The sequence below is a fragment of the Triticum dicoccoides genome, chromosome 2B (assembly GCF_002162155.2).
Source record: "Triticum dicoccoides isolate Atlit2015 ecotype Zavitan chromosome 2B, WEW_v2.0, whole genome shotgun sequence".
Lineage (NCBI taxonomy): Eukaryota > Viridiplantae > Streptophyta > Magnoliopsida > Poales > Poaceae > Triticum > Triticum dicoccoides.
In genome coordinates, this window is record NC_041383.1 from 148,396,016 (window position 1) to 148,468,104 (window position 72,089).

Genomic DNA, 72,089 nt, shown 5'->3' on the forward strand with positions numbered 1-72,089 from the left:
ACTGTCCTACCCCCAACCCGCAATATGTCCGAAATTTTAGATGGGGGCAAAGTTTGTAACTTTCCCCAAATTTCAAACAAGCGCATCTCAAATCGAAACATTGTTCCCCCTAAGTTCCCCGCCTCCCTCCGTTTCCCCATTCATACTCCGTGGGCGCCAAAACGCCCTCTCCACCAGCCGCGAAACCCCAGCCTCCCCCGTCCTCCACCCCATGGCGGCCAATCCACCGCCACCCTCCTCCATCACGCCGGAGCTGGTACCCCGATGTCGTCGTCCAACGCAACCACAACCGCAATGCCCTCAAGGACTTAGCAGCTGAAGCCGAGGCAGAGCTGCCTCCACGACGCCGACGGCCACGTGCGCCGTACCAGAACCACTCCGACCATGCCATCCTGCGCCTCACTGCTGCCGCTCCGCTGTCGCAACCGTCCACTACACCGGAGTTGTCCCCGCTACGCTGTTGTTCGTCGCCTCGGATCTGGTTCCCCGCCGCCGACAGACGACCATCGCACCACACTCAACAACTTGGCCATGGGTTCGTCCAAGACTCCACCGTCCTCCAAAACTACTCGTTTCCAGTGAACCACAAGAAGATCATTGGAAAAACAGAAGGAGGACACAACACTGCCAGCAGAAAGAGATACTCCTCTTCCCTTATTCATGCAAATCTTACGTCTCTGCTCACACCGTATTCGTCCCACGAAAAAAACTAGTTGAGCGCTTCTTACTGCATCTTCTTCGTGATACTAAATGCACAAGGTTTCCTCCCTTTACTATTTCACCTTTGCTAGAGGTCAGTACCCCGCCAGGATTTCAATTCAAGGTCAGTCGAACCGCAATTAAAAGAAGCAGCACCCGCTTAGGCGCGCGGAGCACCTAGTCCGCCTGTTCCCCGGGGAAGCGGCGCATCGGTGTCTATCATAGGGGTGTGGGGCGCAGGAGCTGCTTGCGCCCGATTTGGAGGTCGGCGGGGCTTGAATGGATGGCCAGGGGGTGGTGCCAAGCACGGCGGTGCGGTGAGGTCGAGGGGAGGGCACAGGCAGGGGAGGAATACTGGGCCGATGGTCGCTGGCCTTTTGAGGAAGATCGTCAACATTGACTGGCTGGAGGTAGATGAAGGCGATCTGCCCGTTCTTTGTACATCGGACGGTGCAGAAAAAATGGACTGACCTATTTGTTTTCAGTCGACTGTTATTTTCATAGAATCCTGTAGTAATTTAGTGTGTCGTGCATGTTGTAGAGCTATCATATGTCTCCCATCATTTATTTCTCACCGACCTGCTATCTGCTACCTTTACACTGTACTAATTGTGCACACACTTCACCCATACTCACACTATGTTTTTTTATGCATGGGTATTTCAGACTCTGATACAGTGTTGATGAATGCAGAAAAGAAAAGACAGAAGTCGCTCCAGTGTAATTCGAAGATAAGCACTAAGCGTTTCGGCGCTCTAAAGGGTGCAGCGTCAGCAGTTGGAGACAGTAAACGTAGGTCTGCAGTTGATGATCTCAATTGCCACACACAACCATCCCAGGTGCTTGCTTTAACTTCGCGCTGTCAAATATGGTTGCATGTTGCATATGGTGTCTAGCTTGTATTGCTTCCAATTTGGTTAAATTGCATCTGCTTACTTTACACATTATACCTTTGATAATGACATGCCTTCCTGTTTTTGATACATACTACATATGTCTATTAACCATGTTCGTACATAAAACTAATGCTCTTTTGCATCCTTAGTCAATTACTTATGATGAGACAGTCACCCCAGTGGGTTACTGTGAGACGCCCTACTCATTTAAAGAGTGCAGTGTCATCCTCCCCACATGATTCTCAAGAAACAGCAAGGCTAAATGAAGATAGTCAACGTAGCTCTCTAGTTGATCACCGCAATTCCCCCACACCACCATCGCATGTGCTTGCTCTTACTTGGCAGTGTGATATGTGGTTGCATGTTGCGTATGGTGTCTACCTTGTAATGCTTCTAATTAGGGTAAATTGCATCTGCTTAGTTAACACATTATACCTGTGAATATGACATGCCTTCCTGTTTTTGGTACATACTACGTCTTTCTATTAACCATGTTCTTACATCAAACTACTTTTCTTGTGTATCCCTCATTAATCACTTCTGACGATACACCTTCAAGTTGACAGTGTAATATTCATTGCATCTTGCATATCATTTCAAACATGTATTGCCTCTAATTTGTTGAAGTGCCACTTATAATGAGACACATCTAACTTAGTAGAGTGATTTTGGTTGGATCTTTCATATGGTGTCTAGATTACATTGCTTCCAATTTGTTGAAATGCCTTTTGCTTAGCGTTTTTCGTAACATATTCCATCCTCCTACAATGTGGTTGCCATACATAAAAGTTGTGTTCGTCAGTATCATGCATCAACGAATTTGGAAGTGCGAATTTTGTTCCTTTTTCTTGTGTGTTTACTTGACAAGGCAAAATCTAAAAGGAAAAAGGCACGGAATGATGGTGGTCCTCTGGAGCAACCGAAACAGATGATCTCTGCAGATTCTCCTGCTACTCGTACTGTAGTGCTAGTTCCAAATCTCATCTCCCCTACTCTACAACCCAAGGTGCTTGCTCTAACATGGCAGTGTGATATCTGGTTGCATGTTGCATATGGTGCCTAGATTGTATTGCTCTTAATTTGTTAAATTGCATCTCCTTAGCTTACACATTATACATGTGAATATGACACTCCTTCCTGTCTTTGGTACATACTACATCTGCCTATCACACTATGTTCTTATATCAAACTACTGTTCTTGTGTATCCTGCATCTATCGCTTATGATGAGACAGTCACGCGCGTGGGTTAATATGAGACGCACTACTCTTATAAAGAATGCAATTTCATCCTCTCCACATGATTCTAAAGAAACAACAAGCCTAAATGAAGATCTTGAACGTAGCTCTGTACTTGAAGACCGCACTTCCCCTACACCACCATCACAGGTGCTTGCTCTAACTTTGCAGTGTGGTATGTGGTTGCATGTTGCATACGGTGTCTAGCTTGTAATGCTTCTAATTAGGGTAAATTGCATCTTCTTAGTTTACACACTATACCTGTGAATATGACATGCCTTCCTATTTTTGGTACACACTACATCTATGTGTTAACCTTGTTCTTACATGAAACTACCTATATTCTGTATCCTGCATCAATCACTTACGATGAGTCATCTTTATTCGTTGCATATTGCATAATATTTCAAGCCTGTTGCCATGTATTGCTTCTAATTTGGTCAAATACATTTGTTAAGGCACCCTTTTAATTTGGTAGAGTGATATTGGTTTCATCTTTCATATGGTTTCTAGCTTGCATTGATTCTAACAAGTTCAAGCACCTTGTGCTTAGTTTACACTTTATACATCATACATGTCAATATGTCACGTCGTCCTGTTTTTCATACATATTCCATCCTCCTATCATGCGGCTGCCTTACATGAAAGTAGTGTTTGTCAGTATCATGCATCAATGAGTTCTGAAGAGCAAATTTTATTCCTTTTTCTTGTGGGTTTGACTTGACAAGGCAAAATCAAGAAAGAGGAAGGAAAAAAGTAAGGACGGCGATGATGGTGGTCCTCTACAGCCACGTAAACGGAGCATCTGTACCGATTCTCCTTGTACTAATAGTGCATTACTAGGTCCAAGTCTCTGCTCCCCTACTCCACCATCCAAGGTGCTTGCTCTAACTTGGCAGTGTGATATCTGGTTGCATGTTGCATATGGTGTCTAGCTTGTATTGCTCCTAATTAGTGTAAACTGAATCTGCTTAGCTTATACATGATACATGTGAATATGACATGTTTTCCTGTTTTTGGTACATACTATATCTGTCTATCACACCATGTTCTTACATGAAACTACTCTTCTTGTGTATCCTGCATCAGTCACTTATGATGGGACACCTTTAAGTTGGCAGTGTGATATTGGTTTGCGTCTTGAATATGATTTCTATCATGTATTGCTTCTAGTTTGATGAACGCCACCTATGACGAGACAGTTTTAACTTGGCAGAGTGATATTGATTGCACCTTCCATATGGTGTCTAGTTTGCAGTGCTTCTAATTTGTTGAAGTGCCTTCTGCTTAGTTACCACATCATAGGTGTGAATATGTCAAGCCGTCCTTTTTTCGTACATATTCCATCCTCGTATCATGACTTTGCCTTTCATCAGAGTAGTGTTCATCAGTATCATGCATGAATGAGTTCTGAAGAGCGAATTATATTCCTTTTTCTTGTCGGTATGACCTCACAATGCAAAATCAATAAAGCTGAAGGAAATTGGCAAGGCATTGGATGATGGTAGTCCTTCCGAGCAACTGAAGCGGAGGTTCTCTACAGATTCTACTCCGCCATCCTCCCAACAAGATTTGCAAGACAACGCAAGGCTAGACAGTCAACATAGTTGTGTAGATGATGAGCACATCTCCCCTACTCCACCATCACAGGTGCTTGCTCTAACTTGGCACTATTATATGTGGTTGCATGTTGCGTATGATGTCTAGCTTGTATTGCTTCTAACATTGTTGAATTGCATCTGCTTACTTTACACATAATGCTTGTGAATATGACATGTGTTCCTGTTTCTACATCAGACTATTGTTCTTGCATATCCCGCATCAGTCACTTATCATAAGGCACCTTTAAGTCTCCACTTTGATATTGGTTGTGTCTTGCATATGATTTCTAGCATGTACTTCTTCTAATTTGTTAAAACTCCATACAGTTTGAACTTGGCAGAGTGATATTGGTTGCATCTTTCATATGGTGTCTAGCTTGCAGTGCTTCTAATTTGTTGAAATGCCTTCTGCTTAGTTACCACATCATAGGTGTGAATATGTCACGCCATCCTGTTTTTCATACATATTCCATCCTCGCATCATGTGTTTTCCTTTCATCCGAGTAGTGTTCGTCAGTATCATGCATGAATGAGTTCTGAAGAGCGAATTTTATTCCTTTTTCTTATCGGTTTGACTTCACAATGCAAAATAGTTACAGCTGAAGGAAATTAGTCTGGCTGTGGATGATGGTGGTCCTTCGGAGCAACTCAAACAGGGGGTCTCTACATATTCTACTCCGCCATCCTCCCAACAAGATTTGCAAGACAACACAACGCTGGATAGTCGATGTAGCTGCGTAGATGATGAGCATATCTCCCCTACTCCACCATCACAGGTGCTTGCTCTAACTTGGCACTATTATATGTGGTTGCATGTTGCGTATGATGTCTAGCTTGTATTGCTTCTAGCTTGAATTGCATCTACTTATATTACACATAATGCCTGTGAATATGACACGTGTTCCTGTTTCTAGAACATATGTGTACATGATGAGCACATCTCCCCTACTCCACCATCACAGGTGCTTGCTCTTACTTGGAACTGTTATATGTGGTTGCGTTTTCCGTATGATGTCTAGTTTGTATTGCTTCTGATTATGTTGAATTGCATCTGCGTAGCTTACAACTTATACCTGCAACGATCACTTAACCATAAGACACATTTAACTTGGGACTGTGATGTAGGTTGCATCTTGCATTGTCTTCTAGCTTGTACTGCTTCTAATTTTTTGAATGACACTTACGACAAGACACTTTTTACCTGATACAGTGATATTGGTTGCATGTTCATATGGTGCCTAGCTTTAATTTCTTCTAATTTTGTTGAAATGCCTTCCGCTTACTATTTTTTCATACATATTCCATCCTCCTATCGTACGTGTGAATATGAAACATTGTCTTTTTTTTGTATATATTCCATCCTCCTATCCTTCGCTTTCCTTACATCAAAATAGTGTTCGTCTATAATGCATCAACCAGTTATGCAGAGCTAATTTTATTCATCTTCTTGTGGTTTTGACTTCATAAGGCAATATCAGAAAATAGGAAGGAAAAGAGTAAGTTAGGGGATGTTGTGGTCCTCCGGACTGACACAAACAGAGACTCTCTAGATTTGCCACTGCTACTGCTAATGAAGTTGAAGTCCCAAGTCTACATGATGAATTCATCTCCCGTACTCCACCATCGCAGGTGCTTTCTTTAAGTTGACAGTGTGATAATTGGTTTCATGTTGCATATGTTGTCTAGTCTGTATTTCTTCTATTTTGATTAAATTGCACCTGCTGAGTTTATACGTTATACATGTGCATATGATATGGCTTTCTGTGTCTAGAATACACTGCATCTATCTATCATACCATGTTCTTACATCAAAGTACTGTTGTTGTGTATCCCACATCAGTCACTCATGATTGGACTCTTTTAACATGGCAGTTTGATAGTGGTTGCATCTTGCATTGATTTCTACGTTGTACTACTTCTAATTTTTTGAATTGCCACTTATGACAAGACACTTTTAACTCACTACAAGAAATGTGTTAATCCATGACGAATTTAAACTGTCACATATGTGTGCAAATCTGTCATCATAGGACATCCATGATGGATTTGAAATTCGTCATGTATATCGCGTCATAATTTGAGCACCATGCACTCCTTGACGGATCTCCAGAACCGTCATGAATCCATGACGGATCTTGACCGTCACAACTTACCGCCAGGTAACGGCGTTTATCATGCATTCCACGTCATCATCTGACATATTGGCCAACATGGATCTGACCTGGCGGCCCATGTAGTCGTCAACCCAATTAGAGTTTTGGCCCACTAAATTTTAACTCTATCCAAGGCCATTAGCCCATCGTAAGAATTTTGGCCCATTAAATTTCGTGTCAGCCCAAGGCCCACTAATTCTAGTTGAAACATTAACCCATCACTTGTTTCTCTCGATCCATGGATACTTTTAGTCAAATAAGAATTTCTCCAATTAAATGAAAAAGGAAATTACATAAATATACCATTTAAATAACATTTTTTATCAAAAGAAAGAAATACATAGCAAATAACTTGGTATTACATATATTTTTTCCAGATCTGGCCGACTACTCTACCCGAAGTTGTATTATTCTGTAGCCGCCACATCGAGCACCGCTTAGTGCTCGCGGGACATAAATCGGAGTTCATCGCCATGGGAGAAAGTCGCCGCCGGAGACGCCTTGCTGACGCGTTTGCTGCTGCTGCTCGTGGGGGCAGACGCTGGTGTGGGCATCTCCTCCGGGCGAGGAAATGGCGGTGGCGCTGGATCCCGTCAGCGATATGACGCTTTCGCGATGGCCGACGACCCAAGCGAGGCGGGAGGTCGGGAACGTGGCGCCGGTGTCCAGATCCGGCCGGATCTCGACGAAATCGAAGGAGAATGGCGGCTGGGGGGTGAGCTCGGGCGACGCCATGGGCGCTCGGCCTTCATTGCTGCAGGGAGAGGCAAAGAGAGATGAGAGATGTGAGAGGAGAGAGGAGAGCAGATGAGAGAAATAGGCGACGAAAGGCGTGGCTCAGCGGGGAGCTGCGGCCCGTCACGCGGAGTCGCGGACGGCGACCCGTCGCGCGGACGACGACCGATGGCTACAAGCTCTGCTCTTCCTCGGGCCTCCCGACTGTGAGAGGATAAGGATCAGGGGAAGCACATATACAAAGTGGGAATGAACTGTGGCGTGCGAGCCGTTGGATTGAGTAAGAATGAACGGTGGAGAAGCGTGATCCGTGGGAGGTCTGTTTGGTCCAATCAGAACGCAGCAGCCAGCCTAGAAAAATCTTCCGGTGCTATAATAACGTCCAGTGTGCGATTACTAACAAAAGCATAGCATAGTACAGTTGTTTTGTGGCATTAGCAACACAAACTGGCCATGGTTCCAAACCCACGTGCTTCAGTTTTCTTTTCTTATTTTCTTTGTTTTTTTATAAAAATCTTTGTTATTGGAAATTGATAAATGAAATGAATATATTTTCTCTACTTTATTTGGAGACCAATATATGAACGTATTTTCCAAAATGAATTTTTTGCTTTTCGGAGTTTGTTTGCATTTTTTTCAAATAAAAAAAAGGAAAAGATTAGAATGCCGGTTAATCACACGTAGAGTTCCGTCGGACGCACAGCCGTTAGATCGAAGTTCGATCGGACGGCATACAACGTACATTTTAATGCAACACACTAGTAGTTGCAAAAATCCTAAATGCAACACGATAGGTGTTGCAAACCTTGTGAGTCTTCTTACTTGATCGGATCTAGAGCTGCACCAACCACCCCACCCGTTTCAATTCATGGGCCGCCACACTGTCTGGCTGGTCGCCGGAGTGCTGCTGCCGGCGAGCCTCACCCCGCCACCGCACCATGTTCCCTTCCTCCCACGCCTCTCTTTCTCCTCTCTTCGCGGCCACCCACGGCCACCAGCCGCCGCCACGGTCGACATCCTCTTCTAACCGCCGCGGGGCAAACCTAGTCGACAACCATTGTTGGGGACCTTCACCACCCCCTGGCTCCTTCCTTCCTCCCCCGGTCTCCTCTCCTTCTTTCCTCGCAGCCCGGCAAGGACCTCGACCTCTGGACGCGTGCTTTCACGACACCGGGAATTTTTCTGCAACATCAACTATGTTCCATAAGTTCTTCTGCAACAACACCCATGTTGCAGAAAATCTAACACGAAGAAAATTATGCAACAAAAATTCTATTGCAAATGTTTCTTCAACATGCGGTGTGTTGCAAGTGTTCTGCAATACTATATTTGTTGCAATGGTGGTGAAAGGGGCCAAATCAAATGGCTGTCGACGAGACGGATCTTGTAAAAAGATTTGTCGGCCGACGCGTAGCGTCGCCCAATTAAAAAACTGAAAACTCCATGTTCGGGGTCGAGTCCTAGAACCTTCGTCTGTGGAATTTCTTTTGTTTGCTTCTATAAGGCCTAAACATAGACTCGAGAACACAAATATGATTTTTGAAGCCAATTTTGCAAATCTTTTCAATCGCTTGCAGTTCACCTTTGAATTATATTTCTTAAATTCCTAGAGATCAACTTAATGACTTAAATAAGCAAATGGATCCCCAAAAATACCAAATTTTGACATGGATCATGTAGTGGTGTATTTTGAGTGTAGAAAAAGTTTGAAAGCCAGCGGATGAAGCATCGGTCGCTTCACCTAAAGAGGGGACCATGTAGCCTTGAGATTCAATAAATATGGGAAATAAGAGATGCCCGAATAAAGATGACACCATACCAATTTTTCATGCTTTCCCGGGTTCGTTTCCATTTTTCCTAGGCCAAGCTCACGGTTTTCTTTGTGTTTTTATTATTGATTTTATGTTTTTTTTACAATTTTCATCATTTTTTGTTTTTCATTTTCATTTTTGCCTTTTTCTTATTCAATTTTTATTTTTACATGTTCAAACAAATACACGTAACTTTATTCAATATACTTGTACATTTTTTCTTATGCACACATAACATTTTCTTATACACGTTGAAGGTTTTTTAAATACATGATAAACGTTATTCTGAAAAATACATGTTTCAACATTTTTGAATCACATGATGACCATTATTTTCCAAAATAAATGTTTGAACATATTTTTTTGTCAAAATACATGGTTGAATTATTATTTTTAAAAATGTTAAACATTTTTAAAATACAAGTAGGACATAATTTTTTAGTAGATTTCACGAATGTTTGTTATATATCAATGTCAAGTAGTACAGTATATAAGTATTGTTGTCTTCGCAAAGAAAAACATATTGTTGAACTGAAAAACTTTGCTCATTTTATGTAAAAACATGGCTTGTCTTTTTTGCAAATGTTTGTTATACATTGACGTTAAGTAGTACAGTACAGGTTAGTGCTACATGTTTTTTTTTTCGAATGCTACGTGGTCCGATTCCCCGTTCAATCTCTTTTCTTTATGTAAAAAATGTGTCATGTTATGTACGAACTAAGAAAGCTATGTGATAGAAACGTAGACATTCCTCGTCGGTGAAAGGCTAGGTATATATAAGCATGAGGTCCCTAGTAAGATCCCCACGAGCCACTTCTCGGTATTTACTAATAAACCATCCAGTTTTTTTGGGTAAAATAAGACTTACAGCGGCCCAACGTTGGGACGACGCACCAGTAGGAAACCATGTTTTATCCTAAATTAGTATAAATACCCGTGCGTTGCAACGGGCAAAAAAAAATACAAAGCCTATTCCATGTGTCATCACGTGCCTTTTCTTATAGCCAGTTATGATAAAGCGGCAATAAAGTTACACTCTTATTGTTGTTCGGAGCATGAAGTCTGGACATGAAAAAGCTAGCCTAACTTCCTTTGTCTATTGAAATAGTAGTGGTGCAATAAATAGTTTGTCTATCGTTTTTATGCCTACTTTTCCGAAAAACACAAATGTTTCTTTATTTTTAAGAAATTGAGTAACTTTTTACTTGAATTGGAACAACTTTTAAAGTCAAACATTTTATTAACACATGATTTTTTTAAAGTGGTTTTGTGAACAACTTTAAATGTTTCTAAAATCGGAACATTTTTGGCAATTTTCAGCATTTCTTAAAAAGTGTGAACATATATAAAATATAAATATATTTTTGAAACCTAGAACAATTCGAAACGCTCATTATCTTAGAAAAGACATGCTCGGTGTCGGTAAATTAAATACGATTGTTGGTGTCCAGACCATGTAGTACAGAGTTAAAAAAAAGTCGTAGCAGTGTACTTCAATGACACCTCCTTCAACATGGCACTATCACCAGATGGAAAAATAGTGGTGTATTTATTTCAGTTAGACATAACGATGATGGAATGTTCTATACTATTCGAGAGTTTAATAACTAATTCTAAAGTGTTTCTTAGATTTTTGAAAACATTTGAATGCGAACATAATTTTACTATGTTGGATTTTTCTATAAATAGTTGTTCGTTCGGTTTGGAAGATTTTATTTGTTTCCATAGCACATATGCACGAATGTCTTGTGTAAATAAATGTGTGGTCATATCACTATTGGGATAAAAAAGTGGACCCAACATAAAAGTTCAAACTGGCATAAGGCACAATAGAGACATAAAGAGTTCATTTTGTACGTTAGATATGTATTTTACAGTACATCTACAAAATGCAGACTTTTATTTATCAAAATGTGTAAGTGGCAAAGTATAATAATTTAAACCAATTATTAATCACAAATTCAGAATTATTGTAATTACCGAAGACTCGAAGCTTTTACAAAATAACGACAACACTGCGTACATTGGTTTTTTCCGATAAATCCTAGTAGTATAGCCCTTTTTTGAGAGAGAAAGTAACGCTGCTAATTGCTATTATAGGTTTCTCAATTTCCTCCGTCCTTCCGTGGAGTACACATCATTAGCCTGCACACATTTGGCACCAAATCCGGCCTAAGGCCCAGCTGACCCCTCGTTCCTTAACCCTAGCGATCGGGAGCTCCCAATCGATCCCGATCTCCTCCTCTCGACTCCCTCCTCAGCGCCGCCCCCCACACACGCGCAGCGCTCCTCGCGCCCGATCCCCTGGCTGCCACGCACCCCTCACTGTCGTTTGCCCGGCGACCGCTCCCGCCCCGCGCGCCTGCTTTGCCTTTCCCAGCTCGCCTTGCGGCCGACGCTGCCCGAGCGCCATGGCCGGCCTCGTCTGCTCCTCCGTCGCCGGCAACCCCGCCGAGCGCCTCGGCCACCTCCTGGCTCCTCGACGCCGCCGCCCCTACATCCAGCCGCCGTCGGATGTGCGTCCACCGTCGCTGGTAACCACGCTGAGCGCCTCCTCCACCGGACCGGAACCACTTCTCGACGCCGCAGCCCGTACGAACCATACAGTTTTTTTTGGGTAAAAATAGACTTACAGCGGCCCAACGTCGGGACGACGCACCAGTAGCAGACCCTGTTTTATCCTAAAAAATTAAAAAAGAACGTCCGGAAGGTCCGCTTTCCTAATTAAAAAAACCACCAGAAGGCCGCCCGTGATGGTTCGAACAACTTAAAACAACAAAGTGGCATATGTGTGGATCTGACACGCATGACACATCAGCATGAGACATCCATGACGGTCTGCCTAGTATACAACTGGTCAATCCGTGATGGTATCTGTGACGGTCCATCGTAAAGGTACCATTGTCCTCCAGCTTGTTCTCGTCTAACTAATACGTGACGGATTTCATGACGAATAAGAGAAATCTGTCATTGATCATGACAGTTCCCAGGAACGTCACCAGAATTCTGTCATGGAATAACAGTTTTCTTGTAGTGACTTGGCAGAGTAATATTGGTTGCATCTTTCATATGGCGTCTAGCTTGCATTACTTCTATTTTCTTAAAAATCCTTCTGCTTAGTTTGCACATCGTAGCTGTGAATATGTCATGCCATCCTATTTTTCTTACATATTCCATCCTCATATGGTTGTCTTACATCAAAGTATTGCTTGTCTGTATCATGCATTAATGAGTTCTGAAGAGCGATTTTATTCTTTTGTGTTGTGGGTACGGCTTGACATGGCAAAGTCAAAAAAGAGCAAGGAAAATAATATAGTAGGGAGTGGTGTTACTCGTCGGGTGAAACGGAAAAGGATCTGCCATCAAGATTCTGCTGGTACTTATAGTGCAGTAAAAGGTCCACGTCCACCGGCTAAATCTACAAACACAGTATCACCTGCTCCACCAGCTGTAGCATCTGCTTCAACTGTACCAGCATCTCAACAAGTTACTCGTTTGTTTGCTCCGGAACTGGCCAGTTCCCAAGCTACCTTCACACCTAACACTACTTCTGAAGCACTGCTGACACAACAGGACTTGGCAAGATCAGATGAATCTCATGAGCATCAACACCAAGACGGTACCTGACTGAGTCAAGTTGCAGTTGCATGCTACTTTATATGTACTCTCACAGTTTGATGTACACTAACACTTTCCATATTCGTTGTTGAACTAGAGCCACGGCGCAAGCGGAAACAAACATCAGGGATAATGCTTGACAGATTAACAAAATCTAAAGGAGGAAGCATGGAGATCCATTTTGAGGCAGGTTTAAAAAGGCCACCTGATGCTACAGAGTCAGCCAAGTTAGTATCAGAGGCAGCCGTTGCTGTAAGGTGTCATGCACGTATCCTTCCAACGTGGATCCTATACTGGAATGAGAAAGACAATACCCAGTTTAACACCTGCCTTGACCATTTATCTGTAAGTAATGTTATTCATCGCAATTAGTAATATTGTCTTGCTTTGTCCCATACTTTCTAGCTTCCTCCTAATAAGAATCACATTCTTTTTTCAATAGATGAGGTTCAAGTTGGATCTGGAAGATGATGCAACTAAACAAGCATGCACTCATGTTTTTCAGTTTGCTCTGCGAAAGTATCGGTACCACCATAGAAAATCTCACTTTGAAGGCAAGGCTAACAATGAAATCGCCCAAACATCTCCAGTGGAATATATTACAAATGAAGACTGGACAGCCCTCGTTAAACACTGGTATGATCCAAAGTATCAGGTAGGCTATATATATTTTATCAGACCACATATTGAACTTGTATTTATGTATGTGCCTTACAAGTGTATCTTCTTCTAGGCTAACTGTTTAAAGAACAAAATCAACCGTTCTAAAGTGAAATTCCAACAGACAACAAGATCTCGTAGCTATATTGCACACTGCGAGGCTCTTGTAAATAGCTGCTACTTCCTTCTTTTTTTGTGCCATATTATCGTATCTATATTGACTTGTTCCAAATACAAAGGAAATCCCGTGCGGACCAAAAAGAACCTGAACCAAATGCAGTGCAAATCTTCAAGGATTGCCACACCAGCAAGATGAAGGGCATGAGCACACCAGTTCAAGCCGTTGTTGTAAGTCCTTACTCCTCCCGCCTTTGAACTGATTGGTATTGTGATGTGTTCATTTAACTACTTGGTTTGCAGCCAATGTCAGTTGCTCTGTTCACTTTTATACACAGTTGTCTTAACGTATCATTTCACCTTACATGGTTTAAAAGAGATGAATGATATTCTTTTGGTCTTGATCCGTAATCTAGTTGTTATGTTCACGTGCGCACACAATGATAAAATAGCATGTTTGTTTTATATATGTTTGCCCATGATATGAATGATGTCATACTATGTTCATCCTACTTTAAACCATGTCTCTTTATCCTTAAATGTCAATGAATGTGAGGAAATAGACAATACAGTAGGCATGCTACATGGACATATGTTTAGAAAGTAATTTTATTATGTAGTTGGTACTACAATACATGCTAATGTATTACAGTAGTTCACCAAAATAAGTTATGTATAAACGTTTAACCTACTTTGTTTGTTTTTGTCTCATTAGTAACTTATCTGATACACTAATCTACAAGTTCAAACTTTCATGAAGCTATGGAACAAATGATTGAATAGCCACAACCAACTGAAGATGACGAGGCTACCACATGCACAATGTCACCTCTTGCTGCAGTGCGTCGGTATCTTTCCACTAACAGTGCAAAAAGCACCTTCCTGTGTAATCCTGGGTTGGTTGTCAAGGTAACCTCGTCCAAATTGCCTACTGAACAAAATTTTCCTGCTAGACAGAGTGATATATCTGTGCTCCAGACACAAGTCCAATCCCTAATGGACGTTATTTTGGAAACAAGAATAGTGGTTGACAAATGTCGTCAAAATATGAATGGTTTTGAAACTAGACTATCAGACATTTGCTTCGTTGTTCAAGAGCAATGGTGGGAAAAAGGTGAAGATCGTGCTGCTCCATCAGATTCTACAGTGTGAAACATTAGCACTCAGGTCAAATGATCTGTGCTTCTATACATCTGATGGTGCTTTTATCTGGAAGGACTGTAAACTTTATGCCAACAGGCCTTTTGTTGCATTATTGGAATTTATTTTGTTGTGATACATCATTTATGATGCTGCCATAGGCTGCAGTAATTACGACGCTATTTTTGTATAGTGTAGGTTTATCTTACTAATGTATTCAGCCGAAAGCTTCGTAGGATCCCAACATGTCAACACTCGTCAGCCCCATTCCAATTGGGCTAAATATGATTACGGGCCGAAATTGGCATGTAGCCCACTAAAAATATCTGGGCCTAAATCAGCATAAGCTTTCATATTTTTCTGGTAGGTCTGTGCCCATAGTGGGCCTTTAATAGGCCTAAACATAATTTGGGCCCTCGGTAAAAATAGGCCATTTAAAGGTGTAAATATCTCGAGCCCATAAAAACATGGGCCTTTAATAGACTAAAAGTGAGATTGGGCCCTGATTGTGCCAAATAACCCACTGTTTTTAGCAGGCCGAAATCGTGGCCCATTTACTATGCGGATCTTTGACAGGCCAAAATTCAGACGGTCCGTAAATGCGCCGACCTAATACACGGGCCTTTAACAGGCCGGAACTTTGGTCGGGCTAGATTATCGTCATTTTTATATGGGCCATTGATGGGCCCGATATGACGTTGGGCCACATATGGCCCATGGTTTTCGTCCGGTGTTAACAGGCCGAAAATGACAACAGGCCGAAAGTGTCCCAAATCTATAGTGGGCTTCTAACATGTTAGACATGGCCAAATATGACCCAAATCATTCATGGTCATTTATGGGCTGAAAGTTTTGATGGCCTGTAAATGAGCCCAAATGAAGCAGGACCTTTAACAGGCTGGAAATACACCGGACCGTAATTCGGTCCAATTACTTAGCGGACTGTTAACGGGCCAGAAGTGACCATGGGCCGCAATGATGACAAGTTTACGACACACCGTTGACGGGCCGATTTGACAGAGAATGTTGGGCCTTTAGCTGGGCCGGCCCATTATGGTCTGCAAAATCTTGTGGGCCTTTAGCTGTGCTGGCCGATGTGGTCCGCTAAATCTTGTGGGCCTTTAGCTGGGCCGGCCCATTATGGTCTGCAAAATCTTGTGGGCCTTTAGCTGGGCCGGCCCATTATCGTCCGCTAAATTTTATGGGCCTTCAGTTGGCCGGCCCATTTAAACTTCATGGGCCACTTTTAGGCCCGTCCACGTGTCAACATATCATAGGCCCATCTTGACCGTTGGATGAGTGACACCTGTGCCAACGCGGAGCTGACGCGTGGATCCGTCGGCCAATGAGAATTTTGCACGTGGAAAATCGGCATTGGTCGTGGCTGTTAGCGGGTTATCGGATCCAAAACCAGACCCGATAGTTTAATGGCGGTTAACGGTGTACCGTTACGATGGATGGCACGTGTTGGTCACCCTTGACGAAAGCACTTCTATGACGCATGATTTATCGTCATGGAAGTGGACACTTCTGTGATGATAATTTTGGTAATGTCATGGAACACTTCTACGACAGCACATGTATGACTATCTTGATTCTGTCATAAAATCGTCATGGATGTACATGCATGATAGAAAACGCGACCTACTGTGACAAACACGTATCATCATGGAAGTGTATTTTTTTGTAGTGTGAATCAAAAGCTTCAGAGTAAAGCAATGAATGTCCCTAAATCCCATACCACCTTTTTCTTTTGTATGCACATCTTCCATCAGGCAAACCATCTTTCTCTGAGTTGCAATATCACCCCACCAAAAACTAGACATCGGATATGTGATTCATTTGCAATTTTTTTAGAAATTTTGAAGATGGACATCACATAAGTTGGTTTGGTTTGTGCTATTGATTTCAAGACCACCTCTTTCCCTCCTGAAGATAAGCACCTCTCTTTCCATCCCATTAGGCGATGAACTAGGCGATCAATCAGGTACTGGAAACTGTCTATCATGCCCCGAGGTTCCTGGGAAGCCAAAATATTTGTGATTCAAGGCTTCCATCATAATGTCCAGGGTTGAGCAAAATTTTGGGAAATGTAGTATAAAACAAAAAAAATGCCCTACGATCACCCAGGAACACTATGAAGATGTGGTTTCGATCGGATCGTTACCAACTCCGAGTTGCAGCAGAAGAAGAGTCATTGTAGATCATTCTTGAAGTCCCTCGAACCATAGATGAATGATATGTCTCCAACGTATCTGTAATTTTTGAATGTTCCATGCTATTATATTATCTGTTTTGGATATTTTATATGCATTAATATGCTATTTTATATCATTTTTGGGACTAACCTATTAACCTAGAGCCCAGTGCCAGTTTATGTTTTTCCTTGTTTTTGAGCTTCGCTGAAAAGGAGTACCAAACAGGGTCCAAACATAATGAAACCTTCACGATGATTTTTCTTGGACCAGAAGACACCCATGAGACTTGGGGATCAAGTCGGAAGAGCCACGAGGCAGCGACAAGGGGGGAGGGCGCGCCCATTGCCTTGTGGGCCCCTCGTGACTCCCCTGACCTAGCTCTTTGTCCTATATATTCCCAAATATCCCCAAACCACCAGAAGCATCCACGAAAACACTTTCCGCTGCCGCAACCATCTGTACCCATGATATCCCATCTAGGGGCCTTTTCCAACATCCTGCTGGAGGGGGATTCGATCATGGAGGGCTTCTACATCAACTCTATTACCCTTCCGACGAAGCGTGAGTAGTTTATCTCGGACCTACGGATCCATAGCTAGTAGCTAGATGGCTTCTTCTCTCTCTTTTCTTCTCAATACCATGTTCTCCTCGATGTTGTTGGAGATCTATCCGATGTAATCTTCTTTTGCGGTGTGTTTGTTGATATCCGACGATTTGTGGATTTATGATCAACTTATCTACGAATATTATTTGAATCTTCTCTGAATTCTTATATGCATTATTTGATATCTTTGTAATTCTCTTCGAATTATTGGTTTAGTTTGGTCAACTAGATTGGTTTTTCTTGCAATGGGAGAAGTGCTTAGATTTGGGTTCAATCTTGCGGTGTCATTTCCCAATGACAGTAGGGGCAGCAAGGCACGTATTGTATTGTTGCCATCGAGGATAAAAAGATGGGGTTTACATCATATTGCTTGAGTTTATTCCTTTACATCATGTCATCTTACTCAATGTGTTACTCTGTTCTTCATGACTTAATACTCTAGATGTAGGTCGGAGTCGATCGATGTTTGGAGTAATAGTAGTATATGCAGGTAGGAGTCGGTCTACTTGACACGGACATGATGCCTATAGTTCATAATCATTGCCTTAGATATCATCATAACTTTGCGCTTTTATATCAATTGCTCGACAGTAATTTGTTCACCCACCATATTATCTGCTATCTTGAGAGAAGCCACTAGTGAAACCTATGGCCCCCGGGTCTATTTCCCATCATATAAGTTTCTGATCTACTATTTTGCAATCTTTAACTTTCCGATCTATAAAAAAAATACCAAAAATATTTACTTTACCTTTTATTTAGTTTCATCTATCTCTATCAGATATCACTTTTGCAAGTAACCGTGAAGGGATTGACAACCCATTTATCGCGTTGGGTGCAAGTTGTTTGATTGTTCGTGCGGGTCTTGGTGATTTGTGCGGTGTCTCCTACTGGATTGATACTTTGGTTCTCAAATTGAGGGAAACACTTAGGAACGATATTATGAATCTTGGGACAAGATCGAATTGATGATACAAAATTGCCCTACTCATGGTTTTGAATTTGTGGATGATTATACAAAAAAATTATGCTGGATTGAATTTTGCTTCTAGAAATCTTTTAGATTCGATTGTGGGGGGCACTTTTATGGAAATTACTTTAGGATAAGCTACTAAACTCCTAGATAATATTATGGTTAATTATTCTCAATGGCACATCGAAAGATCTTCCACTAGTAAAAAAGTGCATGCGATTGAAGAGATTAATGTTTTGAGTGGAAAGATGGATGAACTTATGAAATTATTTGCTAGCAAAAGTGTTTCTATTTATCCTAATGATATGCCTTTGTCTACTTTGATTGAGAATAATAATGAATCTATGGATGTGAATTTTGTTGGTAGGAACAATTTTCGTAATAATGCGTATAGAGGTAATTTTAATCCTAGGCCGTTTCCTAGTAATTCCTCTAATTATTATGGTAATTCCTACAACAATTCTTACAGAAATTGTAATAAGATGTCCTCTGCTTTTGAGAATAGGGTTAAAGAATTTATGATTTCGCAAAAGAGTTTCAATGCTTTGGTTGAAGAAAAAATGCTTAAGATTGATGATTTGGCTAGGAACGTGGATATAATTTCTCTTGATGTTGATTCTTTGAAATTTAGATCTATTCCACCCAATCATGATATCAATGAATCTCTAAAGGCTATGAGAATCTCCATTGATGAGTTCAAAGAAAGAACCGCTAAGATGCGTGTTAAACGAGATTTGTTTGTAAAAGCGTGTTCTTCTAGTTTTCGTGAAAATAGTGATGAAGATCTTAAAGTGCTTGATGTGACTCCTATTGAATATTTGTTTTCCAATATAAATCTTGATATAGATGGGACTGGAGATGAGTCAACTTTAGTTAAAAGGCGTCCCAATAATTCAGAGTTTTTAGATCTTGATGCAAAAATTGATAAAAGTGGGATTGGAGAGGTCAAGACTTTAAGTAGCAATGAACCCACTCTTTTGGATTTCAAGGAATTTAATTATGATAATTGTTCTTTAATAGATTGTATTTCCTTGTTGCAATCCATGTTGAATTCTCCTCATGCTTATAATCAAAACAAAGCTTTTATTAAACATATTGTTGATGCTATGATGCAATATTTTGAAGGAAAGCTTGAATTGGAAGTTTATATCCCTAGAAAACTTTATGATGAGACTAAAATTAAAGATTATGAGTGCCGCTAAGGACGGGAAAATGGTGGGCATGAGGTACGCATCCATGTCAATGATAAAGAGTGAAATTTAAATGCATAAAATAAAAATAGAATCAAACATTGCAGGTACTTTATTTCCAGAACTCTTACATTTACATAAAAATTCTGTTAACTACATCTCCGAAGAGAAAACCCCTAATTAAGAATTCCAACCTATCTATTACATAGGATTACATCACATGCCTATTACAATATTCTATAAGAGAAATCCTCCTCGCGGTCGACGATGAACTCTTGCTTGATGATCTTGAAGTTTGGTTCCATGCAAATACTCCTCTATGATTTCATGTGTGATGTTTGGGAATATATTTCCTAGCATGCAACCATTTTGTGTGTTCAACCTCATGTATATGCAGAATGCAGGTTGATTTTGACTAGGCATAGTTTTATCCTACGTTTGGCATATAGGATATGTATATATTTTCTTTGGGAATTTTATATGACATCTTTGGTTTTTGTGGCATGGATTTATGTCACATACCAATTTTAATAAGTTTTGCATCATCACATTACTACTATCATCACGCGAAACTGATGTGGTGCCCGTGTGTAGCGTAGCGGGCTGAAGCTTTCTAACACAATCTTGATGCTTTCTATGGTGCATGTGATATGTGTCATGTTTTGTTGATTTTAACTTCACACGGTATCAAAACTAACAACGCGGTGCAATGATATGACACACCCGTATAGCCTGACCCGAATGGAGTTTGCGAGTGGAGTTTGCTTATGATATTTTTGTATGTTTAAAGCCTATGTGGGCTACATGGAACATCCCTTATCATGTATTTTGCATGAATTTTGTATGCATATGTGGATGTGGAGTGAACATATTTTTTATTAAGTTATGCTTTACCTGTATTACTACTAACACCACGTAACACTAAGATAATGCTCGCGTGCAGCGTAACCAAACAAAAGTTTGTGGAGCAATTATGGTGTTGCATGAGTCATTTGACATCTATCATTTTTGTTTATGTTTGCACCTTACATGGTATTAGAACTAACTCCACATAGCGTCATTTCATTAGCGCTTGTGTGTAGCATAACCCACGTAAAGTAAGATTGTGATATCCATTTGTGATGATGCTAATAGTTTAGGCTCTTATAGCATTGGAGCATTTCATGACATATTTTATTTGACTTTGACCAAAATATGTGGCCCCAATGTTTTGTTTAATTTTCTCACTTGTATTACTACTAACACTGCGTAGCATTAAGATAGTGCCCGCGTGTAGCGTAACCAAGTAAGATTGGTTTTTATGATGCAACATGTTTTATAATTCATCTTGCATGATTTTGGTTTTTGGGTGTGTAACATGAACACATTTTTTAATCAAGTTTTGACCTGCTCGTATTACTACTGACACCGCGTGGCAATAAGATAATGCCCGCGTTTAGCGTAACCAAGTGAGGGAATATATTTTATGCTCTTGTTTGTATTACAACTAGTGTGACACATAATGCCTGTAGCGCAACCAAACAATAGTTTATCATGAGTTCAATTTAGCACGTTCGCAATTTCGTTCCGACCTAGTCATATCCAATTTCTTTTTATGATGACCAAATTAAGGCAATTTTTTATGAAGTTTCCGCACTTATGACACTCTCTTGATTTGTATCCACGTATAGAGACCAAACCAAGGAACAGGGCGTTCATCTTGTCTTGTATCGCTAAGGGGACCGAACCAAGACGGAGATCAATAGGACGAAGTGCACGCAACATTTAAAGGAACCATGCTTGAAATAACCATGCATGCTCCTTGACTCATACCGCAATGGCCGAGCCGAAGACGAAAGTTTGGGGGTAGATATAACATGCTCCATGGTTTGTGCCACGATGGCCGAACCAAAGACGAAATTTTGAGATAGATTAAACATATACCTTGGTTTGTACCGCAATGGCCGAACAAAGGATAGGAATTTTGGAAAGATGAAACAGCTCCTTGATTTGTACCGCGATGGCCGAACCAAGGGATATAATTTTAGGAGAGGAGAAGGAAGAAAGCTCCTAACCTGTACCACAATGGCCAAATCAGTGGCCAGGGGAGAGCCATGAATCTCACCTTCTCACCTCCTGAAAGCAAGACGCCTGCCTCCTTCTCTTCTCTTTTTCTGTGCTCCAATATACTGTATATGTGTGTGATTTTAGCAGTCAAGAGAGGAGATGAAAATGGATTGGAGGACCTAATAACCTAGAGCAGCCACGGTGCCTCCTATTTATAGGGGTGGGCTAGAGTAGAGCAAGGCTCTTGCTGGATGCGCGCCCACGTTTGATCGATCGTGGGATCATGGGAACCGTGGGAGCGGGGCTGCTCTTTTTTTTAATCACTATTTTTTTTGAGACAATTTAATCACTAATTACCCGGCAATGTCCCATAAGCTAATATGGGCTTAATTAGGCCATCATTTGTCAATGTATGATGAGGCAACGCATGGAATATCCTATTTGGCGCTCGTTGCGTCAAAATGTCGGGCAAACGCACAGGCAACCAGAGACGAGTGATTTAAATGGGCCGGCCTGTTTAACACGCTTCACAGATCCCGGTTTTGCGAACCTTCTAGACTTTCCCAGCCAGTTTTTTCCGGTTTTGGGAACCTTCTAGAAGATTCCCTGAACCGTTTTTTTTCCTTTCCTTTTCTCTTTATTCTTTTCTGTTTCTTTCTTTTTCTGTTTTCTGTTTAAAAAATGTTTTGAATTCTAAAAAAATGTTCAGGATTTTCAAAAAATGTTCTTGATAATTAGAAAATGTTTTTGCTCTTTAGAAAAATGTTCTTGATTTCTAGAAAATGTTTTGAGATTTCAAAAAATGTTCTTCAAATTAGGAAAATGTTTCTGCTTTTTTCAGAAAAATGTTCTAAATTTTCAAAAAATGTTCTTGATTTTCAAAAAATGTTAGGTATTTTCAAATTTTGTTCCTCAAATTCGAAAAATGTTTTTTTGCTTTTTACGAATTTTTTGTGGATTTGCAAAAAAAAATGTTCTCGGTTTTCAAAATTTGTTCTGGATTTTGAAAAAATGTTCTTGTTTTTCGAAATTTATTCTCAAAATTCATATAATGTTTGTATTTTCAAAAAATGGTTCATGTTTATGAATTTGTTCAGGATTGTTTAAAAAGGTTCTCATTTTCAAAGTTTGTTCTCAAGATTCAAAAATGTGTGTGCTTTTAAAAAATTCTTCACGCTTCCAAATTTGTTCGGGGTTGTTTTTAAATTGGTTCTCATTTTCAAAAAAAAAATCTTAATATTCAAAAAAAATTCGTGCTTTAAAAATTTCTTCGTGGTCCCAAATTTGTTCAGAATTTTTCAAAATTATTCTTTGTTTTTAAATTTGTTATCAAAATTCAAAAAATGTTCGTGCTTTAAAAAATTGTTCGCGTTTTCATATTTGTTCTCTGTTTTAAAAAACATTCATGTTTTCAAAAATGATTAAGAAATTCAACGTTTTTTTCATTTTGATTTTCAAAAGAGAAAAAAGGAAATAAGAAGAAAAAAAAGAAGAGAAAAAGGATACTATCTGTTTCTTTTTCTTTTCTTTTTTTTTCATTTTCTGTTTCTTTTTTTCCTTTTCAAGATTGTTTTATCTTTTTAAAACTAAGTTCATGTTTAGAAATTGTTTTTCAATTTAGAATAATGTTCTTGCCTATAAAAAATGTTCGACATTTAAAAAATGGTCGCTTTTCAAAAAAAGTTTATAAATCCAAAAAATGTTCGCGATTTTCAGAAAATGTTCTTGTTTTCATAAACTGTTGCAAATACTTTTGTTCAAAATAATCATAACTTTCCAAAAAAATGTTTGTACGTTAAAAAATGTTCATCATTTTCACAAAATGTTCATGATTTAGAAAATCCTTTTGTTGAAATTATAAAAAATTGTTCTTCCTTTAAAAATTGTTCACATTTTCAAAAATGTACATGCTTAAAAACATCTACATGAATTTCAAAAACAATTATCATTTTCAGAATCCATTCTCAATTTCAGAAAATCCCATTTATAAAATTTGTTCACAATTTCAAAAAATGTTCTTGTTTTCAATATTTTCATAGTTCTACAAATTTGTTCATGTTTAAAAAAATGTTCAGCAATTTCAAAGTTTGTTCACCATTTCAGAAAAATGTTCATTTTTCAAAAAATGTTTGCGATTTCAATATTTTTTCGCAATTTCAAAAAATATTCCCATGTTTAAAATTTTGTTCACGTTTCCAAAAAGCATACAATACAAATTTTGTTCGCATTTTGAAAAAAGTTCCTGTTTTAATTTTTTTTGGTGCTGAATTAAAAAAATGTTCCTGTTTTCCATTTTAAAAAGAAACTAAAAAATGTTCGTGATATCAAAAAAATGTTCGTCTTTTTGGTAATTTGTTTGTTTTTCAGAAACATTTTTGAAAATTGTTCGGGTTTTGGAATCTGTTTGGTGTTTGCAAAAAAAAATTCGTGTTTCATTTTTAAATCAGAATTAAAAAACATCTTCCCTTTTCCAAAAAAAAATGGAATACGAAAAAAGCGGCATTTTGAAACTGCTCGCAATTTTCATGAAATATTTTCAAAAAGTTTTCCAAATCTCAAGCCTGTTTGTCTGTTCTTGTATATTTCTGCACTTTTTATCATCAGATGGTGGCGTGCAGTGTAGTGGCTAATGGCTTGTTGTTGGAGTCTGTCGCGCACGAAAGGAAACGAAACCACGATCGAGAAGGAGACCCCCAGGCAAATATGCAAATCCAGGAATTGAACCAACGATCTCTCCGTTATTAGCCAGCTCCACGAACCACTACGCCACCCACCTGACTAGTGAACACAACCTGCTTTCCATCTTTTTATACATACACGAAATACCATCTATGTTTTCTGTGTTTTTTCCACTTTCTTTTTTCTGTTTCCGGTTTTCATTTTTACTTATATGCGTAAAATGTTTACAAATAGACATTATTTTTTTCTAATTCGATGAACTTTTTTTAATTTCAATGAATATTTTTTTTCGAAAATGAATGAACTTTTTATCATTTTGATGAACTTATTCTAAAAATCAATGTACTTTTCTAAAATCCGATGAACTTTTTTCGATTTAATGAACTTTTTTTTCAAATCCAATGAACTTTTTTGATTCGATGAACTTTTTTGATTCGATGAACTTTTTTCTAATCAGATGAACTTTTTTTAAAATCCAATTACCTTTTTTCGATTTGATGAGCTTATTTTTTCAAATCCAATGAACTATTTTTAATTCCATGAACTTTTTTTAATCCGATGAACTTTTTTCAATATTGATGAACTTTCTTCAGATTTGTGAACTGTTTTGTTCATAATCAATGAACTTTTTTAGTAATAGATGATCTTTTTTTCACAAACATATTCAAAATTATAAGAAAACGGAGGCCGGTCTTTTTTCCTAAACCAGCAGCACAGCACAGCCTTTTTGAACTTTTTTTCATATTCGGTGATTATTTCTTTCACATCCGATGAACTTTTTTCAAATTTGGTGAACTTTTTTAAAATTCGATGAACTTTTTCTAAAATACAATGAACTTTTTTTCTGAAATCGATGAACTTCACATTTTCTGAACTTTTCTTATCAAATTGGATGAACCTTTTTCAGAAACGATGAACTTTTTCAATTCGTGGACTTCTTCCAAAATTTGATGAACTTTTTTTCATAAAAAAATTTGTTAGTTGTGCTGCGTAATAAATAATGCGGTTACAGCAGTTCTTAAATCTTCCGCGTTTGTCTCAGTCACGATCGTCTAGAGGTTGTGGTGGTTAGCTGAACAATCTATGAACGCAGGCACGTGAGTTAGAGTCCTCGTACTTGCATGTTTTTGCGAAACTTTTTTCACAAAGCAGCTTCTGCGCAGGTGCATTCCTGGGCCGGCCCACTTGGCCTTGCTGCATGCGCCCGTTGACTTTCCCGGCGCCGAACGCGTGGATTAGGAGCTCCTTGTCACGTACGCACACCTCATGCATGTATGTACGCAACCGAATGAATCTTTTTTTTCTTTGTTGTGCAGCGGATCGCTCTTATAATTGGCTACCTATATCAAATTTATTTTGTGTGTATCCGTCAAGATACAACGATATTTTGATGGAGGAACATACCCCGTGATGCTTCGACAACATTGGTGCCGCCTTTGACGGTGAAATTTTAGATCAGTATCCGTCGGCGACGGTGCACTTACATATGAACCGTGTGTCCCCCATTTTTTCATATATTCTTTTTTTGTCAGCGATAGCGCACGTACATATAATCCATGTGCTCTCCATTTTCCAATAGGTGAAAACTTAATGGTTGTTTATTTATTTTCATAATATTTTATAATTGTTGGTTTAATGCGTACATAATCGACATTCGAAAATATAACATAGGCCTATTCTTTATCTCAGTCATCAATTTGAGCGGTTGATTATAATTGATTACTTTTCATTATAAAACGGACTTTTGCTGTTTTGTGTTTATATTTTATGTGGTTTATGTATTTTATTTATCTTGGTCAAAATCCATGTCAACATATGCCCCTCGAGGTCTAGGTTCGAAGAGAATACTTTTTGACTCGGGCCCAAAGCTTGAAACTTGATTATACATATTTCTTGTGTTTATAGCACTGCCCGTGAGTAAATGGGCTCATGATTTTTTTTACTCGATTGTGTGCTAGCTACGTGGCTGTGCAGTTTTATCCACACAATGCATTTTTTAATTTTAATTTAGGCTCGGAGCTTATTTTTGGAGCGCACAGCTTAACACTTAGGAGTTTAAACTCATGAAGGTTGGATCAAATTTAACATTATTAAAACATGCTTACAATTTAGCATCATGTAGCATTAGAGCATTTTGTATGTGCGTAAAAATGTTTCACATGACGCTTATAGTTTAGGCTCATATAGCATTGGAGCAGTATGAGGTTTTAGTTTATCCTCATGAGGCAAATGATTTGTGCTCATAGCTTAGAGCATTAATTTTTGAATATACAAAACTAATATTTTATTCTCATATAGCTTGGAGTGTTAGTTTTTTTTCATGAGGCTAAAAGTTTATACTCATATAGCCTGGGAGTATTATACTTATTCATCTGAGTCAAATGAGACTACTAGTTTATACTCATCTAGCCTGGGAGTGTTTTACGCTCACATTATTGTGTTGGCAGAGCGCTCGAGCATTTGGCCTATTTTTTTGTTCATTTGCAAAGCTCATTATTCAGGCTGCACCAAGAAATTTAAATTGTCATTTATGTTTTCAGCTTGTAAAGTATGGAGCTACTTCAAGTTTGTTTTTCATTTTGGTGCCTACGGTTTATACTCACGAGAGTTTGGAGTGTCTATTTAGTATGATTTATTTTGCATGATGTCAATGGTTTATATTCTCAAACACCAGGGTGATTTCATTCAGTTTTTTTCATGAGGCTAGCTACTTTTACTCAGCAACCTCTGGCAGGTAACATTTGTTTTTGGTGACATCCTACAAAAGATGCCATATGATACACAGTTTGGGATAAATGACACCCTAGTTTATACTTATGAGGGTGTCGAGTATTTTTTTCTGCATCAAAGCTTATACTCGTAAGTCGTTGGAGTTTTTTTTCTGTGCCCCAGTTTACACTCACGAGGGTGTGGATTTTTTGCATCACATTTTATAATCATAAGTTGTTGGAGTATATTTTTGTCTTCCCTAGTTTATACTCATGAGGATGTGGAGTAGATATTTTTTTTGGGGTGCCCCAGTTTAGATTCGTGAGGGTATGGAGTGATTTTTTTTGGGAGCTCCAGTTTATACTCATGAGGGTATGAAGTAATATTTTTTTATACTCGTAAGTTTATACTCGTAAGTTTATTGGAGTGTATTTCTTTGGTGCCCCACTTTAGATACGTGAGGGTATGGAGTGATATTTTTTTCTGTCACAATTTAGACTTGTAAGTTTATTGGAGTGTATTTTTTTTGGGTGCCCCAGTTTAGACTCGTGAGGGTATGGAGTGAATTTTTTGGGGGGCCCAGTTTAGACTCGTGTGGGTATGGAGTATATATTTTTGGGTGCCCCGGTTTAGACTCGTGAGGGCATGGAGTATGTTTGATGAATTTTTTTTGCATCATAGTTTATACTCGTAAGTTCTTGGAGTAATTTTTTTCTGTGCCCCAGTTTATACTCATGATGGTGTGGAGTATGTTTGATGATTTTTTTGCATCACAATTTTGTTGGGGAACGCAGTAATTTCAAAAAAAATCCTACGATTACGCAAGATCTATCTAGGTGATGCATACCAACGAGAGGGGAGAGTGTTGTCTACGTACCCTCGTAGACCGAAAGCGGAAGCGTTATGACAACGCGGTTGATGTAGTCGTACGTCTTCACGATCTGACCGATCCTAGCAACAAAGATATGACACCTCCGTGATCTGCACACGTTCAGCTCGGTGATGTCCCACGAACTCTAGATCCAGCTGAGGTCGAGGGAGAGTTTCGTTAGCACGACATCATGATGATGGTGATGATGAAGTTACCAGCACAGGGCTTCGCGTAAGCACTACGACGATATGACTGAGGTGGAAATCTGTGGAGGGGGGCACCGCACATGGCTAAAAGATCAACTTGTGTGTCTCTGGGGTGCCCCCTGCCCCCGTATATAAAGGAGGGAGGGAGAGAGGCCGCCTCCCTAGGTGCGCGCCAAGTGTATGGAGTCCTACTAGGACTTTGAAGTCCTAGTAGGAATCCTTTCCCTTTTAGGAGTAGGAGAGAAGGAAGGAGAGAGGGAGTAGGAAAGGGCAAGGGGGCGCCACCCCATTCCTCTAGTCCAATCGGACCCATGGGGGGGGGGGGGCGCCACCTCCCCTTGGTCTGCCTCCTCTATTTCCCGTATGGCCCAATAAGGCCCATTACTTCTCCCAGTGAATTCCCGTAACCCCTCAGTACTCCAGAAAATACCCGAATCACTCGGAACCTTTCCGATGTCCGAATATAGCCTTCCAATATATCGATCTTTACGTCTCAACCATTTCGAGACTCCTAGTCATGTCCGTGATCTCATCCGGGACTCCAAAAAAACTTCGGTCATCAAAACACATAACTGATAATACAAATCGTCATTGAACGTTAAGCTGCGGACCCTACGGGTTCGAGAACTATGTAGACATGATCGAGACACATCTCCGATCAATAACCAATAGCGGAACCTGGATGCTCATATTGGCTCCTACATATTCTACAAAGATCTTTATCGGTCAAACTGCATAACAACATACGTTGTTCCCTTTGTCATCGGTATGTTACTTGCCTGAAATTCGATCGTCGGTATCATCATACCTAGTTCAATCTTGTTACCGGCAAGTCTCTTTACTCGTTCTGTAATATTTAATCCCACAACTAACTCATTAGTTACAATGCTTGCAAGGCTTATAGTGATGAGTATTACCGAGAGGGCCTAGAGATACCTCTCCGAAACACGGAGTGACAAATCCTAATCTCGGTATATGCCAACCCAACAAACACCTACGGAGACACCTGTAGAGCACTTTTATAATCACCCTTTTATGTTGTGATGTTTGGTAGCACACAAAGCATTCATTTGGTATTCGGGAGTTGCATAATCTCATAGTTTGAGGAACTTGTATAAGTCATGAAGAAAGCAGTAGCAATGAAACTGTAACGATCATAATGCTAAGCTAACGGATGAGTCATGTCCATCACATCATTCTCATAATGATGTGATCCCGTTCATCAAATGACAACACATGTCTATGGTTAGGAAACATAACCATCTTTGATTAACGAGCTAGTCATGTAGAGGCATACTAGGGACTATATGTTTTGTCTATGTATTCACACATGTACTAAGTTTCCGGTTAATACAATTCTAGCATGAATAATAAATATTTATCATGAATTTAGGAAATATCTCCCACTTGCACTAGAGTCAATAATCTAGCTCACATCACCATGTGATTTAACACCAATATTCACATCTGTATGTGATTAACACCCATAGTTCACATCGTCATGTGACCAACACCCAAAGGGTTTACTAGAGTCAATAACCTAGTTCACATCGCTATGTGATTAACACCCAAAGAGTACTAAAGTGTGATCATGTTTTGCTCGTGAGAGAAGTTTAGTCAACGGGTCTGTCACAACCAGAGCCATATGTATTTTGCAAATATTATATGTCTACAATGCTCTGCACGGAGCTACTCTAGCTAATTGCTCCCACTTTCAATATGTATCCAAATTGAAACTTAGAGTCATCTGAATCGGTGTAAAAGCTTGCATCGACGTAACTCTTTAAGACGAGCTCTTTTATCACCTCCATAATCAAGAAATATTTCCTTAATCCTCACTATGGATAATTTTGACTGATGTCCAGTGATCTACTCTTATATCACCATTGTACCCCCTTGCCAAACTCATGGCAAGGTGCACAATAGGTCTGGTACATAGCACATCATATTTTATAGAACCTATGACTGTGGCATAGGGAATGACTTTCATTCTCTTTCTATCTTATCAAGCGTCTTGATCTATCTCTATAGATCTTGATGCCCAATATATAAGCAACTTCACCGAGGTCTCTCTTTAAAAAAACTTTCAAACGCTCCTTTATGCTTTCTAGAAAATTCAACATCATTTCCGATCAACAATATGTCATTCACATATACTTATCAGAAAGGCTGTAGTGCTCCCACTCACTTTCTTGTAAATACAGGCTTCACCGCAAGTCTCTATAAAACTATATGCTTTGATCAACTCATCAAAGTGTATATTCCAACTCCGAGATGCTTGCACAAGTCCATAGATGGATAGCTGGAGCTTGCACACCTTGTTAGTACCTTTAGGATTGAAAAAAACTTTCTGGTTGCATCATATACAACTCTTCTTCCAGAAATCCATTCAGAAATGCAATTTTGACATCCATCTGCCAAATTTCATAATCATAAAATGCAGCAATTGCTAACATGATTCGAACAGACTTGAAGCATCTCTACGGGTGAGAAAGTCTCGTCGTAGTCAACTCCTTGAACTTGTTGAAAGCCTTTCGCAACAAGTCGAGCTTTGTAGATAGTAACACTACTATCATCGTCCGTCTTCCTCTTGAAGATCCATTTATTTTATATGGCATGCCGATCATCAGGCAAATCCACCAAAGTCCACACTTTGTTCTCATATATGGATCCCATCTTAGATTTCATGGCCTCTAGCCATTTCGCGGAATTTGGGCTCATCATCGCTTCCTCATAGTTCGTAGGTTCATCATGGTCTAGTAAAATGACTTCCAAAATAGGATTACCATACCACTCTAGTGTGGGTCGTACTCTGGTTGACCTACGAGGTTCGGTAGTAACTTGATCTGAAGGTTTATGATCATCATCATTAGCTTCCTCACTAATTGGTGTAGGAATCACTAGAACTGATTTCTGTGATGAACTACTTTTTAATTCGGGAGAAGGTACAATTACCTCATCAAGTTCTACTTCCCTCCCACTCACTTCTTTCAAGAGAAACTCCTTCTCTAGAAAGGATCCATTTTTAGCAACAAAGATTTTGCCTTCGGATCTGTGATAGAAGGTGTACCCAACAATTTCCTTTGGGTATCCTATGAAGATGCACTTCTTTGATTTAGGTTCGAGCTTATCAGGTTGAAGCTTTTTCACATAAGCATTGCTGCCCCAAACTTTAAGAAACGACAACTTTGGTTTCTTGCCAAAGCACAGTTCATAAGGCGTCGTCTCAACGGATTTTGATGGTGCCTTGTTTAACGTGAATGCAGTTGTTTCTAATGCATAACCCCAAAATGACAGTGGTAAATCGGTAAGAGACATCATAGATCGCACCATATCCAATAAAGTGCAGTTACGACGTTCTGACACACCATTATGTTGTGGTGTTCCAGGTGGCGTGAGCTGTGAAACTATTCCACATTGTTTTAAATGAAGGCCAAACTCGTAACTCAAATATTCTCATCCACGATCAAATCGTAGAAACTTTATTTTCTTGTTACGATGATTCTCCACTTCACTCTGAAATTCTTTGAACTTTTCAAAGTTTCGGACTTGTGTTTCATTAAGTAGATATACTCATATCTACTCAAATCATCTGTGAAGGTAAAAAAATAATGATACCCACCACGAGCCTGAACTTATTTGTTCCATAGTTCCGGAGGATGGAGTTTTAGTCATCTTGACCATAAGGCACGGTTTGCAAGCATCAAATGATTCATAATCAAGTGATTCCAAAAGTCCATCAGTATGGAGTTTCTTCATGTGCTTTACATCGATATGACCCAAACGGCAATGCCACAAATAAGTTGCACTATCATTATTAACTTTGCATCTTTTGGCATCAATATTATGAATATGTGTATCACTACGATCAAGATTCAATAAACCATCAACATTGGGTGTATGACCATAGAAGGTTTTATTCATGCAAACAGAATAACAATTTATTCTTTGTCTTAGATGAATAATCGTATCACAATAAACATGATCTAATCATATTTATGCTCAACGCAAACACCAAATAACATTTATTTAGGTTCAACACTAATCTCCAAAGTATAGGGAGTGTGCGATGATGATCATATCAATCTTGGAACCACATCCAACACTCATCGTCACTTCACCCTCAACTAGTCTCTGTTTATTCTGTAACTTCTCTTTCGAGTTACTAATCTTAGCAACCGAACAAGTATCAAATACCCAGGGGCTACTATAAACACTAGTAAGGTACACATCGACAACCTGTATATCAAGTATAGCCTTGTTCACTTTGCCATCCTTCTTATCCACCAATTATTCAGGGCATTTCCACTTCTAGTGACCATTTCCTTTGCAGTAGAAGCACTCAGTTTCAGGCTTTGGTCCAGCTTTGGGCTTCTTCACGGGAGTGACAATTTGCTTGCCATTCTACTTGAAGTTCCCTTTATTTCCTTTGCCCTTTTCTTGAAACTAGTGGTCTTGTCAATCATCAACACTTGATGCTCTTTCTTGATTTCTACCTTCGTCGATTTAGCATCACGAAGAGCTCGGGAATCATTTTCGTTATCCCTTGCAAATTATAGTTCATCACGAAGTTCCAGTACGTTGGTGATGGTGACTAGAGAACTCTGTCAATCACTATCTTATCTGGAAGATTAACTCCCACTTGATTCAAGCGATTGCAGTACCCAAACAATCTGAGCACATGCTCACCTCTTGAGCTATTCTCCTCCATCTTTTAGCTATAGAACTTGTTGGAGACTTCATATCTCTCAACTCAGGTATTTGCTTGAAATATTAGCTCAACTCCTGGAACATCTCATATGGTCCATGACGTTCAAAACGTATTTGAAGTCCCGATTCTAAGCCGTAAAGCATGGTGCACTAAACTATCAAGTAGTCATCATATTAAGCTAGCCAAACGTTCATAACGTCTGCATCTGCTCCTGCAATAGTTTTGTCACCTAGCGGTGCATCAGGGACATAATTCTTCTGTGCAGCAATGAGGAGAAACCTCATATCACGGACTCAGTCCGCATCATTGCTACTATCATCTTTGAACTTAGTTTTCTCTAGGAACATATAAAAACATAGGGAAGCTATAACACGAGCTATTGATCTACAACATAATTTGCAAAATACTATCAGGAGTAAGTTCATGATAAATTAAAGTCCAATTAATCATATTACTTAAGAACTCCCACTTAGATAGACATCCCTCTAGTCATCTAAATGATCAAGTGATCCAAATAAACTAAACCATGTACGATTATCACGTGATATGGAGTAGTTTTCAATGGTGAACATCACTATGTTGATCATATCTACTATATGATTCACGCTCGACCTTTTGGTCTTCAGTGTTCCGAGGCCATATCTGCATATGCTAGGCTCGTCAAGTTTAACCCGAGTATTCTGCGTGTGCAAAACTGGCTTTCACCCGTTGTAGATGAACGTAGAGCTTATCACACCCGATCATCACGTGGTGTCTCGGCACGACGAACTATCGCAATGGTGCATACTCAGGGAGAACACTTATACCTTGAAATTTAGTAAGGGATCATCTTATAATGCTACCGCCGTACTAAGCAAAATAAGATATATAAAAGATAAACATCACATGCAACCAAAATATGTGACATGATATGGCCATCACCGTCTTGTGCTCATGATCTCCATCACTGAAGCATCGTCATGATCTCCATCGTCACCGGCGCGACACCTTGATCTCCATCGTAGCATCGTTGTCTGTAAGTGCATCTAGTGCCCCTTAGTGATTTTGGTGTATTGAAGACTTATAGGTTAAGTAACTGATGCGTTTGTGAGTGTACACAGGTCTATAAGTCTATGAGGAGTTTGATATTTACGGAGAAAGTCGACCCCTAAAAATGAAGTTCTTCGACTGAAGACTTTGATATTCTGAAGACTTTTTGAAGACTTTGAAAGTGAAGAAATTGGTGTGACCTTGAAGACTTGGTATTCACTTGAGGAACATGAAGCGTGAAGACTTTTGTTTTCGTAGTTTCATTTTCTCTTTCTTGAGTCATAGGAAACACCGTACTGTTAAAGGGGGCCGAGGAAATACTAAGGAAAAATTTCCATGTGATGCTCAACTCAAAATCCTACACCTACCAATCCCTTCGAGTGAAGCCATTGGAAATCTCATACAGTTCAGTCAAATTCTTCAGTGACAGAGACGCAGTTCTTCTGGTCACTACGGACTTTGCTCTGACTGAGGAGTTAGGAATTCGCCAGTGCGAATTGCCTACACAGTGAGGAACATGATAGCCCTGAGGAATTTGAGAGTCAAATTTCCGACCGTTGCTGTGCTGCCCACCAGCTGTCCAAAATATCTTGTCCACCTAACGGTCATATCATTGAAGGGCATTTATGTCTTATCATGTCGGGTTGCTCCCTAGGCTATAAATAGCCGCCCCCTACAACCACTAGTTGGTTGGCTGCTCCGAGAGAACTTGATACTTGTCATTTGAGAGCAACCCATCCTCCGAGGACTTTGAGCGAAAATCATCAAGTGAGGAAAATCCAAAACCAAACCCCCACAAACCCAAAGTGACTGAGCATCACTGAAGAAATTGATCCTGTGTGGATCCGACGCTTGTTACCTTTGAAGACTGTGCTTCTTCCAGACGGTTAGGCGTCAAGGTCTAGAGCATCCAAGAGAAATTGTGGATCGCCAAGTGACCAAGTCTGTGAAGGTTTGGAAGTCACCTGAAGACTTACCACGAGTGATTGGACGAGGCCTGCGTGGTCTTAGTTCAAGGAGAATACGATGAGGACTGGGTGTCCTGAGTTGCGGCTCAGAGACTGGGTGTCCGGGACTGTGTGTCCTCGAGTTTAAATACTCAGCCGCTCCAACCAGACGTACAACTGAGACAGCAGTTGGAACTGGTTTACCAAATCATTGTCTTCACCAACTGACTGGTTCTATTTCCTCAACTCTTTCATTTCCTCATTACTGTGTTGAATGTTGTTCATATCTGTGCTTGAAGACTTTGACTGAAGACTTTCACAAATTCCTCAGTTCAATTTCTTCAGTCTGTTTGTCTTCATCTTGTTATCCTGTGTTTACGTTTTCCGTACTCTGTGCTAGTCTTCATTTCATCATGATGACTATGTTTGTATCCTGTTATGTTTACTTCTGAGTACTTATTCCGCTGCAAGTAGTTCTTCGCTAAGGAATTTCCTCACCAGCAAATTCCTCAGTGAAGAATTCATAAAAATCACCTATTCACCCCCCCTCTAGTCGATATAACGCACTTTCAATTGGTATCAGAGCGAAGTACTCCCTTGTTCTGTGTGATTTTGGTTTAACCGCCTGGAGTTTTAGTTATGTCGACCACAGGTATGATCAAGGTCTCGGCTGGGTGTCCTACCTTTGATGGAACGGACTACCCCTACTGGAAGAACAAGATGCGAATGCATCTTGAGGCAATTGATAACGATCTCTGGTATGTTGTGGAAAATGGTGTCCCCACTGTCACTCCCTCACTGAATGGTACCGATGTGAAGAGATTCAAACAACTCGATTCTCAAGCGAAGAATATCATATGTGGTCATCTGAGCAAAGGACAGTATGGAAGAGTGAGTGCTTTGGAAACTGCTAAGCTTATCTGGGATAGGCTGTCCAAAGTAAATGAAGGAGTTTCAACTCAGCGTGACTCTCGAGTCGATGTTCTTCGGAATCTCTTCAACCGCTTCAAAAGACTCGACAATGAGAATGTCCAACAAACCTTTGATCGCCTCACTGACATCTCAAATGAGCTTCAAGCCCTCGGTGCCACTGACATCACTGATCATGAAGTTGTGAAGAAACTGCTGAGATCGCTTGATTCCTCATTTGATACTCTGGGACTGATGATACAAGAACGTGCTGACTACAAGTCGCTAGATCCTGCTGATATCCTCGAAAGGCTAAACACTCACGAGTTCCAGCTTGCTGAAAAGAGAGATCTCTATGGCTCAAACTATGGCAAACCACGTGCCCTGAAGGCCAAGGTTGTGTCTGACTCTGAATGTGAGGATTCTGGTAGTAGCCTTGGTGATCCTGAAGAACTGAGCCAGGATCTAGCACTGCTTGTGAAGAAATTCCAGAAGTTCACAAGACGTGGTCGCTTTGGAAAATCCTCAATAGGAAATGATTCCTCATCCAGTGACTATAAGAGAAGACTTTGCCACAAATGCAAGAAGCCTGGTCACTATATTCAAGATTGTTCTCAATGGGAAAAGGAAATGAAGAAGAAGAAATACAAGGATTACAGTTCTGATGATGCGAAGAAGAAGAAGAAATCGTCAAAATCTTCGTCATCAAAATCTTCGAAGTCTTCATCTCACAAGAAGGGCAGCTCCAAGAAGGCTCGGGCATTCATTGGCAAGGAAATGGACTCTGAAGCTGAATCTGAGGAAAATGATGAAGAGGAGGAGTCTGAAGAATCTGAGTATGGTGTGGCGAGTCTGGCCGTTGCTACTGCCTTCGTCAGCAAGTCCATCTTCAACACTGAAGAAACTGACTCCACCGACAAGCCTGATGAAGATAATGATGGCTACGCTCCCACCTATTGCTTCATGGCGAAAGGTGCTAAGGTACTCAAATACAACTCCTCTGACTCTAGTGAAAACGAATCTGATGAGGATCTCAAGCCCAGCTACTCTAAACTTGCTAAAATTGCTGTGGAACAACAACAGGCTCTTGAAAAGGTTCAAAACATGCTAGATAAAAGTGATGATATGTTGGGTGAAAAAATGGATCGCACTAAAGCCTTGACTGAAAATCTTCAGAGACTTCAGTCTAGGTATGATAACCTTCAAGGTCATCATAACTCTCTCTTGTCTGATCATGAGAAACTTTCTTATGAATTTCTTCAAGAAAAGCAAGATCACGAGAAACTTTCTCTTGAATCTCTTCAAAGAAAGGAAGATCTTGAAAAGCTAAGAGTGTGTTATGGAGATCTTCAGAAGGAGCGCGATTCATTACTAGCTCAACAAATCAGCACTTCTCAGGAACAATTTGTTCCTCCATGCTTAAAGTGCATTGAACGTGAATCTGCTAATTCTTCACCTGAATGTTCAAATGCTTCAAATGTTACAAATTCTTCATCTGCCTCTGCTATCACTAATTCCTCATCTGAGGACATTGCTAGTATCACTGACAATGCAGGGCTGAAGGAATTGTACATGACAGGCATGTACAAAAGCCTCAAAGGGCATCAGACACTTTGTGATGTGCTCAAAAAGCAGATCCTCAACAGAAACCCTAGGAAAGAGGGTATTGCCTTTGAGAGGAAACTCAATGCTGATGGAACATATTGGAAGCCTGAGCAGTACCCCAAAACCTCATGAGTTGCTGCAAAGGGACCTCCAGTTGATCCATCTAACTTATCTGGCTTTACATGTGAATCTCCTCATTCTTCTGATGAGTCATTTGACTCCAACTATAAACTGTTCAAAAATCAGAATGGTGAAGTATTTGCTAGATATGTTGGCACTAACTGCAGGAACGGTTCCCCTATGAAGAAAATCTGGGTTCCCAAAAGTTGTGTTGAAAGTCTTCAGGTGAATGTCCTCATGACACCACCTGTGAAGAACCGGAACCCCAGATCAAATTCTTTATATGGACCAAATTCTTCATATGGATCAAATTCCTCAACTGGATCAAAGTCCTCATATGATTATCATCGTGCTAACAACTCTGTCTCGCAGGGTAGAGCTAAGGGCTATGAATATGTGCATTATTCTTCAAACCATTATGTTCATAAGTCCTCGAAGAATTACTCTGCTTATTCATATGCTTACCCTAACCCCTCTTATGTGAAGCGAAATGGTTTGGCATCTTTGCCACCTTTCTCACATGGTGCTCGCAGGATGATGAACTCTTTGCCACCCCTCCAGATGTGGGTGGTGAAGAAAAAGAACTAATCTCTTCTGCAGGGTCAGGTCTCCAGACGTGCTCTAACGTCTGAAGAATTTGCTGGGGACCTGACAAAAATGCCTGAAAGGACGCAGGCGAATCATGATGAAATGAACTTTCATTTCACACGTCCTGATACTGCTATATCTGTTTACTGCTTGATGAAATTCATCTGATGAACTTGATATCATATTCTTCACTGATGAAGCATATGAGATTGTAAGCTACACTAATTCATCTGCAGGATGATCAACCCAAAACCACCGAATGGGTCCTCGATAGTGGATGTACAAATCACATGACTGGTGACAAGAATCTATTGATGGATGCTCCCTTATCACCGTCACCTTTGAAGCATATCATCTTTGCTGACAAAGGCAAAAGTCAGGTATTGGGTCTTGGTAAGGTTGCTATCTCTAAGGATAAGCACATGGACAAAGTCATGCTTGTTGAGTCCTTAGGATACAATCTCGTGTCAGTCTCAATGCTTTGTGATCTTGATATGGTTGTTGTCTTTGGCAAATATCGCTGTGTTGTGATTATGGAAGCTGACAATTCCAAAGTCTTCGAAGGCTTTAGGAGAGGAGATCTATATATTGTTGATTTCTCTACAGGACCACAACCAGCCGTGTGTCTACTTGCAAAAGCTTCAGAAGGCTGGCTATGGCATCGACGACTTGGTCACGCAGGCATGAGGAATTTGAACACGCTTGCGAAGAAGAAGCATGTCATTGGCATTGAGAATGTCAAATTCCTCAAGGATCACTTATGCGAAGCCTGTGAGGCTGGAAAAATGATCAAGGCCAAGCATCCAGCGAAGACTATCATGACCACTACCCGTCCATTCGAATTGCTTCACATGGACCTCTTCGGACCTAATCATTATTCAGCAGTCACTAATGATGCATCTCTATATGGTTTTGTCATTGTTGATGATTATTCTCGATATACATGGGTACACATTGTTACTTACAAACATGAAGTGCAGGAAGTCTTCAAACGATTTTCCCCGAGGGCTTCAACCAACTTTGGTGTGAAGATCAAGCATATCAGAAGTGACAATGGAACTGAGTTCAAGAATTCCGGTCTTGATGCATATCTTGATGAACTTGGTATTACTCGTGAGTTATCTGCTCCCTATACTCCTTAGCAGAATGGCGTCGTGGAGCGCAAGAACAGAACTCTTGTTGAGATGGCTCGCACTATGCTTGATGAGTACAAAACGCCTCAACATTTTTGGATTGATGCAATTGATACTGCTTACCACATCATCAACAGAGTATATCTTCACAAATTCTTCAAGAAGACTGCCTATGAACTCCTCACTGACAAGAAACCCAATGTGAGTTATTTCAAAGTCTTCGGTGCTAAATGTTGGATTAGAGATCCTCACCACAACTCTAAATTTGCACCAAAAGCACATGAAGGTTTTATGCTTGGTTACGGAAAGGACTCGCACACCTACAGAGTCTTCAACATTGTTCTTCACAAGATTGTTGACACTGTAGATGTGCGGTTCGATGAAACTAATGGCTCGCAACGAGAGCACCTACCTTCTGTGTTAGATGAACCAGCACCTGAAGATGCTATCAAGCTCAAGGCAACTGAGGATGTCATTCCGACTGAAGAATCTGCTGAAGAATTCATTCCGGTTCATGAAGAACGTCGAGCTGATGCACCTGAAGAACATGATGAGGAAAATGGTGCTGAAGAAAATGCTGATCAAAATCCTCAGCGACAACCAACTCATCCACGCGTTGCAAAAGAAGTGCAAGTGGAGAAGATCATCGATGACATTAGTGCACCAGGTCCTCTCACACGCTCAAAAGCATCACATTTATTTAACTTTTGTGGGCACTATGCTTTTGTCTCTATCACAGAGCCCACTAAGGTAGATGAAGCATTTCTGGAGCCAGAGTGGATTCAGGCTATGCAAGAAGAATTACATCAGTTCGAGCTGAACAATGTCTGGGAATTGGTCAATCGCCCAGATCCTCGCAAGCATAATATCATTGGCACAAAGTGGATCTACCGCAACAAGCAAGATGAAAATGGCCTTGTGGTGAGGAATAAGGCACGACTAGTAGCTCAAGGCTACACACAGGTTGAAGGAATTGATTTCGATGAAACTTTTGCACCTGTTGCTAGACTTGAGGCTATTCGCATTTTACTTGCCTATGCTAACCATCATGATATCATCTTATATCAAATGGATGTGAAAAGTGCATTCCTCAATGGTAAGCTTGAGGAAGAAGTATATGTTGCTCAACCCCCAGGTTTTGAAGATCCAAAGAATCCTGACAAAGTCTTCAGACTCAATAAGGCCCTGTATGGCCTCAAGCAAGCCCCTCGGGCGTGGTATGATACATTGAAGGAATTCTTCGTGAAGAATGGCTTCACACCCGGTTCACTCGACCCTACTCTTTTTACTAAATCATATGATGGTGAACTGTTTGTGTGCCAAATATATGTTGATGATATTATCTTTGGCTGTACTGACCAACGTTATAGTGATGAATTTTCCTATATGATGAGTGAAGAATATCAAATGTCTATGATGGGAGAGTTGAAATTCTTCTTAGGTCTTCAAATTCGTCAGCAGCGCAATGGCATATTCATATCTCAGGAGAAATACCTCAAAGATGTACTAAGGAAATTCAGCATGCAAGATTGCAAAGGCGTCAAAATTCCTATGCCCACAAATGGCCATCTATGCACTGATGAAAATGGTATTGACTTCGATCACAAGGTATACCGCTCCATGATTGGTTCTTTATTGTACTTATGTGCATCTAGGCCAGATATAATGCTTAGTGTTTGCATGTGTGCCCGATTTCAAGCTGCACCGAAGGAATCACACCATAAGGCTGTGAAGCATATTCTTCGATATCTAGCTCACACACCAACACTAGGATTATGGTACCCCAAGGGCTCTGCTTTTGATCTCATTGGATATTCTGACTCTGACTATGCTGGTGATCGTGTGGACCGCAAGTCAACATCTGGTACTTGTCATTTCCTCGGACGATCTTTGGTCTGTTAGTCCTCGAAGAAACAGAACTGCGTATCACTGTCTACTGCTGAAGCTGAATACATTGCTGCTGGCTCTTGCTGTGCTCAACTGCTTTGGATGAAGCAAACCCTCAAGGACTGTGGCGTCAACGTGAAGAATGTGCCTCTCCTCTGCGACAATGAGAGTGCCATCAAGATTGCTCACAACCCAGTTCAGCACTCGAAGACTAAGCACATCCAGATTCGTCATCATTTTCTTCGTGATCATGTGTTGAAGGGCGACATCTCCATCGAGCATGTGAAGACTGAAGAACAGCTAGCTGATATCTTCACCAAGCCCTTGGATGAGAAGAGATTTAGCAAGTTGCGGTGTGAGCTAAATATCTTAGAATCTTCGAATGTTCTTTGAAAAGGACACACATCCTAACCCTTATGCAGAATTGATGACTTAGATGTGCAAAACATGAAGAAACGTTTTTCTTCAATCAATGAAGAATAACACTCTAAGTGTGAAGAAATTAATGAAGAATTTGATTCTCAGAACCCTACGACAATTGTACGCGGTGTCTGAAATCATCATTCTTATACAGTGGGTCACGCCACCACAAAAGTTGAAAATCTTCAATTTGAGTTTTTCCTCATTTTTGAAATTCTTCAGTTTTTCAAATTCTTCAACTTTGCAAAATCTTCACTGGTTCCGTCGTTTTTCTTCATTGGCTATATATATATATATGAGTTTATGTCCTCTACAGCATCCACTTATTGCTATTTCTTCAAGTTGCGATTTCTGCTAAGTGAATGTGATCGGACCCTTCCCCCTCTATGCTATACTCAACCCAATCTATTCACAAATTCTTCATGTGTGTTCTGATTGAAACTCGTTCAAAATCTTCACTGTGTCCTTGTCAGCTGAAGAAACTGCGAACGAAATTTTAAAACAAATCTTATCCAGATTTTTGGTTTTACCGCTCAAACCTTCCGCATCCCACGATGCATTATTTTATTCACCCACGATCTTACACGATCTCATCTGCACAGTACGTGGGTGACACATGTCGCGTGAAGAAGAAAGGGCAGGGGCATGTTCGTCCCAAAATCTTCAGGCGAACAGTTTTTACCGTGGCTATAAATACCCCTCTCCCTTCCTTACTTCATTTACTCCGCCCGGTCGCTGTCTCTCGCTCGAGCTCTCCTCAAACCCTAGCGCCGCCGCTATTCCATCGCCATCGGTGAGGAAGAGCTTCACTGCCTCGACCTCGTCGCCGTCGTACTCGCGCCGGCTGCGGAAATCTTCACTCTGCCGCTGCCGTAGCTGTCTCCCTCTGCCAAGTTAGGGCGTGGGAGATCTAACTTGACGAACTTTACCACGGTTCATCTCTGTTCGTCGTGTTCTTCAGTTCGGGTAATTATAAGTCACTTTTATTACTCGCTTTGATTCTCAAACTTTTCTGAAAATCTTCAAAGGTGTTTTATTCTTCAAATCTTCACATATGAACACCTAACACACTGTATGCTCTTGATCCATCTCTCTAAGCACTCAATTCTTCAAGATTCCTCAATTGTGCGGATTTTCGATCTGTACAACTCTGGAACCTAAGACAAGAACGCTTAGTGAAATTCCTCAAGGCTCAACTGGTCAAATTCCTCAAAACTTGTCTTTTCGAAAAACCTTCTGAGAACGCATATGACCTCTCCAAATTCCTCGCACCTACACTCTGTTCACAGGTACTCATGTCCGCTGTTGAATCACTAGGTTCTCATCAACTTAACTCATTTGCAGCGTTCCTCGAAGAAAAACTGCATACTTCTTCAGAGTGTTCAATTGTTCAAATTCCTCATCTGAAGAAAATGGCAGAAGGAAAGAGACCGCAGAAAGGAAGAAAGAAACCGGAGGTCATGACTGCCTTCGAGATCCCTGATGAAATATACAAAGATTATTGCACACCTGATGAAGCCAAGTTTGGCAAAGAGAACAAAAATCAGCGCAAAGTGCGCATTCAGAGGATAGAACGAAGATGGGCACGAGAATGGAGGGAATATCGCTATGTTACTCCAAAGTACATGAAGAAATTCGCCTTAAACCCTCCATGCCCAAGAGCTCCATTGGCACCTGGCCAAGTTGCTGATCCCACCAGCATCAAGCGTGGTGAGGACTTTCCTGAAGAATGGTCTAGGTGTCAAGCAAAACTGGCAAGACAAGCCAAGGAGGCAGTGAGGAAATTCAATGAGGATTCTGCTGCTGCTGCCGCTGAGACCTCGGTCAAGCCGAGGAAATCAATGCCGAAGAAGCCTGCTCGCAAGCGAAGTGCTTCACCATCAGCGCCCTCACGGCCCAGTTCCTCAGCCGCGCCCTCACGGCAAATTCCTCAGAGTTCTGCTGCTCCACCAATGTCCTCAGCAGCTCCCTTCAAGTCCTCAACTCCTGTGCATCTGGCTACGTGTCAAAGGACTCAGGGTTTCTCGATTGCTTCTGGTGTCTCAGCAAGTTCCTCAGCTGCACCAATGTCCGCATCAGGCCCCACTCCGCTGAAGACAAAAGCAACAGCTGGACGCGGTCCTCGGCCAAGTCCAAGAAAGAAACAGGTTGCTTTCCACGTGCCCTCTGATGACGAGGCTTCTGATGAAGAACTTGCAGAAATCATCAGAGACAGACAAGCAAAGGCCGCTAGAGCCAAAGGAACACCTGTGCCTCTGCTTTTGGATCCGAAGAAGATCCTTGACTTCATCGACTTATGGCATCAGGATCCAAACACTCCAATGCCTGATCTGCCTCTGACTCCTGGTCAAAGTCATATGCTGACCCATTTCATCGCTGAAGAGAAATGGAAATTTGAAAAGGCTCGTGAGATCAAGAGAGCACAAGCTAGAAAGGAGAAGCTTTTAAAGAAGAACATCATCAGACTGACTCCTGAAGAACTTCTCAAGGCTCAATCTGAGATCCAAGCCCTCAGCAAGGATTTCGATGCATACAATGCTGATTGGCAAGGAGCCAAAGTGAGATTCGTCAATTTGATGAAGAAAATGACAACTGTTGCAGCCCCATCGCAACAAGAAAATCCTAAGGCTACAGACTCTGCTCAGCCTGCTGAAGAACATGCCAGCACTGCTGATGACTTTCAGCCTGCTGATGAGAATACAAGTTCCAGGGCTGATGACTCCATTCCAGCCGCTGAAGAAATTCCCAGGGCATCCACTAGTGGTGCGCCTGAAGAAACTGAAGAGATCAGGGCAACTGCACCAGTTGCGCCTGAAGAAACCGAACCACAATCCTCAGCTCCTCCTGCGCCAACACCAACTCCAATTCTTCCTTCTGCCTATGAAGTAAAGAAGACCAAGGCTGCAGAGCGAGCTGCAGTGAAGAAAAGGAAGGCATCAGCTGCGTCAAATTCTTCGGCCGCGAAGAAAATGAAGCCAATGACCAGCTCGCTTGAAAATCCCATTGATGCCGTTCCCATTTCCTGTCATCTAAGGAGATTGTTCCTTATGGAGAAGACTACAAGATCCCAAGCGGATCTGATGAAGAAAATCATTCTGTTGCTACCTCAGAACAGTTTGATGAAGAAATTGAAGTGGAAGCATTCCCTTCAACACCAGTCGTTTCCTCACCTATGCCTCAGTTCACAGCTGAAGAGGTTGGTGTTGAGGAAATTGAAAAAGAAGAAGAAGACGTGGATATTGGGTGCACTACACCAGTGATGAACGATGACTTTTGGGAAAGTCACCATCCCAATACTCCTCTCTTCACCCCCATTCAACAAATTCCTCAGTCCCCGGCTACAACTATTCAAATGGGCTCTAAAGAAACTCATCCCACATCGTATGTTCATGAAGAAATTCCAGTCGCTAGTGCTAAAGAACGTGCTGCTGATCCTCAAACTGCACACGAAGAGGAACCAGAAATTCCTCAGCCCGAAGCACCTGAGATCGCGATTCCTGAGGTTGTGCTGCAAATCACTGACACCCCTCTGCCCAAACCGAAGAATCCGTTCTCGAGCAAGCAAAAATTCAAGGCTGAAGACTTCTTTTCTGAGCATGTGTTCTTCACTGATTACAATCCATATGACTCTGCTCGCATAAGGAAAAGACGTTTCTGGACTGCTACTCAAGCCAACTTCTATTCCTCAGTGCTCTTTGACAAGGACAAAATCTTCGATCATGAGCATATACCTCATGTGGATATGGAATCTCTGCCGTGCTTCGAGCCAGTTCTCCGAGTTATTCACGATGCAGGACTACTGAATTTCTGCATTGATATCTGTGATTGGAATGAAGAACTCATTCTTCAGTTCTATGCCACTTTGCATATCACCAGAGATGCTGAAGATGTCAATTCATGGGTGCTGGATTGGATGACAGAAAACACTCACTACAAGGCACCAACAACTGAATTGCTTCGTGTCCTTCCTCTTGATCCTCCCCATGACAGTGCACGTTGCATCTACAATGACCGCGAACTGACAGATCATTATATGCAAGTGCTTATGAAGCCTTTGAAGCCAGGGCAGGCCCCTCGAACCAAATTCCTCGTCAAGGAACTGCTGTATGTGCCTCAGACTTTCTATCAAATCCTGACGAAGACAATGAGTCCTATCAAAGGCCACGACTCAAATGATGAAGATGTCGTTGGCATCATGGAGAACATGCTTTTCAACATCATTCATGGCGTTCCCGTCAACTTCCATGATTTCTTCATGAGGACTCTGGCTAATGTTGCAATGTCACCTTTTATGCTGAAGCCCTATGCGCCTTGGATTATGAGATTCATAAGGGCAAGATCTTCACTGAATTACAAGGCTGACACTCTGAACCATGGTAGCTACTTGCCTCCCATTGAAGTCCTCAAGCGACCAGTTTCATCATCTGATGATAAGGGCAAGGCAGCTGCTGTGATCGATGAATGCACTCATCCATTGGATGGTCAATTCCGTCTAGCTACATCTTACTCCACCAATGATGATTCTGCAACACATGACACTGCCGCAAATACCTCAGCTAAGCAAAATCCTCAAGCCACAGCACCCAGGGTGATGACTGACCGTGAGTTACTCCTCAGTATTCATCAGAAGGTTGATCGCAATCACAAATGGGTGAAGCGTCAATTTGCTGCAATTCTTGACAACATGACCTCAACCCATAATGCAGTGAAGAAAAATCAGTATCACCTTCATGTAACCCTCAACCGCACCTGGGCTGTTCTTACTCATGTATATTCCGCGGAAGAACTGAAGAATATGGGCCTCCAGGAAGCATTTGACTGGTCTGCACCACCTCCGAAGAAATTCAAGAGAGTCAAAGTTCCTGATCTGGTGGCCAGTTCTTATTCTTCATCGCGTGCAACTGATGAACATGAAGATTTGAACGACACTGCGGCAGACCCTACTTCAACGACCAACCCCGACAACGCTGGCGCTCCTCCATCAACTTGAAATTCTTCAGGGGAATTAGTCCTCAGTTTCGATCCTTTTGGTCATTTGATGACAAAGGGGGAGAAATCTGAGTTAGTCTTCAAGCGGGTTTATATTATGGGCGTTTTGTTAAGTTACAACTCTCGTTCTTCCGAAACTTTTTATTGGATCGAGTTGTAATCTTAAATCCGATGGTGCCTTGATACTTTTGGTCGTGCTCTGATGCTTTTTGATGCACTGAGCTCTGAAACTTTTGATGTGCTATTTTGCATGCTTATTCCTCGTTAATATTATTGCACGCATGCTGAATCTCATCAGGCACCATAATTCATCATGCATTTCAAATTCTTCATATTATATATCAAATGCGTGTATGAATTACAAGATATAGGGGGAGATCTCCATGATTCAATTCTTCAAATGTGCATTGCCTCAAAAGCAAATTCCTCACTATGCACATGTTCAGGGGGAGTTCTTCTATATCTTGCAATCAAATTCCTCAATATCAGTATTTACACTTCATATGTTTATCCCCGTTGAAAACTTAACCTATGTTGTCATCAATCACCAAAAAGGGGGAGATTGTAAGTGCATCTAGTGCCCCTTAGTGATTTTGGTGTATTGAAGACTTATAGGTTAAGTAACTGATGCGTTTGTGAGTGTACACAGGTCTATAAGTCTATGAGGAGTTTGATATTTACAGAGAAAGTCGACCCCTAAAAATGAAGTTCTTCGACTGAAGACTTTGATATTCTGAAGACTTTCTGAAGACTTTGAAAGTGAAGAAATTGGTGTGACCTTGAAGACTTGGTATTCACTTGAGGAACATGAAGCATGAAGACTTTTGTTTTCGTAGTTTCATTTTCTCTTTCTTGAGTCATAGGAAACACCGTACTGTTAAAGGGGGTCGAGGAAATACTAAGGAAAAATTTCCATGTGATGCTCAACTCAAAATCCTACACCTACCAATCCCTTCGAGTGAAGCCATTGGAAATCTCATATAGTTCAGTCAAATTCTTCAGTGATAGAGACGCAGTTCTTCTGGTCACTGAGGACTTTGCTCTGACTGAGGAGTTAGGAATTCGCCAGTGCGAATTGCCTACACAGTGAGGAACATGATAGCCCTGAGGAATTTGAGAGTCAAATTTCCGACCGTTGCTGTGCTGCGCGCCAGCTGTCCAAAATATCCTGTCCACCTAACGGTTATCTCATTGAAGGGCATTTATGTCTTATCATGTCAGGCTGCTCCCTAGGCTATAAATAGCCCCCCCTACAACCACTAGTTGGTTGGCTGCTCCGAGAGAACTTGATACTTGTCATTTGAGAGCAACCCATCCTCCGAGGACTTTGAGCGAAAATCATCAAGTGAGGAAAATCCAAAACCAAACCCCCACAAACCCAAAGTGATTGAGCATCACTGAAGCAATTGATCCTGCGTGGATCCAACGCTTGTTACCTTTGAAGACTGTGCTTCTTCCAGACGGTTAGGCATCAAGGTCTAGAGCATCCAAGAGGAATTGTGGATCGCCGAGTGACCAAGTCTGTGAAGGTTTGGAAGTCACCTGAAGACTTACCACGAGTGATTGGATGAGGCCTGCGTGGTCTTAGTTCAAGGAGAATACGATGAGGACTGGGTGTCCTGAGTTGCAGCTCAGAGACTGGGTGTCCGGGACTGTGTGTCCTCGAGTTTAAATACTCAGCCGCTCCAACCAGACGTACAACTGAGACAGCAGTTGGAACTGGTTTACCAAATCATTGTCTTCATCAACTGACTGGTTCTATTTCCTCAACTCTTTCATTTCCTCATTACTGTGTTGAATGTTGTTCATATCTGTGCTTGAAGACTTTGACTGAAGACTTTCACAAATTCCTCAGTTCAATTTCTTCAGTCTGTTTGTCTTCATCTTGTTATCCTGTGTTTACGCTTTCCGTACTCTGTGCTAGTCTTCATTTCATCATGATGACTATGTTTGTATCCTATTATGTTTACTTCTGAGTACTTATTCCGCTGCAAGTAGTTCTTTGCTAAGGAATTTCCTCACCAGCAAATTCCTCAGTGAAGAATTCATAAAAATCGCCTATTAACCCCCCCTCTAGTCGATATAACGCACTTTCATTGTCGTCTCGCCAACTATTGTTACTATGATTATCGCTACCGCTTAGTGATAAAGTAAAACAATTACATGGAGATTGCATTGCATACAATAAAGCGACAACCATATGGCTCCTGCCAGTTGCCGATAACTTTGTTACAAAACATGATCATCTCATACTACAATTTATATCACATCATGCCTTGACCATATCACATCACAACAAGCCCTACAAAAACAAGTTAGACGTCCTATACTTTGTTGTTGCAAGTTTTATGTGGCTGCTACGGGCTTCTAGCAAGAACCGTTCTTACCTACGCATCAAAACCACAATGATTTTTTGTCAAGTGTGTTGTTTTAACCTTCAACAAGGACCGGGCATAGCCAAACTCGATTTAACTAAAGTTGGAGAAACAGACACTCACTAGCCACCTGTGTGCGAAGCACGTCGGTAGAACCAGTCTCCCGTAAGCATACGCGTAATGTCGATCTGAGCCGCTTCATCCAACAATAACGCTAAATCAAAGTATGACATGCTAATAAGCAGTATGACTATTATCGCCCACAACTCTTTGTGTTCTACTCGTGCATATAACATCTACGCATAGACCTGGCTCGGATGCCACTGTTAGGGAACGCGGTAATTTCAAAAAAATAATCCTACGGTCATGCAAGATCTATCTAGGTGATGCATATCAACGATAGGGGAGAGAGTTGTCTACGTACCCTCGTAGACTGAAAGAGGAAGCGTTATGACAACGCGGTTGATGTAGTCGTACGTCTTCACGATCCGACCGATCCTAGCACCGAAGATATGACACCTCCGCGATCTGCACACGTTCAGCTCGGTGATGTCCCACGAACTCTAGATCCAGCTGAGGTCGAGGGAGAGTTTCATCAGCACGACGACATGATGACGGTGATGATGAAGTTACCAGCGCAGGGCTTCGCCTAAGCACTACAACAATATGACCGAGGTGGAAATCTCTGGAGTGAGGCACCGCACACGGCTAAAATATCAACTTGATCGTATGTCTCTAGGGTGCCCCCTGCCCCCGTATATAAAGGAGGGAGGGAGAGAGGCTGGCGCCCTAGGGGCGCACCAAGTGTATGGAGTCCTACTAGGACTTCCAAGTCCTAGTAGGTATACTTTCCCTTTTATGAGTAGGAGAGAAGGAAGGAGAGAGGGAGTAGGAAAGGGCAAGGGGGGCGCCGCCCCCTTCCCCTAGTCCAATTCGGACCCATAGGGGGGGTGCCACCTCCCCTTGGCCTGCCTCCTTTATTTCCCGTATGGACCAATAAGGCCCATTACTTCTCCCGGTGAATTCTCGTAACTCTTCATACTCCGAAAAATACCCGAATCACTCGGAACCTTTCCGATGTCCGAATGTAGCCTTCCAATATATCGATCTTTATGTCTCGACCATTTCGAGACTCCTCGTCATGTCCGTGATCTCATTCGGGACTACGAAAAACTTCGGTCATCAAAACACATAACTCATAATGCAAATCATCATCGAACATTAAGCGTGTGGACCCTACGGGTTCGAGAAGTATGTAGACATGATCGAGACACATCTCCGATCAATAACCAATAGCGGAACTTGGATGCTCGTATTGGCTCCTACATATTCTACAAAGATCTTTATCGGTCGAACCGCATAACAATATACATTTTTCCCTTTGTCATTGGTATGTTACTTGCCTGAGATTCGATCGTCGGTATCATCATACCTAGTTCAATATCGTTACCTGCAAGTCTCTTTACTCGTTCCGTAATACTTCATCCTACAACTAACTCATTAGTTACAATGCTTTCAAGGCTTATAGTGATGAGTATTACCGAGAGGGCCCAAAGATACCTCTCCGAAACACGGAGTGACAAATTCTAATCACGATATATGCCAACCCAACAAACACCTTCAGAGGCACCTGTAGAGCACCTATATAATCAGCCTTTTACATTGTGACGTTTGGTAGCACACAAAGCGTTCCTCCGGTATTCGGGAGTTGCACAATCTCATAGTTTGAGGAACTTTTATAAGTCATGAAGAAGGCAGTAGCAATGAAACTGTAACGATCATAATGCTAAGCTAACGGATGGGTCATGTCCATCACATCATTCCCCTAATGATGTGATCCCGTTCATCAAATGACAACACATGTCTATGGTTAGGAAACATAACCATCTTTGATTAACGAGCTAGTCATGTAGAGGCATACTAGGGACTATATGTTTTGTCTACGTATTCACACATGTACTAAGTTCCGGTTAATACAATTCTAGCATGAATAATAAACATTTATCATGAATTAAGGAAATAAATAATAACTTTATTATTGCCTCTAGGGCATATTTCCTTCAAGTTTATACTCGTAAGTTCTTGGAGTAATTTTTGTGTGTGCCCCAGTTTATACTCATGAGGGTGTGGAGTATGTTTGATGGTTTTCTTTCTTTTCCATCACAGTTTATACTCTTAAGTTCTTGGAGTAATTTTTTTGTGTGCCCCAGTTTATACTCACGAGGGTGTGGAGTATGTTTGATGATTTTCTTTTGCATCATAGTTTATACTCGTAAGTTCTTGGAGTACTTTTTTTTGTGTGCTCCAGTTTATACTCATGAGGGTGTGGAGTATGTTTGATGATTTTTTTACAACACCTAAATTAAGTGTGTAGTGACAACTAATGTGGCAGTGTTTGTATTGCAAGCATTGGTGTGAAATCTGTATCATTTCTATTCAGATTTCACTCGTCTCCTACAAGGAACTTTTTTATGATGATACCAGAACATTTGTTTCCTTACATCATCATATTAAATATGCACCCATTGAAATAAGCATAACCATAATATAAAGAAATGATAGCCATGTACATCTTTTTCCTTTGATAAAGACTAAACGACATTTCCTTACATATTTCACCTAGGAACAAACCCTTCAATGAGTGCTAAGATAACCGGTTACATATTTCACTCAGGAACAAACATTTCAGTGGGTCATAAGATAGGCAGTTATGTTGGAATGTCGCCTATAAACCTCGAAGCTCGCATAGGCATCCAGACATGCATACTTGATCTGGTCATGGTCCAGGTTGGACTTTTCCGACTGACTGACAGTAATGCTTTTGTCCTTGTTAAGACTTATGTTTGCAACCTTCTTTGCTAGCTTCTCCAATGAAGCCAAATTGCCTGCTTTTTGGTTAGGAACCTTGATACCCAGTCCCTGCACATCAACAGGTTTTCTGATTCCCAAGCTATAGAACTTGAGTTTTTTGATGTCATTGCCAATGGCGGCACCCGCAAATTCAACTGTGTCATTGTCAAGGAAGTTGCGCAGAAGTGGAGGGATAAAACTCTTGTGTTGTTTGCTTACTTTGATGAATCTATGCGTAGTATCGGGGGGTATGAACCATGGAGAAGTTGGAATACAGTAGATATTACACCAATATAAATAAAGAATGAGTTCACAATAGTACCATGAAGTGGTGATTTATTTTCTTATACTAATGGAGCTTATGAGATTTTCTGTTGAGTTTTGTGTTGTGAAGTTTTCAAGTTTTGGGCAAGGATTTGATGGACTATGGAATAAGGAGTGGCAAGAGCCTAAGCTTTGGGATACCCAAGGCACCCCAAGGTAATATTCAAGGACAACCAAGAGCCTAAGCTTGAGGATGCCCCGGAAGGCATCCCCTCTTTCGTCTTTGTTTATCGGTAACTTTACTTGAGGCTATATTTTTATTCACCACATGATATGTGTTTTGCTTGGAGCGTCTTGTATGATATGTGTCTTTGCTTTTTAGTTTGCCACAATCATCCTTGCTGTACACACCTTTTAAGAGGGACACGCATGAATCGTGATTTATTAGAATACTCTATGTGTTTCACTTATATATTTTGAGATAGGCAATTTTGCTCTAGTGCTTCACTTATATCTTTTTAGAGCACGGCGGTGGTTTTATTTTATATAAATTGTTGAACTCTCATGCTTCACTTATATTATTTTGAGAGTCTTTTTAAACAACATGGTAATTTGCTTTGGTTATAAATTTAGTCCTAATATAATAGACATCCAAGAGGGATATAATAAAAACTTTCATATAAAGTGCATTGAATACTATGAGAAGTTTTATTCCTTATGATTGTTTTGAGATATGAAGATGGTGATATTAGAGTCATGCTAGTTGGTAATTGTGAATTTGAGAAATAGTTGTGTTGAGATTTGTGATTCCCGTAGCATGCACGTATGGTGAACCGTTATGTAACGAAGTTGGAGCATGAGGTATTTTTTGATTGTCTTTCTTATGAGTGGCGGTCAGGGATGAGCGATGGTCTTTTCCTACCAATCTATCCCCATAGGAGCATGCGTGTAGTACTTTGTTTTGATGACTAATAAGTTTTTGCAATAAGTATATGAGTTCTTTATCACTAATGTTGAGTCCATGGATTATACACACTCTCACCCTTCCACCATTGCTAGCATCTCTTGTGTCGCGCAACTTTTGCCGGTACCATACACCCACCATATACCTTCCTCAAAACAGCCACCATACCTACCTATTATGGCATTTCCATAGCCATTCCTAGATATATTGCCATGCAACTTTCCACCGTTCCATTTATTATGACACGCTTCATCATTTTCATATTGCTTTGCATGATCATGTGGTTGAAATCGTATTTGTGGCAAAGCCACCTTTCATAATTCTTCCATACGTGTCACTCTTGAGTCATTGCACATCCCTGTAGACCGCCAAAGGCATTCATATAGAGTCATATTTTTGTTCTAAGTATCGATTTGTAATTTTTGAGTTGTAAGTAAATAAAAGTGTGATGATCATCATTATTAGAGCATTGTCCCATGTGAGGAAATAAAAAAAGGCCAAAGAAGCCAAACAAAAAATGAGAGAAAAAGAGAGAAGGGGCAATGTTACTATCGTTTTCCATACTTGTGCTCCAAAGTAGCACCACGGTCTTCATGATAGAGAGTCTCCTATTTTGTCACTTTGATATACTAGTGGGAATTTTTCATTATAGAACTTGGCTTGTATATTCCAACGATGGGCTTCCTCAAATCGACCTAGGTCTTCATGAGCAAGCAAGTTGGATGCGCACCCACTTAGTTTTTCTTTTTGAGCCTTCATAAACTTATAGCCCTAGTGCATCCGTTGCATGCCAATCCCTACTCACTCACATTGATATCTATTGATGGGAATCTCCATAGCCCTTTGATACGCCTAGTTGATGTGAGACTATCTCCCCCTTTTTTTTCTTCTCCACAACCACCATATTCTGTTCCACCTATAGTGCTATGTCCATGGCTCGCGCTCATGTATTGCGTGAAAGTTGAAAAGGTTTGAAAACACCAAAAGTATGAAACGATTGCTTGGCTTGTCATCAGGATTGTGCATGATTTGAATATTTTTTGTGATGAAGATGGACCATAGCCAGACTATATGTTTTTGTAGGGATAACTTTCTTTGGCCATGTTATTTTGAGAAGACATAATTGCCTTGTTAGTATGGTTGAAGTATTATTGTTTGTATGTCAATATTAAAGTTTTGTTTTGAATCTTATCGATCTGAACATTCATGCCACAATAAAGAAAAATTACATGGATACATATGTTAGGTAGCATTCCACATCAAAAATTCTGTTTTTATCATTTACCTACTCGAGAACGAGCAGGAACTAAGCTTGGGGATACTTGATACGTCTCCAACATATCTATAATTTTTTATTGTTCATGCTATTATATTATCTATTTTGGATGTTTTATATGCATTAATATGCCATTTTACATTATTTTTGGGACTAACCTATTAACCTAGAGCCCAGTGCTAGTTTTTGTTTTTTTCCTTGTTTTTGAGCTTCACATAAAAGGAATACCAAACGGAGTCCAAACAGAATGAAACCTTTGCGATGATTTTTCTTGGACCAGAAGACACACAGGAGACTTGGAGATCAAGTTGGAAGAGCCACGAGGCAGCGACAAGGGGGGAGGGTGCGTCCCCTTCCTTGTGGGCCCCTCGTGACTCCCCTGACCTAACTCTTCGTCCTATATATTCCCAAATATCCCCAAACCACCAGAAGCATCCATGAAAACACTTTTCCGCCGCTGCAACCTTCTGTACCTGTGAGATCCCATATAGGGGCCTTTTCCGGCATCCTGCCGGAGGGGGATTCGATCATGGAGGGCTTCTACATCAACTCTATTGCCCTTCTGATGAAGCGTGAGTAGTTTACCTCAGACCTACGGGTCCATAGCTAGTAGCTAGATGGCTTCTTCTCTCTCTTTGCTTCTCAATACCATGTTCTCCTCTTTGCGGTGTGTTTGTCGAGATCTGATGAATTGTGGATTTTTGATCAGCTTATCTATGAATATTATTTGAATCTTCTCTGAATTCTTATATGCATGATTTCATATCTTTGTAATTGTCTTCAAATTATCGGATTAGTTTGGCTAACTAGATTGGTTTTTCTTGCAATGGGAGAAGTGCTTAGCTTTGGGTTCAATCTTGCGGTGTCCTTTCCCAGTGACAGTAGGGGTAGCAAGGCACGTATTGTATTGTTGTCATCGAGGCTAAAATGATGGGGTTTACATCATATTGCTTGAGTTTATTCCTCTACATCATGTCATCTTACTCAATGTGTTACTCTTTTCTTCATGAACTTAATACTCTAGATGCAGGCAGGAGTCGGCCGATGTGTGGAGTAATAATAGTAGATGCATGCAGGAGTCAGTCTACTTGACACGGACGCGAGGCCTATAGTTCATAGTCATTGCCTTAGATATCGTCAGAACTTTGCATTTTTCTATGAATTGCTCGACAGTAATTTGTTCACCCACAGTATTATCTGCTATCATGAGAGAAGCCACTATTGAAACCTATGGCCCGGGGGTCTATTTCCCATCATATAAGTTTCATTTTGCAATCTTTTACTTTCTGATCTATAAAACAAAAATACAAAAAATATTTACTTTACCTTTTATTTAGTTTCATCTATCTCTATCAGATCTCACTTTTGCAAGTAACCATGAAGGGAATTACAACCCCTTTATCGCGTTGGGTGCAAGTTGTTTGATTGTGTGTGAAGGTCTTGGTGATTTGTGCGGTGTCTCCTACTGGATTGATACCTTGGTTCTCAAACTGAGGGAAATACTTATCTCTACTTTGCTGCATCACCCTTTCCTCTTCAAGGGAAAAACCAACGCAAGCTCAAGAAGTAGCAATGAACGATCACTCGAACCACTCACGAATAGTCCCTCGAATGGAAGACCGGAAGCATGACCTGTCATAGATTGCAAGCGTACGGTCTTCACGATCAGCCAACGCTTCATTATCCAGAGATAATCATCGTCGAAGAATTAGAGGGAAGAGATTAGAGCGACACGGGGCTTTTAGTTATTAGTATCAAAGGAATCAGATCTAGCTCTAATTGGAACAACTAGAGAACTAGAGGAGGCTCCAAAAATTGTGTGTTCAGAAGTGCAAAAACCCTCTTATACATAATAGGTTAGAGAGGGGAGAGGGGGCGCCATACACGACTGGATAGGCCGTGCACTTTCCCGCCTACCCTGTCGCGCCCAGCATATCTGGCGTGCCTCGCGCAGCTACACCGCGTGCCTTGCCCCTCCTCCCGTGGTCTTCCGGCTCACTACGACGAGTCGTCGGCGAATGCAGCTGCCGGTGCACGCGGTAGCTCATGGCCGGCTACGCGTCGACCCTGAGAGTGGGTGCCATGGCCTACCACTACTAGGGAAAACCTTATATACATAAGCTTACTAGTAGCGTCGGTCAAAAAGAAGTGCTACTGCTATTTACCAGTAGCGCCTGGTGACAACACGCACTACAGCTAAGGTTATAGCAGTAGCGCGTCTGCAGGAAGAAGCACTACTACTACAATTCCTACACTGTTCTCGGCAGGCTAGGAATAGTAGTAGCTGGCTTATGAAAAGCGCGCTGCTGTTAAGTTGGTTGTAGCAACGTGTTTTCTGGGAAAAGCGCTACTGCTAATGAAATAAAATAAAATGAAAAAATATAGAAAATTAAATGAAAACGAAAGAAATAGAAAAAGGGAAAGGAAAAAAAGAAAATTTGAAGGAAAATAAAATAAAAATAAAAATAAAGGAGAAATGCGTAGCAGTAGCGTGGTTTCAGAACAAGCGCTATAGCTAATATAGCAGTTGCGCGTTCCTTGTACCCCCGGTATAGATAATTTCCTTAAATAAAGGAGAAACGAAATAAGAAAAGGAAATAAGAAAAGGAAAAGGAAAAAAGAAAAGAAAAAATAAAATAAATAGGTACTACCTATAGCAATAGTGCGTTTTGGAAGCCAACGCTATAGGTAAGTTAGCTATAGTGCTTTTCTAGGCCAACGCTACTGCCATTTTTGACTTAAACCCCCCGCGTGGTTTTTCTTCCTCCCCCCGTCCACTTCCCCCAAATCCCCCCTCGATATGCTGTCGCCGCCGTCGTCGTCCTACATCACTGTTGGCCGCTGAGGGAGTCCTGGATTAGGGGGTCCTCGGACAGCCGGACTATATGCTTATGCCGGACTTTTGGACTATGCAAGATTGAAGACTTCGTCTCGTGTCCGGGTGGGACTCTCCTTTGCGTGGAAGGCAAGCTTGGCAATTTGGATGTGTAGATCTCCTTCTCTGTAACCGACTCTATGTAACCCTAGCCCCTCCCGTGTCTATGTAAACTCGAGGGTTTAGTCTGTAGGACAAGAACAATCATAATCATAGGCTAGCTTCTAGGGTTTAGCCTCTACGATCCCGTGGTAGATCAACTCTTGTAATACTCATATCATCAAGATCAATCAAGCAAGAAGTAAGGTATTACCTCCATAGAGAGGGCCCGAACCTGGGTAAACATCATGTCCCCCGCCTCCTGTTACCATTAGCCTTAGACACGCAGTTTGGGATCCCCTACCCGAGATCCGCTGGTATTGACACCGACATTGGTGCTTTCATTGAGAGTTCCAATGTGTCGTCACGGTAAGGCTTGATGGCTCCTTCGATCATCCACAACGATGCGATCCATGGTGAGGTTTTTCTCCCCGAACAAATCTTCATATTCGGCGGCTTCACACTGCGTGCCAACTTGCTCGGCCATCTGGAGCAGATCGATAGCTACGCCCCTGGCCATCAGGTCAGGTTTGGAAGCCTAAACTACACTGCCGACATCCGCGCAGACTTGATCTTCGACAGATTCGAGCCCATGACGGGTACACCGCACGGTCACGATGAGCATGACCTAGATCTACCGTCGGACTGTGCCCACGAGACCACATCTATAGCTGCTCCAGCTCTGAGTCCGGAGCAGATCGTGCCATTCGGGGACGGGTGGATAGACCCCGCCTCAGAGGCCGCATACTCATCGGCGATAGAGCCGAACACAGACTTCACCTCCAGTGAGGCCTATGTCATCGGACCCTCGGCCTCGTCTCCGGCCGCAGGCTCCGAACTGCGCACATCCGTGCCCATCGAATTGAACTGGGCGCCGATCATGGAGTTTACCTCCGTGGATATCTTTCAGCACTCGCCCTTGGGCGATGTGCTAACCTCATTAAAATCTCTCTCTCTATTAGGAGACTCTTGGCCGAACTATGCCCGGCTTGAGTGGGAAGCGGACAAAATTCATTACCCACCAACCACCCACTTAGTGGCCGCTGTTGACGACTTAACCGACATGCTTGACTTTGACTCCGAAGACATCGACAGTATGGACGATGATGCCGGAGAAGAACAGGAACCACCGCCCACAGGGCGCTGGACAACCACCTCATCATATGATATATATATATATATATATATATATATATATATATATATATATATATATATATATATATGGTGGATACACCTAAAGAAAGCAAGGGCGATGAGGCAACGGAGGATAATCCCCTAGAGAAGCAATCTAAGCGTCGACATCAGCGGCGCCGCTCTAAGCCCCGCCACAGCAAAAATAGCGATACCAGCACAAGAGACGATAGCACTCCGGATGATGCCGAAGACGAAAACAATCCTTCCCTGCCAAGCACTGAGCAAGCCGGAAAGGTGGATGGGCAAGCTAACCCTAAAGAACAGGCAACGGATGGAGACCCGGAGGACGACAATTATATGCCTCTCTCCAAAGACGAGGTGAGCCTCGGTGACGAAGAATTTATCATGCCTGAGGACCCCATCGAGCAGGAGCGCTTCAAGCGCCGGCTTATAGCCATTGCAAAAATCTTGAAGAAAAAACAGCAGCAGCTTCAAGCTGATCAAGATCTGCTAATCGATAGATGGACTGAGGTCCTGGTAGCCGAGGAATACGGACTCGAGCGCCCAACCAAAAGTTACCTGAAGCGCAGGTTGTTACCTCAATTTGAGGAGGAGGTGCTAGAGCCTACACTACCAGCGCAGGACGAGGCAGACCGGCCACCTCGTGGCCGAGATAAAGTGGCGTATCAGCCCGAACACCAGCCCGCACCCCGACGCCAAACAAATAAAAATACGAAGGCCCGGGGCTACATGCATGACCTGCAAGACGAACTGGAAAACAAAGCAGGACAGTCGAGATCGATCTACGGATCAAGGGGCGCGCCCCGACACGTGACGATGACCGCCACACCAGATATACTAAATACAAATCCGGTCGGGCTGAATACAACATACTGGACTCATTCGAGCCGCGTCATGATATAGCCCGGCATAGAGGCGCCACACACCCCCTGTGCTTCACCGACGAAGTTATGGAACATGAATTCCCAGAAGGGTTTAAGCCCGTTAACATCGAGCCCTACGATGGGACTACAGACCCCGCGGTATGGATAGAAGATTTCCTTCTCCACATTCACATGGCCCGCGACGATGATTTACACGCCATCAAGTATCTCCCACTAAAACTCAAGGGACCGGCTCGGCATTGGCTGAATAGCTTGCCGGCAAACTCTATATGAAGTTGGGAGAACTTGGAAGATGCATTCCTAGATAACTTCTAGGGCACCTATGTGCGGCCACCGGATGCTGATGATCTAAGTCATATAACCCAACAGCCCGGAGAGTCATCCAGGAAATTCTGGACTCGGTTCCTAAATAAAAAGAACCAAATTGTCGATTGTCCAGATGCTGAAGCCCTAGCGGCCTTTAAGCATAACATCCGTGACGAGTCACTGATACGTCTCCAATGTATCTATAATTTTTTATTGTTCCATGCTATTATATTACCCCTTTTTGGATGTTTATGGGCTTTATTTGTCGGGGGTTGGGTGCGACATATGCCAAAGGATGGCTTATCATGGTGGGTGCGAGTAGAACGTCGCCGGTGCCTGGAAACGGGATGAGGCGAAGACATGCACGCCGGCGGATCTTACCCAGCTTCAGGGCTCTCCGAGGAGATAACACCCCTACTGCTGCTCTGCGGGGTCTCCGCATGGTCACTAAGGCAAAGTGAGTACAAGGTTGCTCCTTGAGCTGTTTCTGGAGGCAGGAGAGGGCAAGGCTAGCTCTCCCCTTCCTATATGATCTGGTCTAGTGCTAATGGATTCGAACCCTTTGCATGGGTGCCCTGGGGGGTTTATATAGGCCTACCCCCCAGGGGTACAATGGTAAAACCGGCTGGGCGCGGGTCCTAGCCGTCAGTCTCTCAGGCCGCCGCTTTCTCTGCCGACTGCTGGGGCCCGCCGACTGGTGGGTCCCGCCGACTTGCCCGGTACGGAGCGGACAGCCCTTGTCCGCCGCGGGCGGGTCTTGCCGGCTGCGGATTACTGTAGCCGTGCCTCTAATGACGCTGGCTTGGTCACGAGGTCATGGCAACAGTGTCGCCGCCCGACGGGCGATCACTATTGCCATTCCCCGTCACGTCTGGTTAATGGCGTGGGGGGCCCGTGGGAGGGGCCAGCCAACTTCGGGGGGCCGACTCCCAACGGGTCCGTCTTCTGGCGCTCTCGCCGTCTTCTGCGCTCCCGCCGACCGGAGGGACCCGCCGTCTCTGGGTCGTACAGACAGGCCGTCGTGGGCACAGAGCCCCGCCCCCAGGAGCTGATGTCAGGGCTGGCATGGCAACAGTGCCGCGCCGGATTGAGATCTCCGTCGGTACGGCACACTGCGGCCATGCCTGCCCTTAGTAAACGGGGTGGTTGGAGTTGTAGGCCGACTCCCTACAGCCGGCTTCTTCGGAAGTCGCCGGCCTGGAGTCAACGTATCTTGGAGTCACCTCTGGGACTCGGCTTATCTTGGAGTCGCCTTTGGGACTCGGCTTATGTTGGAGTCGCCTCTGGGACTCGACTTATCTTGGAGTCGCCTCTGGGACTCGGCTTGTCTTGGAGTCGCCTCTGGGACTCAAGGGGCGCAGCTTGCCCTGATGTCTTGAAAGGTTCTGGGACTTGGGTTAGCCTACCCGTGGCCCATTACTTTGACAGTAGTCCCCGAAGCTGGTGAGGCTCCGAGGGAGTTACGTCGTGGGGCCTCAACAGTTTCATTCTTCCGGTGGCGGAATCTGGGGCTTGCTTGCCGTCTTCCTTCTGACCAACTATCTGGAGTCGGACTCGTAGAGGGCCGTCTTCCCCCCTAAGGAGTTTGAAAGTCGCGGCGGGAACCAGGCGGCGTGCCTGATACGCTTCCCCGCAGCCGCCCGTTGCGGACCCATCGCGCGGCGCCACGCGGCAGGGACAGTCTGCCCACCCACGTGCGCGACGGGACAGGCCGTCAGGCGGGACCCCCACTACCACGCTTCGGCACGCGAACGGATACGTTGCGGCTGAGCGGACGGTTGGGGTTCCCACGTCATTACTGCATGCAGTAACTTCGTGGGGTAAATCATGGGGGGCGTGGGGTCCCGCGTGCAGTTAATCCCACGCCCGCCCCATCGGCTTCTCAGCCCACGAGGCTATAAGTAGGCGGGGGGAGAGGAGCGGTGAAGCACGCGCACCCATCTTCCCTGCTCCCCCGCCTACTCTTGCTCCTTCTTCCTCTTGCCGTCGCCGCACCAAACCACGCCGTGCCCGCAGCGATGAGCTCTTCCTCCACCGCCGCGGCTCCTGCCGTGCGTTCCGGCGTGTGGGACGGCTCCGAGGTGGACGGCGACCTCATCGAGCTCCTCCGCAAGACGCATCGACTCCCCGGCGCAAACTTGGTGCGAGCCTGTGCCGTGCCGGCGAGGGAAATAAGGCCGGCGCCGGAGGAGGGCGAGCGGGTCATATTCCGGTCGCACCTCATGCGCGGCATGGGGCTGCCGGCGAGCGGTTTCTTCCCCTCCTTCTTGGAGTTCAATGGGCTCCAGCCGCACCACCTTACTCCGAACACGATGGTGCTACTGGCCGCCTCCGCCACCCTGTGCGAGGGTTTTCTTGGCGTTCTCCCCACCATCGAGCTGTGGGGAGAGTTCTTCCAATCCAAGCTCGGCACGCACGTCGCCGGCGTGCCGGCCCAGTGCGGCGCCTTCATCGCGATGCGAAGGTCGACCGCTGACAATCCATTTCCCTCCATCCCGCTGATCAAGTCGGTGAAGATGTGGCAGCGTTCTTACTTCTACGTGAAGAACGTCGCCCCAGAAGGCGACTGGGTCAATCTGCCGCCCTACGAAGCCGGCGCGCCGGCTGGAAGGCTTCCCAACTGGTCCCACCGGGTCAAGACGCTGACTCCCGCAGGTGTCGCCGCTGTCGCGCGACTCCGGGTGCTGACGCAGTCGGAGGGCCTAGTCGGGGCCGACTTGCTGGCCGCCTTCATGGCACGCCGAGTCCTCCCTCTCCAAGGCCGACCTAATTTGATAAGTCAGATGAGCGACCACCACGACCCGAGTCGGATGTGCACCAGGGACATGCCCCATGCGGAGGTGGCGAACATGGTGAACCACATCGCGAACTGCGAGCTTGCGGCGGATTGGCAGTTCGGCAAAGAGCCGTACTCGCGCGCCAACCCCCCGCTTGTGGTAAGTTGTCTTTCTTGTTCCTCTATTTTCTTTTGCAGCCGAGTCCGACTTCTGATTTCTTTTGGTTTCTTCGACTCAGAACCCCATTCATACAGCCTTCAGCCGGCGCCACGGGACCACCCCACGAGTTCGTCCCTGATCGAGTGGAGAGCGACGTTGACGACCCCGACTTGGGGGCGGCAGCGATGGAGGCCGACGCCGAAGGCGGAGGAGGAGGAGGAGCAGGAGACGGCCTTAGGCCCTCGGCCACCTTCGACGACTGGCCTGAGGACGACGCCGAAGGGGAAGTTGCCCCACGCCACCAATCGAAAGCTGGCCATCCAGGCGCGAGTTCCTCCACCGGCTTGGCCGGTCAAGTCGGCACGAAGAAGCGCCGGGCCGGGCCGAGTTCGCTCGGCGGCCGGCCGAAGAAGTTCAAGGGGGCGGCCGCCACGACTAAGCGGGAAGAGGCGGCCGCAAAGGCCAACCGCTTCCGCAAGGAAGTGAAGTAGCCGCCACTAGTCTCTGCGTAAGTGTTTTCTGCCTTCGTCTTGTTTTCTTTTGATGAATCTTTTCCAAGTCTTTTTTATTCCTTCTTTGCTTCAGGGCCCCCCTTTCCCTTGAGAGGGTCGCTGTCCCCTCTGTCATGGGGTCGGCCGAGACGTCCGCCAATACCCGGTGGATTGACCCCGCTGCCGACCTCCGGGAGGCGACGGAACAAAAGACGCGGGAGAAGCGCGACGAGGAGGAGGCCGACCGCCTAGAGAAGGCGGAGGCCAAGAAGGCGGCGGCCTCCGCCCAGAAGAAACTGGAGGAGGCCGAAGCCGCCGTCGCAGCAAGACGGCGAGCTAAGGAGACCACGCACCGCCAGTCGGCGTTGCTCGTCATCCCGCTGAACTCCGCACCGCCGCCCCCGGAGTTCACGGGGCAGACTGGGGAAGCCGGCGGGGAGAACCCCATCATGGAGAAGGACGGCGGCGAAGCCTCCACGTCGGACACGGCTGCGCCGCCACCGCCGCCTCCGCCACCATCTGGGAGTGTGCATGGTAAGCAGCCGGCGGGCCTGCCGGTGCCGCCGACTGAAGACGAGGCCGTGGCGAAGCTGCTCCTTCAAGTCGCCTCGCCAGCACGCCACCGTCTTGAGAAGGCGACTTCGGTGCCATGGCCCTTAGAGACCAGTGCCGCCAGCTCGGCTATCTCAGACGCCAAGGCGACGAGCGCCGTGCCTGTTGGGTGGGTGCGAGGAGGCGGCAACGGCCCGTTGAACGAGGCGCTCTTGGACGTCCAGGCAAAGCTGCGAGCTGAAGGCGACGCCATCCAGAGCTGCACCAAGGCGCATCTGGCGTCGCTAGCAGCTATCTGGGTATGCTTTCTTCTTTGACTTTGTTTTTTCTCGTTCTTCTTTGTGGGGGTGCGCCAGCGCACCCGCTGGGTGTAGTCCCCGAGTTTCGGGCCGGCTGCTGAGCAGGCGGCCTGGAACTCCATCTGGTGAGTTCTGAATATTCACCTTTGGCTGATTGTTTATCACAGGAGTATCACAACCTCCGCGTCACTGCCTTCAACCGCAACGTTGAGCAGCTAGGGAAGCGGACTGTCGACTTGTCGGAGAGCCGGAGTGAGTCCTTTCTCTTTTTCGTGGGGGCACGCTGGCGCACTCGCGGGCTGTAGTCCGCGAGATTCGGGCCAACTGCTGAGCAGTCGGGTCGGATCTTCCCAGCAACCTTCTTTGTTGACGACTTAACGTCCTTTTCCTTTGGTTCTTCAGAGGCCAATGCCGCTCTTCAGGAATGGCTGGGTGAAGCCAGCACCGCCTTATGCGCCAAGGAGGAGGAGTGCAGCAAGCTCGCCACACAGCGCGACCTGCTGGCCACGCAGCTGGCGGAGCAGAAGGAGCTGCTTAAGGCGGCGCAGAACGAGGCAGAGAAGAGATAGACTGCTCTCCTGGCCGAGTTTGAAAGCGAGCGCTCCTCCTGGACTGACAAGGAGGCGATGCTGACCTCCGGCTTCCATGAGATCGAAGACATCGTCGACAGTGAGTTTCTTTGCTTTCTTTCTTTGAGCTGTTGACTGTAAGTCAGGCCGACTCCTGACTCTTTGTCTTGCTTCTTTTTGTTTTGGCAGACTTCTTCCCTGGCCACTCGCAGGCGGTCACTCGAGCCATCGAGGCTGATCGCTTGGCACGGAGGGCAAATGGCGCGGAGATCGCCGCCAACGCCCCCCTGACCATCGACGAGCAGCTCCTGAGCATCGAGACTCGTCTGCGGCCAGCCCATCAGTTGCTACGCCGGCTTCAACGTGCCGGTGCCCAGGCGATTGCCGCCCTGTGGCCAGACATGCCGGTTCTGCGCACTCCCAGTCGGACCGTCGACTGGCTGGAGGTCGCGGTTGGCCGTCTTGAGGCTTGGAAGGGTTCCTCGGCCCAAGCTGGAGCGCGCCGGGCCTTGGAATTCGTCAAGGCTTGGTATCCGGGGCTGGACCTGGACCGGCTGGCCGCGTTCCGGTCAGAAGCCTAGGCAGAGCTGGTGGCTGTGGAAGGCGCTCTCGTCGAGCGTGCAGCGGCGATTGCCGATTACACAGACACCAGCGTCTTCATCCCTGAGCGGGCCAGAAACGGCGAGGAGGTGCCGCCAGAGTGGTTCGGGATGAACCCGGACTACGACGAGGACTCGGCGGAGGTGATCGGCTCCAGCACCAAGGAGGAAGGCGAGGCGGAGGACGGAGGCGCCAGAAGACGGAGCGGGCGACCAGCCTGAGGTCGACCACGCCTCCAGCAACGAGCCGCGTCCGACCGGGCCGGCTGCCACCGGAGACGATCAAGCCAAGACTGCCCAGCCGGCCGCCCCGACGCCTAACACCACCGTCTCCTCCGACCCTCCGAACCCGTCTGCCGCTTCTTAGGCTGCCGTCTTGCCTTTATTTTATCTGCTTTAGTAGTCTTTGAAAAAACTTGTTAATTTGCACAATTCCACCCGCAGGGTGTATTTTGAACTTGGCCAAGGGCCTATGTTATGTAAATATCTATCCGAATTCTATCTTTCCTTGCTCATCGCTCTTTTGGCTTTTTCCTTTGCCACCTTCCCCTAGTCGCCGCTTTGCCAGACGGGCAACCGCTTTGCGGACTGCCGCTGGGTCAAATGCTTGGCTACCTTAGGGGAGGCAAGTACTTGGCCTTTTTAGAGTCTTTTAACAAGTTGGATAGATAGCGGCAAGCCGACTACTGAAGAGTCGGCTTTGTGAAGAGAGGCTGGAAGCCGGCTTGGGCTATGTTCATGCTTTGAGTCCTTAGCCATTTTTCGTCTGGGCGCCCATTCTTCCTTACTCTCTGCCCACCAACAGTCGCTCTGTGAACTGTGGCTTCTGACAAGAGACGGCTTAGGCACCGCACACTACTTGTCCGACTGCAGGAAGCATTTCATAGCACAAGGCGGCGAGTGCCCGGGCCGACTAGTCGAACCCGGTGCCAAGCGGTGTAACAAAAGAACAACATACTCAAAGGCATAATTCTTATCATACAGATAACAAAAAGGGCAGTCCCTGAGCTCGTCTCGGGGGGCTCGAAGTCTTGGTACTTTAATACAAAGGATAGCGTGGTACATACTGCATCAACTGTAAAATCTTCGGAGAAGATTCGCGTTCCATGGCTGTTCCGACTCTTTGCCGGAGTCGTCTCTCTTGCGTGCTTGGGGCTTCTGGGCATTGATTAGGTAGAGAGTCGTTGCCCAGCCCTTTGCTGATGATGAAAGGGCCTTCCCAAGGCGCCGACAACTTGTGCTGGCCGGCTGTTCGCTGAATCAGTCGGAGCACAAGGTCGCCCTCTTGGAAAGATCTCGGCCTGACCTTCCTGTTGTAGTATCGGCGCAGGCTCTGCTGGTAGATGCTGGACCGGTTGAGTGCCAATAGCCGGCCCTCTTCCAGCAGGTCGACGCCGTCTTGACGTGCTTCTTCTGCTTCCTCCTCGGTGTACATGGTGACTCGCGGGGAGTCGAACTCTATGTCCGTCGGGATGACGGCTTCAGCTCCGTAGACGAGGAAGAAAGGCGTGAAGCCGGTTGACTTGTTTGGTCGTGCGCAGACTCCAGAGGATGGCTGGCAGCTCCTCAAGCCAACAGCCGGCCGAACGCTCAAGTGGTTCGACCAGTCGAGGCTTGATGCCAGACAGGATGAGGTCGTTTGCTCGCTCTACCTGGCCGTTTGACTGTGGATGGGCAACGGACGCTAAGTCCAGTCGGATGCCCTGCGTCGCGCAGAAACGGGCCAAGGCGCCTTTGGCAAAATTTGTGCCATTGTCGGTGATGATGCTGTGTGGTATGCCGTACCGAACCCTGATGTCGGCGATGAAAGTCACTGCAGTCGGACCGTTCAACTTCTTGATGGGCTTTGCTTCTATCCACTTGGTGAACTTGTCCACTGCGACAAGTAAGTGAGTTAGGCCGCCTCGGGCCGTCTTGAATGGTCCCACCATGTCCAGGCCCCAAACCGCAAAGGGCCAAGCGATGGGGATAGTCTTGAGTGCAGAAGCCGGCTGAAGCGGCTTGGAGCGGAACTTCTGGCACCCTTTGCATTTTTGGACTAACTCCTTGGCCTCTTCTAGGGCAGTTGGCCAGAAGAAACTGTGCTGAAAGGCTTTGGCGACGAGTGCTCTTGAAGCCGCATGGTGGCCGCACTCGCCTTGATGGATGTCTCTGAGAATTGCTTGGCCTTGCTCTGGCTCTACGCAGCGCTGGTAGACACCAGTGACGCTGCGCCTGACCAACTCTCTATTGATTATGGTGTAGGCTGCCGCTCGGCGTTGCACTTGTCGAGCCAAGATTTCATCAGTTGGAAACTCTTTGCTCACTAGAAACTTGAGAATGGGCTGTGCCCACGAGGGTGCTGCTACTTCTTCGATTGCCACTAGTGCGACTTGGACAAGAGCGGCTGGGCTAGGAGGCGGCGGGGTGGAGTCCGCGGCCGCTTGCTGGATTGCTGAAGTCCCCGGGCCGACTGGCGCAGTCCCCGAGCCGACTGGCGCAGTCCCCGGGCCGAGCTCTGGAGTTCTCAGACTGGTTGCCGCAGTCCTCGGGCCGGGTTCTGAAGTCCCTGGGCCGGCTTCGACTGCGGTTTTCTTGGAGCCGTCTGTGAGAATTCTCGTGCCGTCTGCTGGGGCTTTTGAGTCGGATCCGACTTATTTGGGGGGAGCCGGCACAAAAATGGAGTCTAATTCTGGTGAAGGCTTGATAGACGGCTTGAGGAGGCGCTGAAGAGCGACGCCAGATGGTATCGCTTGGCGGGTGGAGCCGACTCGTGCCAAGGCATCTGCTCGGTCGTTGTCATTTCTTGGCACGTGAAGGAACTCGCACCCCTCAAAGTATCCGCTGAGTTGCTGCACCAGGAAGCGGTAGCTCGCCATGTTTGCATCTTTGGCATCCCAGTCGCCAGATGCCTGCTGGACCACCAAATCGGAGTCTCCATAACACAAGATCCGGCGCATGCCGAGTTCTTTGGCAAGCCGGAGCCCATGAATGAGCGCCTCATATTCGGCGACGTTGTTGGAGGCGGCGAAGTGGATTTGCAGCGCATACTCGAGCTTGTCGCCTTTGGGGGAGGTGAGGACGACGCCAGCTCCCAAGCCGGTGCGCATCTTGGAGCTGTCGAAATGCATCCGCCAATGGGTGGAGTCGCGCGCTGGTGGCAGGTACTGGGTCTCGGCCCAGTCGACAAGGAAGTCGGCCAGCGCTTGTGACTTGATGGCGGTGCTGGGCTGGTAGTAGATGGTGTAGGGGGCCAACTCTATGGCCCATTTGGCCACTCGGCCCGAAGCGTCTCGGCTTCCAATGATCTCGGCCAATGGGGCTGTGCACACCACAATGATTGGATGCTCTTGAAAGTAGGGCTTCAACTTCTTGGCGGCAAAGTGCACGCCATAGCACATCTTCTGGTAGTGGGGGTAGTTCTGCTTGGAGGTCGACAGTACCTCGCTCAGGTAATATACCGGTCTCTGGACAGGTAGCGCCTTGCCTTCCTCCTTGCGCTCCACTACAATGACTGTGCTGACTACCCGGCTGGTGGCGGCGATGTATAGGAGCATGAGCTCTTTAGGAGTCGGAGCCGCCAACACAGAGGGAATAGTCAACATCTTCTTCAGCTGGAGAAATGCTTCATCCGCCTTGTGGTTCCACTCGAAAGAGGTGGTCTTCTTCATTAGTTGGTACAAAGGGAGAGCCTTCTCGCCCAGCCGACTGATGAATCGGCTGATGGACGCCAAACAGCCGGTGAACTTCTGTACATCTAGCAGTCGGCTGGGTACCTCCATCCTCTCGATGGCCTTAATCTTCACGGGGTTGCACTCTATGCCGCGTTCGGAGACCAGGAAGCCAAGGAGTTGGCCGACTGGTACTCCGAAGACGCACTTCTCAGGGTTGAGCTTGATCTGGAATCGGCGCAGGTTCTCAAAGGTTTCTTTGAGGTCTTCCATCAGTGTCCCACGTTTTTCCGTCTTCACCACTACATCATCCACGTAGACGTGGGCGTTTCTGCCGAGTTGCTTGAGGAGGCACTTCTGCATGCAACGCTGAAAGGTGGCGCCGGCATTCCTCAAGCCGAACGTCATGGTCAGGTAGCAGAAGGCTCCTAACGGCGTGATGAAGGCAGTCTTCAGTCTGTCAGCCGGGTTCAGCTTGATCTGGTGATATCCTGAATATGCATCTAAGAAACTCAACAGCTCGCATCCGGCTGTGGAGTCTATCACCTGATCAATTCTTGGCAGAGCAAACGGGTCCTTGGGGCAGGCTTTGTTGAGGCTTGTGTAGTCAATACACATCCACCACTGCTTGTTCGTCTTCAACACCAAGACCGGGTTTGCCAGCCATTCTGGAAAAAACACCTCCATAATGAAGCCGGCTGCCAGGAGACGGGCTATCTCTTCTCCAAGAACTCTTCTCTTTTCTTCTGACAGGCGGCGCAAGGGCTGCCTGACGAGCTTCACATCAGGTCGGACATGTAACTTGTGCTCGGCGAATTCCGTCGGTACACCTGGCATGTCTTTAGGGGACCATGCAAAGATGTCTCGATTCTCATGGAGGAAATCGACGAGCTCACCTTCCTATTTGCTGTCAAGGTTTGCACCTATGACAGCGTACCTCTCTGGGTGCTCCAGGTCCAAGGGTATCTTCTTCGTCTCTTTAGCCGGCTTGAACGAGCCCTTAGCTTCCGACTCCTTGGGGTTGGGCGACATCTCTGGCTGCTTTCCGGCCATCGCCACGACTCGATCAAGGAGCCGCTTCTCAGCTGCGATTACCAGGGACTCGGCCAGCCGACTGCTCTCAGCCGCGCAAGCAGACGACTTTCTGTAGTCGCTGGCTATGGTCAGAATCCCCTTGGAACTCGGCATCTTCATCTTGAGGTAGGCGTAGTGGGGGACTGCCATGAACTTGGACAAAGCAGGTCGGCCAAGCAGCACATGGTATGGGCTTTCGAGGTCCACCACTTCAAACCAAACTGGCTCTCAGCGGAAATGATCTTTGTCTCCGAAGAGGACGTCTACCAGGATCTTGCCGATTGGCGAGTAGGAAAGGCCAGGTACAATGCCGTGGAACACAGTCCGGCTGCTCTGCAGCTGTCTTTGCTTGATTCCTAATTTCTCCATGGTATCATTGTACAGGATGTTGATGCTACTGCCCCCGTCTATCAGCACTCGCGAGAAGCGAGTGGCCCGCCTATCTGTGGCTAAGGTGGCACTCAAAACCAGGGCGTAGGAGCCTGGATTCGGCATCACCTCTGGGTGATCAGCTCGGCTCCAACTGATAGGCTTCTCGGACCAATGCATAAATTCTGGAGTATCTGATGCTACTGCATTCACTTCTTGCTGCTGCAGGCGTCTGCTGCGTCGATCATCAGCCACACTGGTGAACACTACATAGGCTCCGTGCTCTTCTGGGTACTCATCTCGTACTGCGTCGACTGGCCTGGCAGCCAGCTGCTGGGGCGGCGGTGGAGGCAGCGGCCCAGCAGGTGGGGGAGGAAGGAGGCCATCTCCCTTGGCGATTCTGGTGAGCTAGTGGCATTTTCGGGTGGTGTGGTTTGACGGCTTCGCGCCGCTGTGGAACTTGCAGGGACCATCTAGAGTCTGCTCGTAAGAGAAGGCCGGCAACCAGTTGGACTTGCCGCCTTTCTGTCGCTTGGTCGGAGGCTTCCCCTCCGGCTGCTGGTCTTCGACTGTCGCAACCTGCCGACTGCTGGAAGTCAGCTGTGAGGCCTTGCGCTTGTTGTCGTTCTGTTGTTGTCGCCGACTGGCGTCTCCAAACGGAGTTCTGGGAGCCTGAGGAGCCACCTTTCCAGTCGCATTGACTTGAATCTCCATCTTCATGGAGGAGTCGGCCGTGGCGTACTTGTCTGCTATGATCAGCAGCTCGTCGAGGGTTTTCGGCTCGTCGCAGAGGAGCTTGTGCTTGAGGAGGGTGCGTTCTCTGCACCCGGCGGTGAAGTATTCGATAGCCTGCACCTCATGCACGCCCTCGCAGGAGTTCCAAAGCTCGGCCCAGCATGCGAGGTAGTTGCGTGTTGACTCGTCAGGGCCTTGCACGCACAAGGAAAGCTGGCGAGGCTTGGGAGGTCGCTTGTACGTGCTCGTGAAGTTGCGGATGAAGGCTTCGGTGAAGTCGACCCAGCTGTTGATGCTGTGAGGCTTCAGGCTGTTCAACCATGTTCGGGCCGTTCCCTGGAGCATGAGTGGAACATACTTCACGGCAACCCGCTTGTTGCCGTTCGCTATGCTGACGGCTGTGGAGTAGTCAACAAGCCAGTCTTCCGGCTTCACGGAGCCGGTGTATTTGGGCGTATCTTGGGGGAGCGTGAACCCTTTGGGAAAGGGCTCGTCTCGGATGCGGGGTCCGAAGCAAGGCGGACCCAACTAGTCTTCTTCTTCCAGCGCCAGGGATCGGTGGAGTCGGTCGATCCGGTGGCGGGCGTCGTTCTCTCCGACTCCCTCTCGGCGGCCAAGGCAGCCACCGAGAGTTGGATGCTCAACGGGTGGCGGGGAGACTCGTCTTTCTCTTCCCGGTGGGGGAGGCAGAGAGTCGCCCTACCGTTCCACTGCTCTTGGGCGGCCGTCTTGGTCGCGCTCGATGGTGATGCGATTCCGACTGTGGCTGACAGCCGGCTCTTTGTCTTTTCTTCCGCGGACTCCGCCAGTCGGCGTCCGAGACGTCACGCCTGGATCTCGGCGGGGAGGCAGGTCGTCGTTCGGTTGCTGCGGCGCCTCCGTGCGACCACCGGCTGCCTTCTGCGCGGCAGCCGCGTCGAGGAGCTGCTGGACTCCCTCCGTCATCATGCGGCGCTCTTCGCCTTCGAAGTTTTTCAGATCGTCAGTCGCCGCCTGGGCGGCGCGGATGTTCTCCACAGGCGTAGTGTACACGGGGCGATTTGCCCCGAACAAGTGGGCGATGGCCACGCCGCACTGCTGGACGCGCCTAAGCGGCCAGGCCCAGTCGGAGCCGGCGAGCCGCCCACAGCGCGATCCATCTCACGCTGGTAGGCTTCTGACAAGCGCCTCATGCTTGCCAGCTTCTTTGCGCCTTCGATGATCTGAAGGCGGCGCGCCTCCAGCGTCTAGGCGCCAGCGTCTTACGGAATAGGCGCGGTCAGGTCTTGTAGAGCTGCATCGAG